Below are 72,089 nucleotides of genomic sequence, written 5' to 3'. Positions count from 1 at the left end.
CCCCAGTCCTCAGCAGTCCAATCCCTGTACCTTTTGCAGAATATCAGTCTGTCCCTGGTGTTTTTCCTGGAGAGAAGTAGCAGGCCATCCTCCAAAAGTCTTCGCCTCACTGTGCATGCAGATGCACTCACACCTACCTGCTCCCATTCCTGAGCAAGCTCTGCACTGGTGGTGCCCTGATCCCGCAGCTGAATCAACTTTAGGAGACGGTCCTGGCACTTGCTGGACTTTCTTGGGCGCCCTGAAGCCTTCTTCACAACAATTGAACCTCTCTTCTTGAAGTTCTTGATGATCCGATAAATGGTTGATTTAGGTGCAATCTTACTAGCAGCAATATCCTTGCCTGTGAAGCCCTTTTTGTGCAAAGCAATGATGACGGCACGTGTTTCCTTGCATGCAACCATGGTTAACAGAGGAAGAACAATGATTTCAAGCACCACCCTCCTTTTAAAGCTTCCAGTCTGTTATTCTAACTCAATCAGCATGACAGAGTGATCTCCAGCCTTGTCCTCGTCAACACTCTCACCTGTGTTAACGAGAGAATCACTGACATGATGTCAGCTGGTCCTTTTGTGGCAGTGCTGAAATTCAGTGGAAATGTTTTTTGCGGATTAAGTTCATTTTCATGGCAAAGAGGGACTTTGCAATTAATTGCAATTCATCTGATCACTCTTCATAACATTCTGGAGTATCTGCAAATTGCCATCATAAAAACTGAGGCAGCAGACTTTGTGAAAATTAATATTTGTGTCATTCTCAAAACATTTGGCCACGACTGTACAGGTATGGTCATGTTAGACTTGCAGAAAGTTTTTGACACTGTGGACCATGATATTCTCCTGATGAAATTAAAAGGCATGGGTCTAAATGATGCAGCAGCGAATTGGTTTAGGTCTTATCTGACCAACAGAACACAAGTATGTAATGTTGGTGATGTTCTGTCAGAGGCCAAAGAAATATCCTGTGGAGTACCGCAGGGATCAATTTTAGGGCCTCTCTTATTTCTTATATACGTTAATGATATGCCCGATACAGTAAAGTGCAAACTCCTGCTTTATGCTGATGACTCAGCCATACTGCTATCAGGGAAGGATACAGTTTACATAGAGGAGACCCTGAGTAAGGAATTGCATTTTGTTAGAGATTGGAAAACTGACAACAAATTGTCGCTACATTTGGGAAAAACTGAATCGATTTTGTTTGGAACAAAACGTAGATTGCTTGGGCTGACAAGATAAAAGGTAAACTGTGCAGGCAAGGAGATTGAATCTAAAACAAGTGTAACTTACCTTGGTGTGTCCCTAGATCAAACCCTTTCTGGAGACCTGATTGCTGCTAAAATGCTTTCTAAAATGGCAAACAAATTGAAATTGTTATATCTTATCACTAGATATTTTAACATCAAAGTTAAGAAGCTGCTTGTCTCAACCTTGATTCAGTGTCATTTTGATTATGCTCTGCTTGGTATAGTGGGCTATCAGAAAAGCTGAAAAAGAGAATGCAGGTGATGCAACATAATGTTATCAGGTATATGCTGAATGTTCCCCCTAGGACCCACATAGGGGTACAGGAGTTCCGGGAGGTGGGCTTGTTGCCTTTGGAGTCCAGAGTGGACCAACTTAAACTTAATCATATGTTTGACATCTTAAATGATTGTGCCCCAGGTTATATGAAAAACCACATTGATATGGTCTATAACCAACACAGTACCAGAGCTACAATACCAGAGCTAGTTCATGTCTTGTAAAATCCCAAGAGTAAACAGTACTGCGGGGAGCATGTTTTTCTATACAGGCATTTGTCTACGGAATAGCCTCCCCTTGGAGATCAAGCAAAGAAAAAGTAGAAATAGCAGGCAAAGGTTTTCATTTGTACAAGGTTGTCTAAGTGAGAGAAACCACTCCACTGCCCCTTGTGCCCCCTACTGCTGGTCATGTGTATTTACATTTTAGTCATTTAGCAGACACTCTTATCCAGAGCGACTTACAGGTAGTGAGTGCATACATTATTATTTTTTTATATTTTTTCATACTGGCCCCCCGTGGGAATCGAACCCACAAACCTGGCGTTGCAAACGCCATGCTCTACCAACTGAGCTACAACCCTGCCGGCCATTCCCTCCCATACCCTGGGCCAATTGTGCGCCGCCCCATGGGTCTCCCAGTCGCGGCCGGCTACGACAGAGCCTGGATTCGAACCAGGATCTCTAGTGGCACAGCTAGCACTGCGATGCAGTGCCTTAGACCACTGCGTCACTCGGGAGACCTTATTTATTTGAATGATAAGCATGCTGTGCAATGAATAGATTGTTTTAAAGTGAAATTAATATGGTTCGTTTTTAAGGTTAGGGAAAAGTGCAGTGTCAATATAAATGAATGTATTTATGGTTATTGTTTTTACCATGGAGGACCACTTTGGAAACAAGCGTTTTAATCAATACTTTCAAGTGATATCCTCTGGGTCCACATTGTACATTCTGTTGTATATGTCTGTTACCCAAAATAAATTCAATTCAATTCAGAGTATATCCAATTCAGAGTAGATCTAATTCAGAGTAGATCCAATCCCGAGTAGATCCAATCCAAAGTAGATCCAATCCAGAGTAGATCCAATCCAGAGTAGATCCAATCCCGAGTAGATCCAATCCCGAGTAGATACACCACAGTAGATCCAGAGTTAGATATGATTCTCATACTATCAGTCAGGTCACCTGTGATACAAGTCAGTATTAGACGTCCATCCTTGTCTGAGGACGTCGGGAGATGACGTGGAAACCGGCCACTAGGGGCAACAGTGAGCCTGTTACTTTGAAGTAGGTTTCGGTTTTGCTAGGCCATTGTGGACAGGGATGGATTTAAGCATCTGCCTCCATTTCCGAAGGTTGCAAGTTTGAATCCAGCGATAGAAAGTTGTTTTTGATATTTTTGTTTTAAGCCTATACCAAACATTAACCATTCAGAGTTAATGCCTAACCTTAAGAATTTGGAGTTAATGCCTGAACTTAATCCTAACCTTACAAATTCAGAGTTAATGCCTAAACTTAACCTTAAACACTTCGACATTTGATATTTGGAACAAGATAGAAATTTGACGTTTCAGAAACATGGATGAACGTCTAATTCTGACGTGACACTGTGAGAGCTGGTAGCATATTATAGCCCATATTCCAGTCCATCACGTGGATTATCACAGGAGAGTTCACCATCGTTTGCCCAGGCCCAACTTTTTTAAACCTTCTATCTCTTCTACAATCCTGTCCAGATTGTAGAATTACAAGTGGCAGCGACCTCCTCTCTTTGCACAGAGGACAATTGGATCTTACAAACGTGTTTAACGCTGCATGTCTTTGCTCCAACATTATGAATCGTTTTGACTTTGGCTGAAATGACTGTTGAAAACATATGCCTTAGCTTCTAGAACGTTCTCACATGGAATGTGCGTACTGTATAGAGTCGAAGTAGGTCATCAAAGGAGTGCCTACACACACAATAGGCATGGGCATGTGACAGGGTCTCTATAGTCTACACACACACTCACACACACATTCTTATGAGTAATACATGCACTAACCTTATTTGAGCTGTGACTAAAATAAAAATAGATCCAACTGAACAGCAAGCAGAAAACGATAAGCCTAGAAGCCTAAAGGTCTATAAATACAGGGAGGCTAATGGAGTACAGTTTGATTCCTGACTCCAACTGAGGAAGATCAGTCAGAGCGTGGGATCTTGGCCCTATGAGTCAGGCTAAAACGCAGTGCACGGTCCTGCAACACTTTCATTATATGACCTGAAGACATGCTCATTGAGTACAAGCTTTCATTACAGTATATGAACTGAAGATATGCTTACAGAGTACAGGCTTTCATTATATGACCTGAAGATATGCTCACAGAGTACAAGCTTTCATTATATGACCTGAAGATATGCTCACAGAGTACAGGCTTTCATTTTCACTGTGTGCGTGTCATACATCGTTAGTCCTCAGAGATTCCACGCACTGGGAGAAGTTCACTCTGAGGAGCGAGTGAACGGAAATGGCCTGTTGTTGAAGCTATAATTGACTTTACCTGAGTTGCCAGGGTTTCTTTGTTTGTGTGTTCCTCCTCCTCCATCATCCTCCTCTCATTCTACATCTCTCTCCCTTAACCGTCTGTTGCAAAAATATTTCATTTGTTTGATTGGGATCCCCCAAGGCACAGTGCTCAGCTCCATTTCTTCCTAAAAATTATTGTCCTACTTGTTTCTGCCCACACAACAACATAATTAATAGGAGAGTAGCATTTACATAAAGGGGATGCGTCTGTGACAAAACAGCTCAATGTTGTCCTAAAAAATGCCAAGACAACCAAAATAGATCCAACACCAGCTGCAGAGAGAGAGCTAAACACAGATAGGTAGCTAAGGCTGCAGTGTTCTTTTGGCTCCATGCCTGCAGCTTCATGTTTTATATAAGAGCCAATCAGCCATGGTTCTGTGCATATGGAGAACGTAGAGTGAATCTGACTCAGAAACCTGGGTTGTGTTCCCTCAGCATGGGAGGGACTAGCTGAACTTGTCCAATAAGAAACTCTTGTTTTTGTTTTCCGTTGCAAAACCTTTTTGCTTCGTTTTGCACTAATGAATACGACCCTGCTGCACTCTGCTCTTTCATATTATACATCATTACAACACTGCAATGTAAACTGCTCAACTCACAGTGTTATTCAAGCATAGCGCATGATCCTCTGTTATGTCAAAAGGTAAAATGTCTGGGAGGCAGTTGTGGTATTACTAAAGTAGGAAACGTTTGATTTGGTTCTGGGTATGTTTTCAACAGTAGAGAATATTTCCTCATGGATAGAAACATACCTTTTTCAGACTATCTTTTCTATCTTGTTGGATATTACTAGTTTACCTTTATTTGGCTTTAGTTTTCTTTTAGCTTTTAATTTGATGATTAGTGATAATCCCCACAGATGATATTCACAACAGCCAGGCTCAAAATAGTCACTGGCCCAGGTAATAATGGTCTTCAGCTGATTGGTTCAACTGACAGGTTGTCACATGGGTTCTAGCACTAACTGTATAGTTATGGAAACGGTTGCCCTCCTTTGCATAGAGAAGGATCTTATAGATTTGATTAATGTTGATCAACATTTTGCCTTTTGCTGAAACGACCCTTTCTTTTGTAGAACAAACACAATGTAGAGAGAAGTGGTTCATTATCGTTGCTGCTATTACCTAATCAGTAGCCCAATTTCATAATTTAGGAATTTATTCACTCTAATCGTCACAATCATGCCTCTTCCTCTCCCTTGCTCTCTAATGGACAGTTCTGTCTGTTGCTCCACCTATGATATCAGTCAGCCAGTCAGCCAGTCAGTCAGCCAGTCAGCCAGTCAGCCAGTCAGCCAGTCAGCCAGTCAGTCAGTCAGTCAGTCAGTCAGTCAGCCAGTCAGCCAGTCATTCAGTTAGCCAGTCATTCAGTCAGCCAGCCAGTCAGTCAGTCAGTCAGTCAGTTAAACATTAGGGCCTCGCTCATAACAAAATATACCCACAATTGAAAACATACCTGAATATACAAAGCTACCTGAAATATTACAGAAAACCCATATGTGATCAGTAACTCCATCCACACTCAGTCAGGCTGGTTGCCTTTCTTCACTATTGTTGTTTACATTACAATGACAAGATGAAGTGATACTGTGTATGAGTTGATGCAATCACTGTGTCACAATGGATATAGGATATAAGATGATGGATTAATACAATGGATATAAGATATAAGAGGATGAATACCATGGATATAGGATATAAGAGGATGGATAAATACAATGGATATTTGATTAAGTAGGACAACACAGGCCATTGTCCCTGATAGGTTTCTAAGTGGACGTGATGAGTACCTGATAGGTTCATAAATGGACGTGATGTGTCCCTAGTAGGTTTATAAGGGGACGTGATGTGTCCCTGATAGGTTTACAAGTGGACGTGATGAGATTTTTGATGTAGATCTCTTTTAAGCAGTCCAATTTCTGAACGTAATACAAACTTCTGTGAAAACCGACAATAATGTACTATCTAATCCTGGGGTTCTTAAACTTTTTCAGCTCGAGACCCAAATGAGAAATTGACCATCCTCCCGTGACCGAAATCGTCCTCCAACGACCCCAATAAGAAGAAATAGTGTGCTATTATAGATGTATTCTCAAAACATGCGACCCACCTCTCACATGCCCAGGGCCCACTTTGGGTCCCGACCCATAGTTTAAGAAACCCTGATTCTAATCTAATCTCCCCAGTCTATACATACAGTATGAGTGCTTGTATCTGGCAGCAATGTACTGTAAGTCATCTGGCTCATGACATAATCAAAAGCTTTCACACACACTTCACTTTAATTCATTGGTTCTTTCACCCCCCTCCTCTCCCCTGTAACTATTCCTTAAGTTGTTGCTGTAAATGAGAATGTGCTCTCAGTTAACTTACCCGGTAAAGTAAGGGTTAAATTAAACCGATACAGTAGTTTCCTTTCCCACAATCCTCTATTCTCTTTACTTATATCACAGCCTCTTGTATTTCCACTTTAGCTAAATCATTACACACTCTTTTCCTGCTTCCCTCAACACACAAATAAGCAGTGCAAGCCCAAGCATCGATCCACACACTGGTGGGTCATTTATCATGCAATGACTTCCACAGTACAACTTTAAGAAACAGTCCTGCAGTGAGTGAGCGCATTTGTATGAAAAAAAAACAGCACTCACACATATGTACATCTAGCAGCACTGGAATGTGTCCTCAGTGATATTTTCCAAAGCCTGGCTGAATAGAGGATGATGCTGCTGATGATGGTGACATGGAACCCACTTCAAAGCCAAAAACTCCAAACAGAGTTCAGATCGTCTAATAAAAAACTCCCCCCTGTCATTATGCATGACCGTGTTTAAATGTAATAAACCACCCAGGGCTCTTCCTCTTTGACTTATGACTGGTTTAACTAATTTAAAACTCTTTCTATCTCAGTCATCCTATCTTACCTGATCCAGGGCATTTAAAAGGGGGGCAAGTCTGGACATGATCTGTTTGGCAGCCATCCTCCCTCAGTAGAACAAATAGAGAGAGATAGTTTGTCTTGTGTGTGAGAGAGAAAAAGAGAGAGCGAGAAAGAGAGAGAACAAGAGAAAGAGAGAGAGAGAACAAGAGAAAGAGAGAGAGAGAGAAAGAGAAAAAGAAAGAGAGAACAAGAGAGAGAGAGAGAGAGAGAGAGAGAGAGAGAGAGCGAGAGAGAGAGAGAGAGAGAGAGAGAGAGAGAAAGGGAGAGAGATCACCAGCATTACCAGCATCAGCAGCAGTAACAGGAATCTCTTGAAGCACTGAGTATCACTGAGCATCACTGAGCATCACTGAGCAGTCTTATGTAAGAGGCCATTTGGAGGTGATTTTAAGTATAGCCTCGGTGAGAAAGAAACGTTGTGAAGCAAAGATCTAACCAGAGAAACCCTTCTCTCTGAACAACTGACAGGCTCTGTGGTAGATCTGTGCTCCTGAGTGGCGCAGTGGTCTAAGGCACTGCATCGCAGTGCTAACTGTGCCACTAGAGATCCTGGTTCGAATCCAGGCTCTGTCGCAGCCGGCCGCGACGGGGAGACTCATGGGCGGCGCACAATTGGCCCAGCGTCGTCCAGGGTAGGGGAGGGAATGGCCGGCAGGGATGTAGCTCAGTTGATAGAGCATGGCGTTTGCAACGCCAGGGTTGTGGGTTCGATTCCCACGGGGGGGCCAGTATTAAAAAAAAAGATGTATTCACTAACTGTAAGTCGCTCTGGATAAGAGCGTCTGCTAAATGACAAAAATTTAATGTGAATATGATTAGGTTGAACGTTAAAATTCTTAGTTATAGGGATGGAATGACCCTTTCAGATTGGCTGCTTTGCTTGTTAGTTGGAGGAAGAATATAGGCCTAGCACATGATGCAACATGAAGGGGTCAGGGAGGTGATAGAGACCCCATAATCATTTTTTCCCAATGTTTGGGATTATAAAGATAACTTCATAAACTATTCAGATGCAGTGGCGGCTCCTGAAAAAATTCTCAGGAGGGGCAATTTTTCTGATGATTTAGGTGACCTACACACATTTTAAAAAAGATATGTCCAGCAACAACATGAAGACAGGGGCAGCATATAAGTCAATACCAGAAGCATTTATTGACTGATCTGGGGAGATGGATTCCAGTTTCTGTGACAGATTATAAATAATCTCTGATGCCTTTGTTATATTAGCTTTTGGTTGAATGTACTGTCGTAGTAAATATATAATGTTATAGCTTGGTCTGACTAAAATCTTGTGCATGACCCATTTTGTGTTGGGCGTTTGTTTTCAATCAATGCTGTTCCTATCCTATAACAATGGACAAAAAGAGTCCTATCTTGTCAGCCTTGTCAGCAGGTGGCCAAGGACAACACCCACGCCATAGGTCTCTCAGTTCTTCCAACTCACGAGTTCTTGCTCTGAGGACACACACACACACACACACACACACACACACATCATCACTGATAACACACACACACACACACATCATCACTGTTAAACACACACACACACACACACAAAAATCCCCTCTCTTTAGGCTGAACATTTGAAGACAGAGAACCCGACTCAGAGCCAATGCAACAGTGGAGGGGACCTCGCCCAACTCATCAGGACCAATCAGAAGATCAGAACTACTAGATTCAACCTACATCATTTATTGTATAAAATGTCTGCACACAATGTTTTCGGGGCTCTCTTCTCCCTAAGAGTTTGACGAACGAGTCCATGCACGCGATTCCAGATATCTTTACCTCTGAATAAACTGCCTTTATTATACCATATCCACCCTGTCCAAAGTCTCTACTTGGTCTCAGTTCTCCAGTAAACTTGTGATTATCAACAGTACACAACGGCAGGGACGGCCTGTTCAATAGGGCGATATGGGCGACGCACTGCCAAACGGGAAAAGGAAGGGATTTTTTTTCTAATCAATTATATCACGGCAACAGTAGTTATCAGTGTTGTAATCTATACGTCTGATCTGCCACAGTGCCACACTGCCACTAAATGTCCAATCAGGCTAAAGTCGTGCTTCAAATGGCTCCACCCCCTTTTTGGGGGCGATTTCAGTCAGATTGAAAATCGCCCAGAACTTCTGTCATAGACTCCCATGTAAAATCTATTTTTTTCAAATTTCAGAGCCTTCAATACAATCTCAATGGGTGTCTCTGGGCTTGCACTTACGCGCTTTCGTCACATGAACGTAACTAAGAAAAGAGAGGGTAGCAGCCTCAATCAATTCACTACTACTATCAACATGGCTAGGCTTCAGTGCAACTCGATTGTGTCTTTGAAATAAGTTCCTTTTTGTCGGCGAACAAATGAAGATAAATTGGCAACGAAACAATTAGGACCTCCCAGACCAAATTTAATAATTCAACAGGTTTCTACTAAAGGGGGAAGTCCTACACCCGAGGATTTTCCAAAAATTGGTATGAACGAAAAACCTGGCTAGCAGGCTGCGATGTAGCTAATGCAGTTTTCTGCTACCCCTGCTTACTCATTCACCCTGAAGGCGGCACTTCAGACAGCACCGCTTGGACAGCGACTGGTGTAACCGATATGCACCATCTTTCAGAAAAGATTAAGAAACATGAGCTGTCAAAGACCCACATGGATAGCTGTTTGAGAATTTCTGCTTTGGGGAGAGTGAATATTGCCACTCAACTGGATGAGGGATACAGGCTAGCTGTCCGCCGCCACAACGATGAGGTTAGCAAGAACCGCCATATCCTCAGCCCGGCTAATCCAGTGTGTGAAGTTTTGCGGCGTGTTTGAGTTAGCTTTGCGAGGCAAAGATGAAACTGAGGGCTCCACCAACCCTGGTATTTTTCTTGGACTTGTCAACTTTGTGGCACAATTAGATGAGGTGTTTGATGACCATCTTAAAAATGCTAAAGTTTTCAAGGGCACATCAAAGACCATTCAAAACGAGCTACTGGAGTGTATGCTAGCGGTCACGAGGGAACATATTGTGGAGGAGGTGAAGTCTGCGAACTTCGTAGCTATCCAAGCTGACGAGACCACGGACGTTTCTACACAGACACAGTTGGTGCTTGTGCTGAGGTACATAGATAGCAAGCACAAAGTGCAGGAGCGCTTTTTGAGTTCCTTCCCATCTCGGAATCAACCTGTCTCAATCGCCAGTGTACTTTTGGAGAGACTGAACGGTCTTTTTGCCGATGACGAGAAAGTCAAACTCATTGCGCAAGCTTACGATGGAGCCAGTGTGATGAGGGGGAGAAGGCTGGTGTGCAGAAAAAGGTGCGTGAGCATTTCAAGAATGCCCATTACGTGCATTGCTATGCGCATCAGCTGAATTTGATCATACAACTTTTTTTTCCCCGGTCACCCAAACGCACCAGCATTCTTGACCAGACTGTTGCACGAAGACTGCCCAGACCTTCATCCACACGGTGGAACTTCAACAGCAGAGTCGTGAACACTGTCTACGAGAATCGAGACGACCTCATAGAATGTTTTGAAGCCATCCGGACGGGTTCATTGGGTTCATTTGACCAGGGCACAGTGAGAGAGGCATCTGGCTACGTGAGGATGCTGCATGATGAAGATTTTATTTTTTTTCCTGCGGCTTTTTCACAAAAATCATGCCCCACGTCGACATTCTGTACCAGAAGCTACAGAAGAAGGACATCGATGCTGTCTTTATCAAAAGTGCCCTCGACAGCTTCACAAGCAGTGTGCAGGCCATAAGGTAAGATTAAACAATATCATTCGATCTTTCTCAAAGCAGAGCTTTATTTAAAAATGTATGCATGAAAGGAGACTGCATTTGTGTTTGAAATTACATTATTCTCATTATATATGGCCAGTGGTGTAATCTATTTTATTTTATATACTATGTGTACTGTGCAGTGGTGCTCATAAGTGTATGAACACATTCTAAAGTTGACTAAAAAGAGGAATAAAAAAATAAAAAAATAATCTTTTGGAAATTTATCTTAATGACTTAATTAAAAAAGTTGGAAAATCCAACCTTTATGGACACCAATTTTCTTTTCTTTTTTATTCCTCTTTTTAGTCAACTTTAGCATGGGATCATAAGCTTATGAGCACCACTGTATACTGTGCTGAACATCCAGGCTATGTGAGACACAAAGGCTAACTTAAACACTAAAGACTTTATGCATCCCTGCCCATTTTAAGTGGAACTGAAGTATTTGTACTATACATCATGGATACATTGCATATACCTGTGCATCACATAGACAACAATACTGTACAAAGCCAACAAACACATTGGTCTGTTTGCCTTCAGGGACTCCTCTCAACAGCAGCTGCAAGAAGCAACAGGAGCCAAAAGACCCAGAACAGCTTTGAGAGAAGAGGAGAAGCAGAGGCTGTCTGAAGAGGTCTGCAACACCATCCTGGATCACACCAAAGAAAGGTTCTCTTTCTCTGGCCACCTTGTGAGTGCTACCTTACTGCAAGCAGACATGTTTGAAAGGTACTGCCATTCATTTCCTGATGAGGCTCTGAATGCCACTGTGAATGCATACCCCATGCTGAGCAAGGCAAAGCTCAAGACAGAACTATCTCTGATCTATGAGAATCCTGAATTCAAGGGGAGGCTGTGGTGCACTGGCACTGTACCAGGTTCTCATGAGCTACAACCTCCAGGAGACGTTCTCTGAGACTGTGACTCTGTTGAACATCCTCATAACTACTCCCATGACAACAGCTGAAGCTGAGAGATGTTTCTCAACTTTGACACGAGTTAAGACATTCCTGCGAAATTCAATGGGCCAGGAACGTCTGAATGCACTGGCCATGCTTTCCATGGAGAGGGAACTAGTCCTCAGCATGCCTGATTTCAATGAGAAAGTCATTGAACGCTTTGCTGTATTGAAACAGAGAAGAGAACAGTTTCAGTACAAGTAATGTAGCCTCTCTCTCTCTTTGTCCCTCCCTCCCTGTCTCTTTAACACACACACGCCCAAATCAGTTCACAGTTGATGTTGTTTAAAATAGTTATTTTTCATTTTTAAAAAAGTAAAACAAAAAAAAATATCTGTTCATGTTCATTTTTACAAATCTATACAATTGGCCAGAATATGGTTGTTTATATTTACAAATCTATACAATTGGCCAGAATATGGTTGTTCATTTTTACAAAGCCATACAGATAGCTGTGTTTACCTTTTCTAGAAATTACTTTCAAATTCTGTTTTCAAGCAAAATGTCTATCACTGTTCATTTTCACAAATCTATACAAGAGGGCAGAATATGGAAGTCTATAAAAATGTCTTATTACCAATAACTTGCATCAATGTTTTCAGTAGCCTCTATCAAAAGCTCCTGCTTGCTTGTTGTGAATTATGCTCAGGTGCACATATTTCCAATTCAACCATGAGGCAAAAAATGTGGTAAAAGCTCTTGTTGATCCTGCAATCTGAACAAATACCAAGATGCTGTATTTTCAGCTGATATTTCATTTGTTTATGGAAATGCATATTGTTTATGCAGTGTTGAGGAATGTGAAAGAACACCCTTGATTATTTTTACTGTGATAACTTATTTTGATTTTGTAAGCCAACACTTTTGAGATCAGTCAATAAATGCTTCTGGTATTGACTTATATGCTGCCCCTTGTCTTCATGTTGTTGCTGGACATATCTTTTTAAAAATGTGTGTAGGTCACCTAAATCATCAGAAAAATTGCCCCCCCTGAGAATTTTTTCAGGAGCCGCCACTGCACAACGGTAACAAACAATTGGGGGAACTCACGGGGCAGATAGTAAGGTCGCAATGACACAGAAAGCAGTTCAATGTCGGGGTACAGAGTCGCTCTCTTACCAGGATCGCGGTCCGCTCTGACCAGGGTGAAGCCGGCCGGCTCCACTTCTCTGTCCGGGACTCTGTCATCCAGCCAAGTCTCCCAGCTGTATTGGATTCCGCTGCCAGCAGCGTTTTCATTATTTAGTCCGTTCGTAGCGGGTATGTACACGATCAACAAGATCAGTCCAAAACCCACCTGTCACGGATTCTGCCGAAGGCTGCTCCCCCTCCTGGTACGAGCAGGCATCGGCGGTCCCCGTCCCCGGAGTACTAGCTGCCACCGATCTATGTTTCTGTGTGTGATTGCCTTTGTCTGTCTGTCACACCTGTGTCCTATTGTGTATTCATCACCTGTCCTATAAGTTCCGTCTTTTTTTTCTTGGTAGGATTGTGTGTTGTTGTTCGCCTGTCGTTGTGCTGCGTGTTTTGCTTCTTGTTTGTTATTTTAGTGTTTTACGCTTGTTGCGTAAATGCTCGCCTCTTATTTTTTGGAGGTCGTTTGTTTACCGTTTCCTTTTGGAATTGTTGAGTAAACTCTGTTGGACTGAGCCTCGGTATCCTTCGCCTGACTTCCACCACACATACAGACCTCACCTCATGACAGAACAACACACCATCTCCATGGAGTCAGCAGGAACAGCGGCGATACCCGATTCCCTGGAGGACCGGATTAATTACCAGGACGCCATGATCCGGCAACTCGGGTCGCCATAGACGAGGTGTCCAACAGACTGCGCCGGTTGATGAATCGGGAGGTGCCCACGCCTTCTCACACCATCCCAGCACCAACGGCCCAGTCCTCCTCTCTCAGCACCGGAACCCAGTGGCATTCGGCTCTCCTCCCGAGGGCATATGGCGGTTCTGCAGCCGGGTGTCGGGCTTTCTCCTACAGGTAGAACTTTACCTTGCCACCATACACCCGGCGCCCTCGGGATACGGCGTCTCCGCCCTCATCTCCTGTCTCTCTCCGGGAAAGCGTTGGAGTGGGCCAACGCCGAATGGAGGGGAATAGAGCGCCGCCACCATCACCTACGCGGAGTTTTCCCGCCGCTTCAGGACTGTCTTCGATCATCCACCTGAGGGGAAAGCGGCGGGAGAGCGTCTATTCCACCTCCGACAGGGAAGAGGAGCGCACAGGGAGTTCGCACTGGAGTTCCGGACACTAGCAGCGGATGCGGGATGGAATGAGAGGGCCCTCATTGACCACTATCGGTGTAGCCTACGAGAGGACGTTCGTCGTAGAGATGGCCTGCAGGGACACCAACCTGTCGTTCGACCAGCTGGTGGACATCTCCATCAGTCTAGACACCCTGCTGGCTACCGCGGACGTCCAGTGGGGTCGTCCATTCCATCCTCCAGCACCTCCGAGCCTATTCCTATGGAGCTCGGGGGTGCTGGCGCTAGAGAGAGGAGGAGGGAGAACCCGAGGAGGCCAACCCCTGCACCAACTGTGGCCGTGGAGGACACCCCGGCCAGTGCTGGGGAGGGTCTTCTAAGGGGACAACAGGTCACGCGCACTGGGGAGTCAGTCCGGTGAGTGGCGCCCCCACTTACCCAGAGCTCTCTGTTGTCATGGTATTCCTGTGCTTTTCCACAGGTGGCACCTCATTCCCAGCATAAGGCGCTAGTAGATTCAGGCGCAGCTGGGACTTTATTGATCTAAATTTTGTGCTAGGTTAGGAGTTCCCCCTTCGGCTTAAAGTTCCATTCCCTGTCCATGCATTAGACGCCGGCCCGTTGGGGTCGGGCTCTTATCAGGGATGTCACACACACCCTGACGATACTACGCAGGGGGGTCATGAGGAATCATTCAGTTCTATCTGAGTTGACTCTCCTGCTACCCAGTGGTGTTGGCTTCCCTTTAATACCCCATCCTCCATAGCGTGTCAACAGAGGGCTCTTATGGAGTGGTCTGCCCAGTGTGTGGGGAGATGTCTGGGTGTTTCCATGGGCCTCTTCGAACCAGGGGTGCCCGCACTCGCATTCCCCCATGTGGGATTTACCTTATTTAGTAAATCGGGGGCAGCAAGGCTACCTCCTCATAGACAGGGGGGACTGTGCATAAATATCCAGACTGAGCAGCTCTTCCCGGGTCATGTGTATCCCCTGTCTCAAGAGGAACACGCTATGGAGACATACATACTGGGTCAGGGATACATACGGCCCTCTACTTCCCCAGTCTCCTCGGTTTCTTCTTTGTGAAGGAAGGACGAGGATTCCCATGTATTTTATAGTAGTCTCAATCAGATTACTTAAATACATCTACCATCCCCTATTGGTCATGCGAATCATTACGCGGGACGCGAGTTCTTCACAAAGTTAGATCTCGGCCTACATCTTGGCTTAAGGGGGGATGAATGGAAGCGATTTAGTCCACCTCGGTCATTACTGAGTATCTCTCATGCCATCGTTAATAATGCTCCTTCAGTCTTCCCAATCCTTTGTTGGCCGAGATTTTCCGGGACATGCATGGGCAGGGTGTCGTATTTACATCGGCACATCCTGGTGTGCTCTTTACCAGCCGAGCATGTAGCCCAGGTGCGCCGAGTATTGAGGCGACTGTTGGAGCATGACTTGTATGTCAAGGCAGAGAAATGCCTTTCTTCCAGGAGTCCGTCTCCTTTTTGGGTTATCGTTTGTCGCGTCTGGCGTGGAGATAGGTATCGGGTATCGGCTGTGCGTAATTGTCAAACTCCACCTCTAAAGGGTGCAGCGGTTCTTGGGTTTTGCTAATTACTACCGGAGGTTTTCTTTACGTTTCAGTTCCCATTCTCTGCTAAAGGGTCTGTGCGCTTGCAGTGGTCAGCTCAGGCGACAGGGCATTTGTCAAGCTGAAGAACCTGTTCGCCTCGGCCCCGGTGTGGCCATCCATCCCTCTTTGCCTTTCCAAGTAGAGGTGGACCGCGTCCGAGACCGGTATTGGGCCAGTCCTGTCACTGCGTGTCCGGCACCCACCTAAGCTCCGCCCCTCTCCATTCTACTCTAAGAAGCTCAGCTCGGCCGGAGGCGCAGTGTGGCGTTGGGACGGGGGCTTTAGCTGTAGTCCAGGCCCTAAAGGTGTGGAGGCATTGGCTTGGGGGCTCAACACCCTTTCCTCATTCTGACTGATCACCGTAACCTGGACTACATCCCGGGCAGCTAGGAGATTGAACCCTCGTCAGGCTAGGTGGAACATGTTCCTGACCGGTTTGTTTTTAAATCTCACTCATCCCTGGTCCCAGATACAGACGCCCTGTCCCGGCAGTATGACACAGAGGGGGGGTCCTTAGCCTATTTCCATCTGGTCTTGTTTTGGTTTCATCCAAATCCGCGCTGCGTGCCGAGCCCTACTCCCCGAGTGTCCTGTGGGGCGGACCGTCGGTTCCGCTCGAGTTCTGATCGTTATTTCTTGACTCATACATCACCTCCTCTGACATCTGTTTTGACGGTGCACTGCCTTAGCGTAAAATACTGGTGGCCAACGTTAGCCAGGGATGTGAGGGTTTATGTCTCCTCCTGCTCTATGTGCCCAGTGCTAAGCACCTAACATTTGCCCAGGGGTAAGTTACATCCTCTGCCCGTTCCACCCCTTCCCCCTCTCGTAATTTTTCCGATCTACCCCCTTCCCGGGTAATACCACCGTTTTTGTGGATCGGTTTTCTAACCTGTCGTCTCCTCCCACTGGGTCTCCCTACTGCCCTAGACCCGCCGAGGCCCTCTTTACCCACGTGTTCCGGCACTATGGTGTCCCCGAGGATGTTGTGTCCGACCCGAGGTCCCCAGTTCACCTCCCGAGTCTGGGGGCTTTCAACCTGCGTCTCGTTACCTTACCTCGGGTACCACCCGAGAGCAATGGGCAGGTTGAACGTGTGAACGATGTGGGTAGGTTTTTGAGGTCCTTTGCCGGGACCGGCCGGGGGTGTCGAGTATATCCCCTGGGCAGATATAGCCCAAACTCTCTCCCCACTCCTCCACCGGATTAACACCTTTCCAGTGTATTTTAGGGTATCGGTCCTGCACCGTGGCACGGGAGAGGCCAGGCCGAGGCCCCTGCGGTGGGCGGAGTGATTCGGCGCTTCCGGGGGGGCGTGGGGCGCTGCCCATGTCCATCTGCAGCTCCATCCTCACAAAGGCGCCCGTCCCACCCAGTGAGGGCGTGTCCACGGAGTCGAGTCTGGCTCTCGACTCACCTCCCCTCCTCCTGCCCTGCCGGGGGGCTGGGTCGGCGGTTTGTGGTACCCTTTAAAGTCCTGAGAAGGTTGAGCGGGTGTGTTACAGGTTACAACTGCCTATAATACAAAAATATTAACCCCCTCGTTCCTGTTCTCTTCTCGCGGTGTAGCTATCCCTCAATAATGAGATGACCCCTCCGCCCCCTTTGACATCAGCCGTAGGTCCGGACCATCTTGGACTCGGGCGCCGGATGAGTGGTCTCCAGTATCTCGTCGAGTGGGAGAGTGCGTCCGGAGAGTCTGGTGCCCAGGAGGGACATCCTCGATCCATCCCTCCTACTGATTTCCTCGTGGCATCCCACGCGCCCGAGTCTCTCTCGTCCCCGAGGCCGGGGGTCGGCGCCGCTCCCGCTCAGGGGAGTACTGTCCACGGATTCTGCCAGGCTCTCCCCTCCTGGTCGAGACATCGGCGGTCCTCCCCATCTATCCACCCGATCTATGTTTCTGTGTGTGATTGCCTTTGTCTGTCTGTCACACCTGTGTCCTATTGTGTATTCATCACCTGTCCTATAAGTTCTCTTTTTTTCTTGTGGATTTTGTTTTGTTCTCCTTCGTTGTCTCGTGTTTTGCTTCTTTTTTATTTTTGTTTTACTGTTGGTAAATCTCCTCTTATTTTTGGGGGTCGTTTGTTTTCCGTTTCCTTTTGGAATTGTTGATAAACTCTGTTGGACTCAGCCTCGTTCCCTCTACTTCCACCACACATACACCTCACCTCATTACACCACCACTGGAAATCCAGGGTTGGCAGAATGTTTGTAAACTAAGTCTACAAATTAAAAACATAAAATAACGCCACACTGCAGGTCGCAACAGAGACGCTGCTAGCCGCTATTGTCTTAGTTACGTTCATGGTTACGTCACGTATGACGAAAGCGCGTAAGTGCAAGCCCACAGACACCCATAGAGAATGTATTGAAAGCTTTGAAATTTGAAAAAAATAGATTTTACATGACAGGCTATGAGAGACTTCTGGGCGATTTTCAACCTGACTGAAATCGCCCCAAAAACGGGCGGGGCCATTTGAAGCACGACTTCAGCCTGATTTGACATTTAGTGGCTGGCAGATCAGACGTGAACACTGATAACTACTGTTGCCGTGATATAATTGATTAGAAAAAAAATCCCTTCCTTTTCCCGTTTGGCAGTGCGTCGCCCATATCGCCCTATTGAACAGGCCGTCCCTGTTCAGATGTGTGTATTCCATGTGTTTTGTATCAGAGAGTAAAAAGTTAGCTAATTTGGGAATTTTCAAGTAGAGTGGAGTAGAGTAGAGCACTAGTGATACAGTAGAGCACTAGTGACACAGTAGAGTAGAGCACTAATTATACAGTAGAGAAGAGCACTAGTGATACAGTAGAGTAGAGTACTAATTATACAGTAGAGAAGAGCACTAGTGATACAGTAAAGTAGAGCACTAACTATACAGTAGAGAAGAGCACTAGTGATACAGTAGAGTAGAGCACTAATTATACAGTAGAGTAGAGCACTAGTGATACAGTAGAGCACTAGTGACACAGTAGAGTAGAGAACTAATTATACAGTAGAGAAGAGCACTAGTGATGCAGTAGGGTAGAGCAATAGTGATACAGTAGAGTAGAGCACTAATTATACGGTAGAGTAGAGCACTAGTGATACAGTATAGCACTAGTGACACAGTAGAGTAGAGCACTAGTGATACAGTATAGTAGACCACTAATGATACAGTAGAGTAGAGCACTAATGATACAGTAGAGTAGAGCACTAGTGATACAGTAGAGTAGAGCACTAATGATACAGTAGAGTAGAGCACTAGTGATACAGTAGAGTAGAGCACTAGTGATACAGTAGAGTAGAGCACTAATGATACAGTAGAGTAGAGCACTAATGATACAGTAGAGTAGAGCACTAGTGATACAGTAGAGTAGAGCACTAATGATACAGTAGAGTAGAGCACTAGTGATACAGTAGAGTAGACCACTAATGATACAGTAGAGTAGAGCACTAGTGATACAGTAGAGTAGAGCACTAGTGATACAGTAGAGTAGACCACTAATGATACAGTAGAGTAGAGCACTAGTGATACAGTAGAGTAAAGCACTAGGGATACAGTAGAGTAGAGCACTAATGATACAGTAGAGTAGAGCACTAGTGATACAGTAGAGCACTAGTGACACAGTAGAGTAGAGAACTAATTATACAGTAGAGAAGAGCACTAGTGATGCAGTAGAGTAGAGCACTAGTGATACAGTAGAGTAGACCACTAATGATACAGTAGAGTAGAGCACTAGTGATACAGTAGAGTAAAGCACTAGTGATACAGTAGAGTAGAGCACTAATGATACAGTAGAGTAGAGCACTAGTGATACAGTATAGTAGAGCACTAATGATACAGTAGAGTAGAGCACTAGTTATACAGTAGAGTAGAGCACTAGTGATACAGTAGAGTAGAGCACTAATGATACAGTAGAGTAGAGCACTAGTGATACAGTAGAGTAGAGCACTAATGATACAGTAGAGTAGAGCACTAGTGATACAATACAGTAGACCACTAATGATACAGTAGAGTAGAGCACTAATCATACAGTAGAGTAGAGCACTAGTGATACAGTAGAGTAGAGCACTAATGATACAGTAGAGTAGAGCACTAGTGATACAGTAGAGTAGAGCACTAATGATACAGTAGAGGGGGACTCCCGCGCCACACCTGCCGACCCCTCGGGGGAGAGAGAGAGATAGGGGGACAGAGAGAGAGAGAGAGAGAGAGAGAGAGAGACAGAGAGACAGAGAGAGACAGAGAGAGAACTATGATAACGGTGGGTGAGAGAGGTGAGCTTCATGGTCTAGATCCCTCGTGCTTTGGAACAATGGGAAGGGTAATGAACTGGAATTAGTTCAAAGGGGAATTAGAGAGGAATCTGCTGCTTCTAGCTGGATAGACATACTGCTTGAAATAAGGCAGGAGGGAGGGGGGAGAGATGAAGAGTCTTTGAAGCATACAGTCATGATACTGCATGGTAAATACTATCAAAGAGCCCCGAGAACTGTTACCAAACTGTGGGTGTGTCCCAAATGGTACCACATTCCCTATGTAGTGAACTACTTTTGACAAGGACCTGATCAAAGTAGTACACTACATAAGGAATAGGTGCCATTTAAGACTAAGCCTGTAACGGTGTCTGCAGGCTTCAGAGGGAGGAGGCTAGGAGACCTGGAGGGTGATCTGGGACCACAGCCAATGAGGACAAAGGGAGCTGTATTGGATCACAGGACTGTGTGAATTTGGGGGTCTTGTGAATGTGCACCCTGGGCTGGGCTGATGTTGGTGCATGCCTGTACCAAGGGTACCAACGTAGGGTGAGAAGGGGTCAGTAGGCCAGTGGGTTTGGGTACAAATACTCCAAAGATTAGACTGCATAGGGTGGTGGAAAGACCCTTTGAAAACCTGTGTCGTGTTCATTAGACGCTAAACGGAAGAAACCTGACTGAAACAAGGAGGGACTACCTGGACTTGTCCAATAAGAAACACTCATTTTGTTTTCCGTTGCTAAACATTTTGCTAGGGTGTGCACTACTGAATAACAACCCTTGTATGGAATAATGTATGACAAGCACTCACCACTAACACCAGGTCTCTGATCCAGTCCTACTGCAATCCACACAGCAGAGATGGAACAGAGAGACAATGTATTATGGAAGGAGTGAGCATGGAGAAAGCTAACTCCAAGGGAACTGCAATAGTATAAAAGTAATCCTTCTACTTCTAAAGTGGTTGTCCCACTGGCTATCATAAGTTGAATGCACCAATTTGTAAGTCGCTCTGGATAAGAGTGTCTGCTAAATGATGTAAAGGTAAATGTAATGCTCCTATCCTTCGCTCTTGAGTTTCGACCGGGTGAATGGAAAAAGTATGGTGATTGGTCAATAACGACAGTGTAAAGTGTGGTGATTGGTCAATAACGACAGTGTAAAGTGTGGTGATTGGTGAATAACGACGGTGGTGGTGTGGTGATTAGTCAATTAACAACAGTGCAAAGTGGATTGTTGTAATGCAGCCTAAAGGCATAGACCTTGGTTTAAATAAAAAGCCACACATACAGACATGACAATATATAACCAGTAAATACAAATACCAGGGGAATAGAACCAATGTGAAGGCTAGGATGTGTAACTAACTATCTATCCCTGTTACACCATAGAGTTACACCGAGTGGACAAAACATTAAGGACACCTGCTCTTTCCATGAAACAGACTGACCAGGTGAATCCAGGTGAAAGCTATGATCCCTTATTGATGTCACTTGTTAAATCCACTTCAATCAGTGTAGATGAAGGGGAGGAGACAGGTTAAAGAAGGATTTTTAAGCTTTGAGACAATTGAGACATGGATTGTGGTGGGACAACTCAATATCACGAAGGTGTTCCTAATGTTAGGTATACTCAGTGGTGGAAAAAGTACCCAATTGTCATACTTGAGTAAAAGTAAAGATACCTTAATAGAAAATGACTCAAGTAAAGGTGAAAGTCACCCGGTAAGATACTACTTGAGCTAAAGTCTAAAAGTATTTGGTTTTAAATATACTTAAGTATCAAAAGTAAATGTAACTGCAAAAAATATAGTTAAGTATCAAAAGTACAAGTATAAATCATTTCCAATTCCTTATATTAAGCAAACCAAATGACACAATGTTATTGTTTTCTAATCTACAGATAGCCAGGGGCACACTCCAACACTCAGACATCATTTACAAACGAAGCATTTGTGTTTAGTGAGTCCGCCAGATCAGAGGCAGTAGGGTTGATCAGGGATGTTCTCTTGATAAGTGTGTGAATTGGACCATTTTCTTGTCCTGCTAAGTAGTCAAAATGTAACGAGTACTTTTGAGTGTCAGGGAAATGTATGGAGTAAAAAGTACATACTTTTATTTAGGAATGTAGTGAAGTAAAAGTAAAAGTAGTAAAAAAATATAAATAGTATAGTAAAGTACAGATACCTCAAAAAAACAACTTAAGTAGTACTTTAAAGTATTTTTACATAAGTACTTTACACCCCTGGGTATACTCAGTGTATATCTCTGTAACACCATAGTTATATCTCTTTAATACTATAGAGTCTGTGCAGACAATGGAGCATCCCTCTGTACCACCATAACATTTTACATAACAGGTAGTATGAGGTCATTATAATTACCCTGCAACTCAGATCATGTTTGGCATTTAATCGACTGTAACCATTTTAACATTTTCTTATCTGACTGCAGTTCAACCCTGGGCAGAATAGTGTGTGTGTGTTTGCGTGTAAAGTGTGTGTGATCGACTGTGTCCAGACTCCATACAGCCAGCTCTGTCCTGAGCAGTTAATCAATGTCAGAAGAAAAAACTAAAAAACATGTGAAACTGGACACTGCATATCCTGCTGTTCTCCCAGACAAGACTGTTTTTCTAAACTGAAAATGGCAAATATGTAGCAAGATATTGTAATAACAATGTAGCAAGATGCTGTAATAACTATGTAACAACTTTGTAGCAAAACATTTTATCTGGTTGTTGTGTGAATGTACTCGAGTTTATATGTTTCAAGATGTCAGTATCTGTTTCTACTGTAACTTTTTCGTTCCACCCCGTGTCTGGCCGTCTGACGTGAATGAAAAGCAGTCATTCATAAAAACAAGACAAGGTCGCTCACCATTGGTCACTGGGGTCCAAAGAGCTCTCTGAACGTCGATTGGTCAGTCACTTGAATGGCATAGTGTAACAACCAATGGGCGTGTATTATGGAGTCCTCTATTTTCGCTTAAGGGAAAACCAGACGATTCCATTCAGAAATCCACAATCAAGCTTTGTGTGAGAAGAGCATAGACGTCAATTCTGAAAGGACGTTTGCAACAGCGTGAGTGAAACATAACTTATTTTCAACATTGCAAAGGAATTACATCTTCGCAAAGGTGAGTTTCACATCAAATTATCAACCGCAACAAAAAGATGCGTATAAGGTTTTTGCGTTAGTTTATTTCAAGCGCCTGTAATGATGCATTAACTTTGACCGACTTGCATCCATAGAATGCGAGTTCTCTGGCAAGCATTTTCTAGCTATCTGGTGGGGGGGGGGCAGCAATGTGAACGCCATTTTATATGTATCTTAATTTGGCAACCATTTTCTTATTCGTAGGAAAATGTTTTTACATGACTTACTTTGAGGTGGGATTGTTTATGTTGCAGTATTTTGGCGTGCTACTGCGCATGCAGAATCTTCATAGACGATTCTAACATTTTATGAATGGAAGGTTCGACTCCTTCCCCCACCCCCATCTTTTCGCTCAGGGATCAAATTTCACTTCATTGAGAAAAACAAGCTGGGGCCATGAGGGGAATAAGAAACGGTAGAGGGAGGAGGGTCTGCGGGGGGGTGGGGAGTTTAGCTACTTCTTGAACTGGGTTAGATTTTCTTTGCTGAGATTAACCCTCTCCTACCCTGCTGCCCTGAAAACTTAACTTTATCCAATACTTGTCAAATAATGTTGAAACGTCACCTATAATGTTTTTGATTCAGATTATTGCATGTATACTTTTTATACGTTCTGTTATTGACTCGAAATTAAATATTCCTAAATAATAGTTTATCCAATCTTTACATATATCAAGGACTACTAAACTCAAGCCCCTGATTTGAATCCTATTTTACTAGCACTCAGTTGAACACTTATTCAAAACCGCTCCCGCCTAGTCCTTCTACTTAATGTAAAGACTGTAATGTCAACAGTCTCATCCCCAGATAGCTTACTGTGCCTTGCTGCCATGCCTATGTAAGGACTTTGTCCCCAGCCTATTGAGTACATGCTCACTGACATGGTGTACAGTCCGCCAACACTCCGATGCAGGGAGGGTTACGCAAACAAACAACACAAAACAAACACCCAAGACAGAGGAAAGGAACAACTGTTTTATCCTGAAGGCAGGCTGAGGTTGTATCCCAAATGGCTTCCTTTGCCCTTTAGTGCACTACTTTTGACCAGGGCCCAAAGGGCATAGTGCACTATACAGGGAATAGGTTAGGTTGCCATTTGGGGAAACATCCTATGTCTGTGTTGACGTTAAATGACAGGTGATTTGGGTATAGGCTACTGACCAGGGGACGCACTTGCGTGCCACTTTTCTCGGCTCTCCACAGAAAGAACAGACCGACGGACGAGGATCTCCTGCTGCTACAGTCAGCCCCTCCAACACCAACTTCAGTCCAGAGGGTGTGAAGACATTCAGGCAACATGGACGGATTTTACGACCAGCAAGTCCCTTTCATGTCCCCCCCTAGTGTGAGTATTTAGACTATTCTCTGGACGTTTTCTCTGATATTTTTTTCCACGTAGGATTTTGATCAAAGCACTAATCTGAAACTTTTCATAGAGTGGATTAAGATAGCACCTGATTTACTTTTTAGGATACATAGATGCTTAGGGATTTTTGATACCAATCATGTTTAGGCTAATCATTGTTCATTTCCACATCAATGCAATCGCTAATGTTGTAGGTATTTTTAAACATTGTCCTAGCAGAATTCTCACATGGAAGAACCAGCGAACGCGCCATTCAACGACCGGAAGAGAAAGTTTGTGGACACCGAGCTTGCCCAGGACACAGAAGATCTCTTTCAAGACCTCTTGCAACTTCAAGAGGCATGGATTGCAGAAGGTGAGTTCTGCTCTTGTCTTTCAGTAGGTTTTCAATCTTGCATCATGCTCATTGTTTTTAGTAACATCAGTGGTTTACCCGAGGCTATTAAATCAGGAAAAACAGGAAAATATAGGTTGTTATTTAAAACTTTATATGACTTCCTCTTTTTAACAAGTGCATCATAAATATTTACCGTTTTTTTTTCTGTACTGCATCAAGTGCATCATAAATATTTAAGTTTTTTTTACTGTACTGTATCAAGTGCATTATGTTTGTTCTATTTACGCCTATTAAAGTGACTCAGCCATGTGGCATGCCATCCATAAGTTAGTCATTTAACTCTCTCTGTTCCCTCTTTCAGCTCAGGTGCCTGATGATGAACAGTTTGTCCCAGATTTCCAGTCGGATAACCGTAAGTACCAACCGATTTTAAATATTTACATGTGTATTTGTGTTACAAAGGGGAATCGACAAGCGTCTGCTCTTGCATAGTTGCGCATTTCCTAATGATCCCTTAATTCCCAGACATGGTCTTTGACACAACATACAAGCATCACAAGCACAACAAAGAGATTTACTGTTTTTCCAATACCAGTCTTATCCAGTTGGCATATTAATTCAGTGCGTCACTAGTCAGTGAGTGAATTTTTATGGGTACGTGGTTAGGGCTCATGGGTTGCCTACGTAGGCTGAGGGGAAATTTAACAACAGATTTGTGTCATCGAAAGCAGAAATCCAATTGACGTCGTTGAGCCCTGATTAAACCAACCTCCGCTCATCCTGCCGTTGGTCTTGCTTCTGACCTGTAGCCAATCAGTGGTCTTGCTTCTGACCTGTAGCCAATCAGTGGTCTTGCTTCTGACCTGTAGCCAATCAGTGGTCTTGCTTCTGACCTGTAGCCAATCAGTGGTCTTACTTCTGTCCTTGTAGCCAATCAGTGGTCTTGCTTCTGACCTTGTAACCAATCAGTGGTCTTACTTCTGTCCTTGTAGCCAATCAGTGGTCTTGCTTCTGTCCTTGTAGCCAATCATTGCCCTCGATCACACCTTGATTATTGGATTGTAGGGTTTGTGTTCAAACAAAGGAGCAGGAAAAAAGGGCTACCTTAGAATAAGACACCACTCACCTAGTGAAAATCAAGAATGTTGTGCTTTTATACCAGAGATCCCTCAGCTATCCTCTTTTATAGTCAACCCGAATGAGGACATTCCTATTCTCTGTTCTCTGCCCTGATTCACCACATTAACATCAGAGGAATAAAGAGAAACGGTTTGAAACAGGAGATTTTCTGTTGTAAAGCGTTTCGCTACGGTGGGCCTTACTTAACATGACCCAGGTGCGCCACAGCAGCCTGGGATGGCCTTCCATGGAGTCCCAACCGACCAACCACAGCTCTTGGCTGCTAGGATGGGCTGCGTTCCAATCCAGGCCCACAGAACCCTCATGCTGTTTGCTTTGTACTCATCTCCTCTCTCTTTCGCTGCCTAGAATAATATATGCGTGAGGTTTGAATGGAAGCCTTTGATTTGGCTCCAGACGAGCTACAGGCTGGTTTAGTTGCAACATGTGAATGATCCTATAGAGGAAGAAGAGGGTTTTAGAGGCCCGGTCTTGCCTTGTTTCACTGCAACGTTGTATTTCATTCGTCGGGGACGCAGCTAGTGACATTTTTAATGCGGTGTGTATCCTCAGAGTGTACACACTGAGTGAATTGTGCTATGGCACAGCCGGACGATTGTTGTGTTTGCTAAAGAGTCTGAGTGTGTCGAAGTCGTGTGTGTGTGCGGCGACGGGATTGGCATGACGCTCCCTAGTTTGGCATGCTACCATTTGGTCTCACAGACCCTTCATTCAGCAGTCCTTCTCCAGTGTGTGTGTGTGTGGACTCTGCAGCTGGGCAAAGGGCAGTGTCCATAGCGATCACATGGCATTCTGCCATCAACTCCTTACTCCTTAATTTAGCAATGAACTTGGCTGAGTAGTGAGAACACACTCTTATTAACTACCAGCAATGACCTGTGGTAGAGTTGTTAGTGATTTAAAGAAATGTTGCAAGAGTTTAATTATTGTTCTACTGAGAATTAAATCATATTATAATAATATACCATTTAGCAGATGCTTTTATCCAAAGCGACTTACAGTCACGTGTGCATACATTTTTACGTCTGGGTGGTCCCGGGATCGAACCCACTACCCTGGCGTTACTGCGCCATGCTCTACCAGCTGAGCTGCAGGCTGTGGTTGAGTTGCACTGTGGTTCTGTAACGCAGACAATCCAGTTGTCTGTTTGAGGTTTTCAAACTGAAATATAAAGTGTTTCAGTCATAGATGCTCGATGCGCAACACCTTAGCAGATAATGGAGGTCACTATGGGCACTGAGAGGCATAACTCCATAAAGTGTTGACTTTCTGCTGGCCTGTGGCTGCGCTGGGTGATTTGCTAGACTGCGGAAGCTGAATGATGGCCGTTCTGTGGCACAACAGGAAATGGGGAGTTGATGTAGGCATAGACCCAGCCTCTGATGCCAACACAGCACCCAGTTAAAGTCCTACTGTATGCACACACACACACACACACACACACAATGGCTGCCTAAGTTACTAACTGTTGGTGGAAGTTGGAGCATATTGGCATGTTCTGGTCTGTGCAACACTTTTCTGCGCAATTTAATACAAATGCATCTTTGTTTACTGGTCTGATTGTTGCCTTGGAAACAATGAAAAAACAACTAGTGAAAGTACACCGTTTGTCATTCACTGCTGGGTTTATAGTTTTCCCTCCCAAACAGAAGGACAGTTTTAGAACCTCAACAATTCACTATTGACTAAACAACAAACAGAAGAGAAAAAAATAAAACAATTGGAGGTTGTAATTAAAGACACCCAGCACACAAAACAAGAATACTGAATACATCCATTCACTGTAGTGAATCTTTAAATGGTGTGTGTGTGTGTGTGTGTGTATGTATGTATGTATGTATGTATATATATATATATATATATATATATATTTATATTATTGTGCAGTTTTGTGATGTACTCTTCCTTTCTTCAAAGTAATGTTCCATGGTCCTCCAGCCAGTAAAGTGAAGCGAGAGTCAGCCCCTCCAGAGATCTGTCCCCCTGCAGTCAGGAACAACAGAGACCCACGCCCTACACAGACAAGGACCTTTACAGCAACAGGTACGCTACATTACACACTGACACGACAAGGTTTTACACCCCGCCCCAAATTGTACTCTCTGTAGAAAGAGGTATTTTCAGTTACAACCAATAAAAGATCATAAAAGACTGTAAAGGGATATTACATTTCTCTACTATGAAAAATGTATGCACTCACTAACTGTAAGTCACTCTGGATAAGAGCGTCTGCTAAATGACTCAAATGTACTTCTACTAAGACATTGCTTAATTAGGTATACCTAAATCAAGTTGATAAGGCCTGAGGGGTGTGGTTGGCCAATATACCACGGCTAAGGGCTGTTCTTATGCACGACGAAGCGGTGTCTGGACACACCTAGCCGGTATATTGGCCATATATCACAAACTCCCGAGTGCCTTATTGCTATTATGAACTAATTACTAATGTAATTAGAGCAGTACAAATAAATGTTTTGTCATAGCCGTGGTATACCACGGCTGTCAACCAATCAGCATTCAGGGCTCCAACCACACAGTTTATAATGTCAGATAACACACCGTCAATATGTCATGGTAAGTCCACAGAGAGAATACAGCAATCCTCTACAGGCCCAAGTTAACCCCTTCCCTCCCTCCCTCCCACTCCTCACAGGAAGCCACTCGGCATCAATACTTTAACCCCGCCCGCCTCGCCCTCAGCCCCGCCCTGCAGAGGCAGATCCACGCCCCCTGTCCATGCGACACACCCCGGCCACAGTCGTCCGACTCACCGGGCACGCACTGTCCCGATCCCCTCCCACCACCGGACACTCCCGCCACACCCGAGCCAAAGCCAGCCTTTCGCCCGTGCCCCGTCTACCTGTCAATCACTCCGATGCCTCCTATAGCTCAGAACACAGGTGAGTTGGCACCATGTGTTGGCTCAGGTTGGCCCGGCATGTGTTGGCACCATGCACTGTCTGACCCCATAGCTTGTATATCTTGGTTTAAAACCATGATTGGAACGACTGTAGGCTGGGACTCAGCATGCATTTTCAGTGCCACAGTTGATGTCATGTTGGATAGATTTGAACATGAAATCCCATTGTTGTATGATTTTTTCCTTATTTTGTCTCTCTGTCTGTCTCTGTTTGTCTCTGTCTCTCTCTGTTTGTCTGTCTCTCTCTGTCTCTGATTCCCCCTCTCCAGGTTCCAGCGGCAGCTCTCTGAGCCATGTCAGCCTTTCCCTCCGTCTGACGGTGCCTCCTGTACCCCCTACCCCCCTCAGCCCCATCACCCCCACCGCGCCCCCCTGTCCCGGTACGGCCGCCCCCTCTACCAGCGGCACCTGTCAGAGCCCTTGGTCCTCCTCCCTGCTCAGGGCTTCAAGCAGGAGCTGGTCGACCTCCCTTACACCGAGCACGGGGTCCCCACCATGGGCCATCCCCGCACCCCGTTCCAGGGCCTCTCTATCAAGCAGGAGCCCCGGGATTTCTGCTTTGAACAAGGTGAGCCCTGGGGAATCGTTGATGGCAACGGACTTTGAGGCTCAGTTTCCCACTCATAGATTCGGCCTAGTCCTGGAGTAAAAAAACATGTTCAATGGAGAATCTCAATAGGAAGTGCTTCTCCTTCCATGCCTAGGCTTAATCTGAGTCCGGACAGGAAGGCCCTAAGGGTTTGGAAGCAGCCCAAGCTGTCCAAGTTAGCCGCTCCTTTGAGAGTCAACTGTGTGTGGCTACAAATACAGCGATGGGGATAAAACAGTAAGCATGTTTCAGGCTGATGTGGACACTGAGTATTAGTAGTAGTCGTTGGGTGTGTAGCAGTGTAGCATTCTAAGACACTTATCTTGAAAGCTAAGATGACCTCATTTCACTCTCCATGTCTAGCCCACTTTCTGTCAGTGATGTAACAGTCAAACCCTCTTGATAAAGTCCCAGCTAAAAAAAAACGGGACTGTAAAGAGACTGTTGGCTGTGTGAGAATGTATGTCCCGTCTTCTACTGGGTATTATGTCATTAGGCTAATGGCTACTTTAAAAAGATAGCATTGAGAAACTAAGTTAGTAGTAAGAATCTATTCAAAGGAACACCCATTAGTTTTTATATCTTTCTTTTTGTCTATCTTTCTGGTTTGAAGGGTACATGTCAAGGAAAAAGATGTGTAATATTTTCCCTCGTGTCTTACAGAAATGCAGAACTGCCAGTCTTCTTTCGGGAAGTCCGGTAACTTCTACCAAAACAATGATGGGTTTGGTCTACTGCCGTGAGCCTCATCTGTACAACGACGACACGTGCGTGGTTCCAGAGAGACTAGAAGGTAAGACATTCCTCTATTAATAGTATGAAATACAATGACTTGCCTGGCACAAAATAACCCCTGGAATTGTCCCAAAAGTGCAAACCCCATCCATCCATGCAGAATCAAACACTGAAAGTATTTAAAAGAAACTATTTGAACCTCTGACTGGTTTGACACAAGGCTTTAGGTGTGAATGGCAGCAGGTTGTGAATCCTGGTATCTGACATCTTCTAGTTATGTCATGGCAGTGTGGATGACAGGAGTAGATCCAAGGGGCCTTGAACAGAGTTAGCAAGCCTGTGTGACATGAACAGAACCTCTTATCTTATCCTCATGCTCAGACTGCCCATCACTGGAATCTTTCACCTGACGGTGTCCACACCACTCCTTCGTTTACACACTCACTCACTCTTTCCCCCCTCTCCTGCTGTCCATCCAGGCAAGATCAAGCAGGAGGCCGGAGTGTTCCTGACGGACCGCCCTACCAGCGCCGAGGTTCCCTGCAGCTCCTGGCAGTTCCTGGTCACTCTGCTGGACGACCCGGCCAACGGTCCACTTCATCTCCTGGACCGGCCGCGGCATGGAGTTCAAACTCGTCGAGCCCGAAGAGGTCAGTTGGCAGTTGGTCAGCAAGCAGAGCCGTGGTTCTAGTGACTGAGTTGAGACTTTAGGGCTCCTTTTTGAGTTTTTCATCATTTTGTCTATGAGTTCAAAGTAACTGGAGTGTTACAATAGTTCATGAAAATAGTTGTTACGCTGTGCTTCCAGGAATAATCACACCGTATTACTAAGGCACTAGAAGTGACACACGGAAACTAACCACAAAAGAAGTTGGTGTATGTATCTACAGGTTGATCAGAATAGTTTCCTTTCTCCTCCCCTGTGGCAGGTGGCTCGGCGCTGGGGCCTCCAGAAGAACCGGCCTGCCATGAACTACGACAAGCTGAGCCGCTCTCTACGCTATTACTATGAGAAGGGCATCATGCAGAAGGTAAAGGTAAAATTTAATTTTAATTAAAGTCAATTACAGTTCTCTGTTTTGGGTCAAATTCAGTGGAGGCTTTATGAATTGAGGGAAAACATCAGTACAATTGAGGGCTACATTGCACCAATAAACAGTACATTGGTTGCACATAAGGACAGGGCAGATGCATTGCGAGTTTCAGAAGGTTGGGAATAAAGTCCCAAAGTTATTTTCAAACTACTAGCGGTCGTACGCTGAACGACTGTCTAACTCCCTCTGCTCTCTTTGTGTGGGATCAGGTGGCTGGAGAGAGGTACGTGTACAAGTTTACGTGTGACCCCGAGGCGCTCTTCTCCATGGCCTTCCCTGACAGCCAGAGGCCCAGCCTGAAGCAGGACCCGGACATCCTGCCCCGTCTGGGGAGGAGGACACCACCGTGCCCCTGGCCCACTACGAGGATGGCTGTGGCCCCTACCTGGCTGACGGAGGGGAGCGGTGCGTCTCGTTACTGGGCTTCCCCGATAACTACTCATTCTGAGTGTTCTGACCAATGACTGAATAAAGACAGTTGTCATCTGGTACCCTGCCACACCCCTACCTTACCCAAACTCTTGTCCACTAACTACACACCACTACCCTACCCCTCGTCCCCTAACTACACACCCCTACCCCTAGTCCCCTAACTACACACCCCGACCCCAAACCCTAGTCCCCTAACTACACACCCCTACCCCTAGTCCCCTAACTACATACCCAGAGCCCAAGCTGCTGAGCGGATTTGGAGCTCTCTAACCCCCCTCCCCTACTCCTATCCCAAACTCAGCCCCTCTTGCCAGTCTTGAGATTACCCTCCCCAAGTCCCAAGGAAAAAACAGTGGGAACCTGAGACGGCCATCTTGCTTCTTCTTTACCCTCTGTTATCAAACTGACTTGTGGCGGTCCACATCCTCATCAACATAAACTGAACTGAGCCATGCAGTTTCCACAATCTGCTAGGTAGGAGTGTGACAAAGACAATGTGACGAGGCTATAAAACATTGCCCTTTGATATAGCAATCGTCTTATGGCTCGATCCCAAATAAACAAACAGTAGTACACTGACACGCGCACAGGGGCTTCACCTTGGAGAGAAACTACGACTCCAATTAACCTTAGTACCACTGGTGATTATGTAATGTAACCTTGTATGCAATGAATGGGCCAAACACACAGGCACCCGACTGTTCTTATTCATCCATAATACATTGTGCGACTCTTAAGAAGCTGGGACAAGAGTACCCCTGAGCAAGTTGCGTTGGCTGGCATGCCCACTCATAAAAACACCAACACACTGAAATCCAATCTGAAATGGGAGAGGTGGACTCAGGACTGTACTCGCTAGCTCAGCTTTCTATTCATATTTCTGACTCTGGGAATTGTTTTTCTCTCACCAAAAACGTAAAACCTTCACGATGCTCTTTGACCCCTGATGCTGACATGTCCTACCAGATGTATCTTTCCATGACGTTTTGTTTAGATCTTTTCTTTTACTAATTTTGTTGTAACATGTAAAAGGACACGCATACAAAACAGTATTTTTCCTGAAGCGTTGACTTCATATAAAAAGTGTGTATTGAAAATACATGTTTATGTACTATGATGATGACAAAACTGCAACTGTCATACAGTCCCTTCTCCAAAAACTATAACTCTGCCAATATGAAGCTAAACGGGGCGACTCTTCTCTTCGCATTATGTTTCTCACAGAAAGCTGTACCATCCTATCGCTGTACCATTCAAAAGTGTTCTGCTTTTTTGTAAAGTTTATCCGGGGGAGTATATGAAACAAACATCTAAAAATGTAAATGTATATATGAATATATTTTTGCAAAGTAATTTGTTTTGATGTTGTAGAAGCTGGAAAGTTTTGCCTGGTAACTGGTTTGCATCCTTTAATTCTTGTCAGAAGTTACGGTGTCCATATTGGGACACAGCCTCAGTCACCGCAGGAGTTGTCTGTCAAGTCCTGCAAAGACTGAGGCTGTCCGAATATGGACACCGTTTTCAGTCGGGTTGGAACCAAGAAAGACCATCTTGTTGACTGAGTGGTGGGCGGTGTCGGCGTCACACCTGTGTACCAGTATATTTTGATATGATCGTCTGTCTATATGTGGATTGGGGGGTGTCTTGTCCACTGACGTTGAGGTTTGCTGGCACTTGTATAAGTGACAACCCCCCCCTTCCCCCCAGTACAATGTGTGCCTTCCACTGCTTTTGGTTGATTTTCTTATACTGGACACAATAAACTATACTTTCTGCTTCAAACTGTTGTATTGAGTCTCTTCCTATTCTGACCAACCAATCTAACTTTCAGTGATGCGTTACTGTGGTTCAAGTTGAGTTGGTCTTTTTGATTGAATTCTACTTCTTATGAATGTATAACTAATATACAAAATCTCACACATTCCTGATGTCAGGATACAGTGTTACAATAGTCCTATAAAGAACAGGCAATAAGATGTGGCATTTAAATTGACGCCTGTGCTTAAGCCTTGTTGTCACACTGCAGGCTTTAATGCTCAAATCAGTTTGGTTTTTCAAATCCGTTTTGGAATCCTGACTGTCCAAACAGCAAGTTACAAGTGACCAGATTGGATTTGTGTGTGTTCAGACAGCAATCATTTGCTGTCATGGTTACGCTAGTTGTCATACTGTAGGAAAAACGTCGTAGTAACAATGGGTGTGTGCACAGTGGTGCAGGCTGATTGGTGGTGGTGCTCGTAGGTTCCTATCACCCAGAAGTTATGTAGCAAGCTAAGGTGACAACAATGGCTGCCATGGATGTTTCCCAGTTGCTTTGAATGTTCAAAATCACAGTGTAAGAACACTTTTAAAGCCTCAAAGGATAAGATGAACCAACTTTCAAAACGAGTCCTTTGATTATTTGAATCAGCTGTGTAGTGCTAAGAACCTCTCCCTCAGCAAGGGCAAGACAATGGAGCTGATTGTGGACTACAGGAAACGGAGGGCCGAGCACGCCCCCATTCACATCGACGAGGCTGTAGTGGAGCGGGTCGAGAGCTTCAAGTTCCTCTGTGTCCACATCACTAAGGACCTATCATGGTCCAAACTCACCAACACAGTCGTGAAGAGGGCACGACAACGCCTCTCCCCCCTCAGGTTGAAAAGATTTGGCATGAGCCCTCAGATCCTCAAAAAGTTCTACAACTGCACCATTGAGAGCATCTTGACTGGCTGCATCACCAGTTGGTATGGTAACTGCTCGGCATCTGACTGCAAGGCGCTTCACAGAGGGTAGTGAGTATGGCCCAGTACATCACTGGAGTTGAAGTCTCTGCCATTCAGGACCTCTATCCCAGGCGGTGTCAGAAGAAGAAGACTCCAGCCGCCCAAGTCATAGACTGTTCTCTCTGCTACCACACGGCAAACGGTACCGGAGTGCTACGTCTGGGACCAAAAAGCTCCCAAACAGCTTCTACCCCCAAGCCATAAGCCCTAAATACACTAAACAAAAATATAAACGCAACATGCAACAATTTAAAGATGTTACTGCGTTACAGTTCATATAAGAAATCAGTCAATTGAAATAAATTAATTAGTCCCTAATCTATGGATTTCACATGACTGGGAATAAAGATATGTATCTGTTGGTCACAGATACCTTAAAAAAAAGGTAGGGGCGTGGATCAGAAAACCAGTCACTATCTGGTGTGACCACCATTTGCCTCATGCAGCACGACACATCTCCTTCGCATAGAAGAACTGGGACATTTTCAGCTTCCAGGAATTGTTTACAGATCCTTGCGACATGCATTATCATGCTGAAACATGAGGTGATGGCAGCAGATGAATGTCACTGCAATGGGCCTCAGGATCTCATCACAGTATCTGTGCATTTAAATTGCCATAGATAAAATGCAATTGTCCTGCCTATACCATAAACCCACCACCACCATAGGGCACTCTGTTCACAACGTTGACATCAGCAAACCGCTCATCCGCACGATGCCATACACGTTGTCTGCCATCTGCCCAGTACTGCGGAAACTGGGATTTATCCGTGAAGAGCACATTTCTCCAACGTACCAGCGTCTATCGAAACTGAGCATTTGCCCACTGAAGTTGGTTTCTGACGCCTTGAACTACAGTCAGGTCAAGACCCTGGTGAGGACTGACGAGCACGCAGATGAGCTTCCCTGAGATGGTTTCTGACAGTTTGTGCAGAAATTATTCGCTTGTGCAAACCCACAGTTTCATCAGCTGTCCAGGGAAATTGTACATTTGCTGTTGATGCAGATCCCACGGTAGTTATTGGGGTCAAATTTGTCTCCACTTTTGTGGATTGGGGTGGTTTCAACACCACAGGCCTTTTTGGGTTGGAGGGTTTGTATTTGGTCCTGTAGTTCATACAATGTAATTGGAGAATCCAGTGGCTTCTGGTAGTCAATAATAGCTGATTCTAAGATTTGTAATTGATCATGTATATGTTTTTGCTGTTTGTTCTTTGGTATAGGGCCAAAACGATTGGAGAAGGGGTTTATCCATACATCTCAATTTTGGATAGATAGCTCTTCATGTTGTTGTTTGTTTAGTCTGTTCCAATTTTCCCAGAGGTGGTTAGATTAAATGGATTCTTCAGTGACATTGAGCTGGTTTTTGACTTGCTGTTCCTTCTTATTCCTTAGTGTATTTTAGCTCTCCTTTCAGACCAACCCCCTCCACACACCTCTCTGTCCTACCTAACACCAGTCAGAGCCAGAACCATATATGTGGTCAGAGCTATGCCAGGTCAGGGCTTCAGTTGACTCCGCTGAGATAGTGGCCCTATTTTGAGGCGGATTAGCTATCGAGGGAAAGGCTTGTGCTGAGGACTGTGGATAGGTTTGCAAAGGAATGGTATATTACTGGAAACGTTTACCAGTAAACTACCAGAATTTTGGTAGCTTTCAATTTTTTTTATTTTAATTTTATAAAATGACATCTAGTGGCGTTTTGGGGGTACTTCAGATTATCACAGATATCTGTAATTATCTCTGGCCCTCAGTGTGGCCTTATCACATGTAAAATAATCAATTAAGATGATACCAACAACAAAAAATGATGACAAAGCTGTAAAACATTGTCCTAAATATAAACCATAGTGGATACCATTTGTGTTTAATATGAGGGTTTCAGCCTGAAATATCCTTTAAAAATATGTACACTTTTATTTATTTAGGTATGTTAATATATCTTTGTAGTAAATATCTTTGCGCCAAACCGGTGGCAGTTGTGAAAAAAGTCAGTAGTTGGTTGAATTGCAGTTGTTAAAAATACTATTGATTAGATACTTTTCTCATTAATTAGGCTATTTTCTCTTGAACCATATGGTCTATCCACTTAAATCTCATGGACAATATGGACACAGATACAAATAAATAAAAAATATGATACATAAATTTAGATAACCTGTTAATTACCTAAATTACAGAAGATTCAATTAACTTTGGTAAATTACCGGTAGCTTTACAACCCTAACTGTGGAGGAATGAGGGTAGAGTTGTGTGGTAGGGAGAGTTGTGTTGTTCGGTAGGGAGAGGGTAGAGTTGTGTGGTAGGGAGAGTTGTGTTGTTCGGTAGGGAGAGGGTAGAGTTGTGTGGTAGGGAGAGTTGTGTTGTTCGGTAGGGAGAGGGTAGAGTTGTGTGGTAGGGAGAGTTGTGTTGTTCAGTAGGCAGAGGGTAGAGTTGTGTGGTAGGAGAGAAAACGTTTTGAAACGGTGAGGTACTACCATAGCCCCAACCTGAACTTGTCCAATAGGAACACAGATTAGTATTTACTATTTACAAGACATGTTGTTACCATGTGCCCTACTGGGAACAACCCAGGAAGTAGACCTAAAGGTCTTGAGCAGTGGTGTGGATAAACCATCCTGACAGTGCTATCTCATTGCTGTGTCTCTGTCCTCACTCTCCAGTTACATAATCAACCTGCTTCAGGCAGCTAAGGAGTTCTGCACATACTCTGAAAGGGACTGTTATAGAAAACTGTACAGGGTTTCACATGCACACAGTCACACACACACATAGGTGGGCAATGAATGGATGCATCCAAAGACAAACGCCCATAGTTCAACATGATGTTCCTCTCTCTAGGGATCCTTTCTGCGTGACTCCCCTCTTCATCTGTCAAACCCACAAGCACAGCAGATCTCTGGATATCATTGACAGCTCAGTGCAAAATAAATCAGATCAAAATCAGATTAATGTTGTCCTGTACTATATTTACTGTATGAGCTTGAGTTGGATCAGCTCTGGATCAGACCTTTTCCTCTGTGAAGATAACGCATGGATTTACAGAAGCGGTAGCCTATGACAGCGCTAGCCTGGTGAAACCACCCTGATCACGCCGTTCACCTTTCTATTTCACTTCATATATCAATAATCTTTTTAATTAGGAGATAATACGTGAGGTTAATCAGAATGGCGAGTGCAGCGATCAGTCGGTTTCCACCAGGCTTTGCCAGGGCAGCCCTTACTGAAATGAGACTTGATATACTGTACTATTAGTAGACAGTGCCACTGTGTGGTTTATTCGTGTACTGCACGACATTTTCGTTGTCAACAACGGGGGCCTTTTAAGTGTGGGATTCCTCATTGTAGGTACCACAGAACTAGAATTAGATTCTATTTGGTAGGTACAATATGTTGCTACGTAAAATATTTATAACAAATAATAAAAGCCTACATAGATAATACATAATAAAAAAGTTACCTGAGACAGTTGTTGTAGAACGACTCTTTTATTTTGTAAAAGAAAAACGTTTAAGTTACTTCTAGCTTCGCCTTTGACACAATCATCTCGCATTTCACATTATTTTATTTTCATTAGTTTTAATAAATTAAAATGGTACATTATGCATGCAATACCGCATTAGCCGTTGAGTTTTTTCGTCTTCCACAAAAAGTATCAACACAAAATGTCCTTAAGAGTTCTGATGAAGCTGCTTGGAAAAGGACAGTTGGAGAATTAGTCACAGCATGAAGCGATGTACACGGTTGCGGTTGCATAGTACATGGAATTTCCTCATTTAAAACAGCATGCCTTTTTTGTATTGCACATTACTGAAACTTTTGTATACTGAAACGTTTGTGTTGTTCCAACTTGTCCCGTCGAGGATCGTAGTTTTTAATGAGAATGCAAGTATACAGCAAATAGCATCTCTCAAAGACATTATGTACATTTATGTATTTTTATAAAAATAATCACCAGCAAAGATGTATCTATTACTTTTTCATATATTGTGATAAATGTTAGAGTTTTTCTTCTTTTTTATTTTTTGTACATTTTACCAAAGAAAAAAACATTTAACTGTTTTAATGGTCTGGTCGAGTTTAAACCCATGTTATTGAATCAAATCATGAGAATTGTAATGAAACTTAATTTAGAGGCAAAAATTAAGCCTCTTAATTTTTTTACAAAGAAGACAAAAGAAGAGTACAGGACTCGTGCTTTTTTCTGATCAGTAACAGAGACCTTTAGAAATGATATCTACACCATTCAAATAACAATTTCTTTGATTGTTTGAAATGTTTTCTTTCCAGGGCATTCACAGGGAAAAGAGATGGGGTAAATTTTAATTTCACTTCCAGTCAATTCAGAAAATCAATTGGAATTCAGTTAATTCATTTTGAATAGAAAAGGAGAGACGCCCCTCAATGTCACAACAGGGGTAGACATGCTACACCCAGTACCAGTAACCCAAGTTACCACACCCTCACAAACTGCTCTGGGACTCTGGTGGGAGAGAGGTGAATGGTCTAGAAAAACCCCTCTGATTGTCTCAAGCAACAGAGCTGAATCTTGGTTGTGGTTCTTGGTTCTGGTTTTTAATGGTGAGTAACTCCCCATTCAATCAGCCAACACTCACTTTGGCCTGAATCACAATATGACAGAGAAGCATGCTCATAAACGACAGCAGATGTACTTGTATTCTTTTTTCTTCTTCTTCGTTGGCAGTCTTTTGTTTTCAGTCAGTGAACAAACTAGCATAAGAGACATAGATATGAGCAAGGAAATCAACTGGCTCTCTGAAATCAAAGTCAGCGCCTAACCAGACAGTTGAGCTAAATCATAATTAAGACCCTATCCTTTCAGAGGTTCTTTCTTGTTTTATCATGTTAAGGCATCAGCTGATGCGGGTGCTACAAATGTTCAGTACAGTACATCAACTCTAGTGGAGGAATTACACTAAAAGACAGCTAACAAGTTAACTCTGCACATCTCTCTAACTCAGAATACGCTGCCCCAAGAACTCACTCTCCCAGGATGCACAGAGAGGGACCACCATCTCCATCTTGGTCAAAGCTCCAGTTTAGATGACCTATCCACCGCAGGGCAAACCCTGGTCCTGGAGGGTGGTTGTGTCTCTGTGACCGACCGGGTTCAAACCCGGGCCTCCTGCACGCCAGAATAGTGCATTAGCCCACTAAACTAAAGCCTAGGTATTGGATCGGGGAGCCAATGCAACTCTAGTCAACAAACCACCTTGGATACAACTGAATGCTTCTTATCTCATTAAGAACAAAATAAAATCACAAAAATTGTTGCTAGAAATAAACTGACCGAATGAATTTCTTCCATTTCCATTTTCATGTATTCAATTACCCCAAAAATGTTCAGATGATGCACTCTCAAGTAATTAGACTGCACCTATTTTGCACCAATGTGTGCTCTCCCTCCTTAAACACCCTCCTCTATTTTACACAGGGATATTACTACCAAAGGGAGCATGCCTTTTTCAAGTCAGGGAAAACATGCCAGCTACACAGAGAATCAATTAACATGATGCAAAGGACCCTGGGAAGACACAATCCAACGTTAGTGGAGCAGCATGGACGGTCAACCAATCACGAGGCTGGCCAGAGAGAAACACAGGAAGCAGCATGGACGGTCAACCAATCACAAGGTTGGCCAGAGAAGAAACACAGGAAGCAGCATGGACGGTCAACCAATCCCGAGGCTGGCCAGAGATGAGACGAGCTCTGATTGGTTGACACCCCTGCTTCTTGTTATAATACCTCTATGAGGCTCTGACGCAACCGAATCAGAGTAGTGAAAAATACTGAGATATGCAAAGTATCGACTGTTGCCGAGTTTATCCGTGGTTCCACTGGATGTGGCCAGCTTGAGAGCACCCGTCCACTCCAAATCATATCACACTAACTAAGCTACAAGAAGAAAGGCCAAGCTAGACAAGTGTTCAAATGGCACATACAGTACCTGACATGTGAAAGCACTGGTTAACAAAACAACCAAATACTCCACATGCTCCTCTCAGGAATCAGTTGAGGTCTGGAAAAAGACCACTGCCAGTCATGGTGGGGCACGGCTTAGTATACAACTCCCCATGACAACAGACACGTACTGTAAGTGGATATACTGACGATACTCTCTCAGTCAGCATGCAAACAACTGAATGGTCTGGGGACTCTTGGTAAGACTACCAGCTTTCAGCAGTGACTCCACCACGTGCTATGGCGACTCATTGGGGGGGCTCTCAAGCACTTCAAGTTTAGCACTACACATGTACCCACAATCTAACCATGCTAGCTAAAATATCTTAGCTTGTTGTTAGCTTAGCAAAGTCCAAATATAAATCTCACACTGCTATCCCCTTCAACCCATCTCTCTGTGTGGGGTATAAGGGAACTGGAAAGGTCCCCTTATGAGGAAAAACAACTCAGTCACATGAGTTGTATTAACTCAGTTATGTAGCATTAGCATCATGTCCTTCTTCCTCATCCTGACCACATGTTGCTTGACAGGGGTCCCTGCCAGTGCCCAGGCAAGACTGAGAGACATAATGGGAATGAGAGGTGACTGGAGATTTTGTTCGGGAGTGCGGGACTACTTCTCATCAAACGCCTGAAGTAAAACAAATAATTGAAAACAACAAAATTTGACACAATATTTTGAGTGGGAACCATTTTGGCTCTGTTGCCACCGGAGGGTTGACTTGAGGGCTATAAAGGTTGTGAAGCTGGGGACATCATTCGGGCTCAAAGCCTGTGCCGGGAGTCATGGCTGTAGCTGCCCGGGAGGAGCGATTGCGGTGGGGCTTGTAGGAGTCTTGGTAGGGGTCCTGGTAGTCCTGGTGGTACGGGTCTTGGTCTCGGCTGTGCTGCGAGCCCGACGACATGCGGTTGCGTCCCTTGTCGCCCGCTTCGTTGTGGTAGTTCTCGTCGGCGGTCATCAGGTTGCGACGCTCGTTGGGCGTGGAGTGGTCTCCCGTGTGGTTGCTGTGTTGTCTCATTCTTTGAGTCTGCTGGTTCACCTCATACACACACAAACAACCCCTTTTTGTTACATTTCTGTATGTTACACTGGGCACTAATCATTTCTGTATGTTACACTGGGCACTAATCAACTAATCTAACTTAGAACAATGAACTGTCTCCCCTTAAAGGAACATCACACTCCAAAGTCAACTTTGAAAGTTTGTCCCTTTAAGGGGAGACAGTCCCTTTAACCCCATAGCGCTGTAGCTATCTGTTTATGACCAACCTGCAGTCCAGAGATGGTGGTGGGGTAAGGAGTGAGGGCAGTGGGGCCCAGGTTGCGTCCCAGCAGGGGGTTGAGCGGTGTGGCCATGGAGGTGTGGTGGCTTTCCAGTAGGCCTCCAGGTACTCAGCTAGGTGTTCACACGCATCCCCTCCAACTGGTTCTCATCCAGGATGATGTCAAACATCTCCTGTCAGAGGGGGTAAAGAGAGAGAGAGAGCGAGAGAGAGAGAGGGAGAGGGAGAAGGGAGAGGGAGGGGGGGGGAGAGGAGTGAGAGAGGGGGAGGAGGGAGAGAGGGAGTGAGAGAGGGAAATGGAGGGAGGGAGAGACAGCGGGAGGGGGAGAGGGGAGTGAGAGAGGAGGGGGAGAGAAGGAGTGAGAGACAGAGGGAGTGAGAGAGGGAGAGGGAGGGAGGAGAGAGAGGGAGAGGGAGTGAGAGGGGGAGAGAGGGAGAGAGGGAGTGAGAGAGGGGGAGTGAGAGGGAGGGAGTGAGAGAGAGGGGGGAGAGAGGGAGTGAGAGAAGGGGGGAGAGTAGGAGAAAGAGGGAGAGAGGGAGTGAGAGAGGGAGATGGAGGGAGGGAGAGGGAGAGGGAGTGAGAGGGGGGAGAGAGAGAGGGAGAGAGAGGGAGTGAGGGGGAGAGAGAGAGTGAGAGAGGGAGAGAGAAGGAGAGAGGGAGTGAAGGGGGAGAGGGAGTGAGAGAGAGAGGGAGAGAAGGAGTGAGAGAGGGAGTGAGAGAGCGGGAGAGAGGGAGTGAGAGGGGGAGAGAGGGAGTGAGAGATAGAGAGAGAGGGAGTGAGAGAGGGAGAGAGGGGAGAGAGGGAGTGAGAGAGTGTGAGAGGGAATGAGAGAGAGAGAGGGAGAGGGAGTGAGAGAGGGAGTGAGAGAAGGTTTCAGTTCATTTGGTTGAAAGGTAACGGAGGTGGTTTGGTGAAACAGTAACGTAGCATGAGAGCTGAGCTGACATGTTAGCTCCCTAAACTAAAGGCTGTCTTGTGCTTCACAGAAAACCTGGGTTCAAACCCCGGTCAGTCACACAAACAGATTAAGTCATTTTGTCACTTGATTGTTAATAGACCTTTTCAATGGCCCTGTCTTGGATCAACCTCAAGCAAACATAGGGAGACATTGTTGGAGGTGAATGTAGCAAGAAGACACCATGAAAAGGAGCAATGGGTGCAGTATATTAAAGAGATAGTATGCTGGATGGTGATGATTAAAGAAACAGTATGCTGGGTGCTGTAGATTAAATAATAAAGAGACAGTATGCTGGGTGGTGTTGATTAAAGACAATATGCTGGGAGGTGTAGAATAAAGACACAGTATGCTGGGTAGTGTAGATTAAAGAGACAGTATGCTGGGTGGTGTGGATTAAAGACACAGTATGATGGGTGGTGTAGATTAAAGAGACAGTATGCTGTATGCTGGGTGCAGTAGATTAAAGAGACAGTATGCTGGGTGGTGTAGATTAAAGAGACAGTATGCTGGGTGGTGTATGTAGGTGGTGTAGATTAAAGAGACAGTATGCTGGGTGGTGTAGATTAAAGAGACAGTATGCTGTATGCTGGGTGGTGTAGATTAAAGAGACAGTATGCTGGGTGCTGTAGATTAAAGAGACAGTATGCTGTATGCTGGGTGGTGTAGATTAAAGAGACAGTATGCTGTATGCTGGGTGCTGTAGATTAAAGAGACAGTATGCTGGGTGGTGTAGGTTAAAGAGACAGTATGCTGGGTGGTGTAGGTTAAAGAGACAGTATGCTGGGTGGTGTAGGTTAAAGAGACAGTATGCTAGGTGGTGTAGATTAAAGAGACAGTATGCTGGGTGCTGTAGATTAAAGAGACAGTATGCTGGGTGGTGTATGTTAAAGAGACAGTATGCTAGGTGGTGTAGATTAAAGAGACAGTATGCTGTATGCTGGGTGGTGTAGATTAAAGAGACAGTATGCTGTATGCTGGGTGGTGTAGATTAAAGAGACAGTATGCTGTATGCTGGGTGCTGTAGATTAAAGAGACAGTATGCTATATGCTGGGTGGTGTATGTTAAAGAGACAGTATGCTGGGTGGTGTAGATTAAAGAGACAGTATGATATGTGGTGTAGATTAAAGAGACAGTATGCTGGGTGGTGTAGATTAAAGAGACAGTATGCTGTATGCTGGGTGGTGTAGATTAAAGAGACAGTATGCTATATGCTGGGTGGTGTAGATTAAAGAGACAGTATGCAGGGTGGTGTAGATTAAAGAGACAGTATGATAGGTGGTGTAGATTAAAGAGACAGTATGCTGGGTGGTGTAGATTAAAGAGACAGTATGCTGGGTGGTGTAGGTTAAAGAGACAGTATGCTAGGTGGTGTAGGTTAAAGAGACTGTATGCTAGGTGGTGTAGATTAAAGAGACAGTATGCTGGGTGGTGTAGATTAAAGAGACAGTATGCTGGGTGGTGTAGGTTAAAGAGACAGTATGCTAGGTGGTGTAGGTTAAAGAGACTGTATGCTAGGTGGTGTAGATTAAAGAGAGACAGTATGCTGGGTGGTATAGATTAAAGAGACAGTATGCTGTATGCTGGGTGGTGTAGATTAAAGAGACAGTATGCTATATGCTGGGTGCTGTATATTAAAGAAACAGTATGCTGGGTGGTGTAGATTAAAGAGACAGTATGCTGTATGCTGGTTGGTGTAGATTAAAGAGACAGTATGCTGTATGCTGGGTGGTGTAGATTAAAGAGACAGTATGCTGGGTGGTGTAGATTAAAGAGACAGTATCCTGGGTGGTGAGATTAAAGAGACAGTATGCTGGGTGGTGTAGGTTAAAGAGACAGTATGCTGGGTGGTGTAGGTTAAAGAGACAGTATGCTAGGTGGTGTAGATTAAAGAGACAGTATGCTGGGTGCTGTAGATTAAAGAGACAGTATGCTGGGTGGTGTATGTTAAAGAGACAGTATGCTAGGTGGTGTAGATTAAAGAGACAGTATGCTGTATGCTGGGTGGTGTAGATTAAAGAGACAGTATGCTGTATGCTGGGTGGTGTAGATTAAAGAGACAGTATGCTGTATGCTGGGTGCTGTAGATTAAAGAGACAGTATGCTATATGCTGGGTGGTGTATGTTAAAAGAGACAGTATGCTGGGTGGTGTAGATTAAAGAGAGACAGTATGATATGTGGTGTAGATTAAAGAGACAGTATGCTGGGTGGTGTAGATTAAAGAGACAGTATGCTGTATGCTGGGTGGTGTAGATTAAAGAGACAGTATGCTATATGCTGGGTGGTGTAGATTAAAGAGACAGTATGCAGGGTGGTGTAGATTAAAGAGACAGTATGATAGGTGGTGTAGATTAAAGAGACAGTATGCTGGGTGGTGTAGATTAAAGAGACAGTATGCTGGGTGGTGTAGGTTAAAGAGACAGTATGCTAGGTGGTGTAGATTAAAGAGACTGTATGCTAGGTGGTGTAGATTAAAGAGACAGTATGCTGGGTGGTGTAGATTAAAGAGACAGTATGCTGGGTGGTGTAGATTAAAGAGACAGTATGCTAGGTGGTGTAGGTTAAAGAGACTGTATGCTAGGTGGTGTAGATTAAAGAGACAGTATGCTGGGTGGTATAGATTAAAGAGACAGTATGCTGTATGCTGGGTGGTGTAGATTAAAGAGACAGTATGCTATATGCTGGGTGCTGTATATTAAAGAAACAGTATGCTGGGTGGTGTAGATTAAAGAGACAGTATGCTGTATGCTGGTTGGTGTAGATTAAAGAGACAGTATGCTGTATGCTGGGTGGTGTAGATTAAAGAGACAGTATGCTGGGTGGTGTAGATTAAAGAGACAGTATCCTGGGTGGTGAGATTAAAGAGACAGTATGCTGGGTGGTGTAGGTTAAAGAGACAGTATGCTGGGTGGTGTAGGTTAAAGAGACTGTATGCTAGGTGGTGTAGATTAAAGAGACAGTATGCTGGGTGGTATAGATTAAAGAGACAGTATGCTGTATGCTGGGTGGTGTAGATTAAAGAGACAGTATGCTATATGCTGGGTGCTGTATATTAAAGAAACAGTATGCTGGGTGGTGTAGATTAAAGAGACAGTATGCTGTATGCTGGTTGGTGTAGATTAAAGAGACAGTATGCTGTATGCTGGGTGGTGTAGATTAAAGAGACAGTATGTTGGGTGGTGTAGATTAAAGAGACATTATGCTGGGTGGTGTAGATTAAAGAGACAGTATGCTGGGTGGTGTAGATTAAAGAGACAGTATGATAGGTGGTGTAGGTTAAAGAGACAGTATGCTGGGTGGTGTAGGTTAAAGAAACAGTATGCTAGGTGGTGTAGATTAAAGAGACAGTATGCTGGGTGGTGTAGATTAAAGAGACAGTATGCTGTATGCTGGGTGGTGTAGATTAAAGAGACAGTATGCTATATGCTGGGTGCTGTATATTAAAGAAACAGTATGCTGGGTGGTGTAGATCAAAGAGACAGTATGCTGTATGCTGGTTGGTGTAGATTAAAGAGACAGTATGCTGTATGCTGGGTGGTGTAGATTAAAGAGACAGTATGCTGGGTGGTGTAGGTTAAAGAGACAGTATGATAGGTGGTGTAGATTAAAGAGACAGTATGCTGGGTGGTGTAGATTAAAGAGACAGTATGCTAGGGTGGTGTAGATTAAAGAGACAGTATGCTGGGTGGTGTAGATTAAAGAGACAGTATGCTGGGTGGTGTAGATTAAAGAAACAGTGTGCTGTTAGAGTCACTCACCGGAGGACACTGGGCTAGTTTGTCAGCTGCCACCAGCTGTACGTTCAGATGCTTGCTCTGGGACTTCCCTCTGGACTTGATCAGCCTCTGCAGAACCTAGACGGTGGGAAGACATTTAAATATGTGTTAGATAGTGTTAGACGTCTGTTGAAATGGTCATGCTCTTTTCGAATGTAATTGTAATGAATACTCGGACAGAGTGGTAAGATCCAATCGCAGAATAGCGATGCTTTATTAGAGTACAGACAAGGGAATAAGCTTAATCGTGGTCGGGCGGGCTGTGGTCAAAACCGGCCCAGGCATAGACAGGCAGAGGTACCAAAGGAGCGGGCTTAGTCGTAGTCGAGGTCACAGGCACAGGATCAGAGAACGGTAATCACTGGGGTAGACAAGTAGAGGATTAAGCAATTCGGGAGTCAAACAACAAGGCACAGGTCGGATACACGGGTAATCAAAAACAACAAACTCTCTCTCTCTCTCGGAACAAAACGCTTTAGCAAGTCACAATGGAACAATACCTCGCGCCGACTGAGCTTCCGAGCACACCTTAAATCCTACACTAATTACTGACAGGTGTGCTCAGAACTCAGGTGAACCAGATCGAGTCTGATGACTCCCCCTCTCAGTAGATCGGGAAGTGTCAGACTCTGTCTAGATCCTGCCAACCCCCGATCCCTTACAGTATCCCCCCTCCCCAGGGCCGGCTCCTGACGGCCTTCACCTCTACCGGGTGGTCTTCCTCTGGGTCGGGGTCCTGGATGATCTGGGTGCTCAGCGTGGAAAGTGGCCTTGAGAGCGGGATCCAGTATGTCCTTAGCCGGAACCCAGGACCGTTCCTCAGGTCCATATCCCTCCCAGTCCACGAGATATTCGATGCCCCCCTCGTCTCCGTCTTGACTCCAGTATCTCGTGGACTGTATAGGTGGTGTCCTGTTCATCCTCCAAAGGTGGTGTAGTAGGTTGTTGAGCGATTGGTGGATACATCGGGCTATAATGGACAGGTTTCAACAGGAGACGTGGAACGTAGGGTTTATCCTGTAGTGTCGAGGAGTAACAGACGGCAGGTGACAGGGTTAATACGTCTCTGAACTTTGAAAGGACCAATGTACCTGGGTTGGAGCTTCTTGCAGCTCCGTCGGAACCGCAGGTCTCGGGTAGACAGCCACACTCGTTGTCCGGTTTGATAAGTGGGAGTAGGTCTCCGGCGTCGGTCGGCATAGGTCTTTTGCTGCTGTGAGGCTTGACTGAGATGTTGATGGGCCGTCTCCCAGACCTGCGCACTCCGGGACGGAACCACTCGTCCACCGCCGGTACCATCCCGGGTGCGGTATCCCACGGGAACAGGGGGTGGTTGATACCCTAGAACACACTGAAAGGGCGTTAGACGTAGGGAGGTGTGAATGAGTGAGTTCTGAGCATACTCTGCCCAAGGAAGGAATCGGCTCCACTCTTGCGGCTGCCGCGAACATTGTTGCCGTAGATACTTCCCAATTTCCTGGTTGAGCCGTTCGGTCTGCCCATTGGCCTGGGGATGATATCCGGAGGTGAGGCTCACCGAGATACCCAAGCGTTCGCAGAAGGCCTTCCAAACCCGGGATACGAACTGGGGTCCCCGGTCGGAAACAATATCCTCTGGAACACCAAACTGCCGGAACACCTGGTTAAACATAGTCTCCGCCATTTGAGTGGCGTTAGGTAAACGGGTCATGGGTACTAACCGACACATCTTTGAGAATCGATCGATGACCACGAGAATTACAGTATGGCCCTCTGATTCTGGTAGGTCGGTAACAAAGTCCATCGCGATGTGCGACCAGGGTCGTTGAGGAGTTGGCAATGGCATCAGCTTGCCCTCCGGTAGTGCTCGAGGCGCCTTGGACTGAGCACAAACTGGGCAGGATATTACGTAGTCTCGGACGTCATCTGTGAGGGAATCCCACCAGTATTTTCGACTGATGAGTCGAGTAGTTCGAGTGATTCCGGGATGACCAGATCCTAGCGACGTGTGGCACCATTCCATCAGTTGAGGTCGAAGCGGAGCTGGTACAAACACCTTCGACACCGGGGGTTTCTGGAGGGGCTGGTTCCGCTTGTAGGCTCTCCTGAATCGTGTCATCGATAGCCCACCTCACAGGACCAGCACGGCAACTCATGGGGGAGGATAGGTTCTGGTTCAACCCGGTCTGTCCGCGCGCTCGAACCGTCGGGAAAGCGCGTCCGCCTTACAATTATTGGACCCGGGGAATATAAGAGACAGTGAATTGGAAACGGTTGAAGAACAAAGACCACCTTGCCTGTCGGGAGTTCAGTCGTTTAGCACTGTGAAGATACTCCAGATTGCGGTGGTCCGTGAGCACTTGGAACGGATGAGCTGCTCCCTCCAGCCAATGTCTCCACTCCTCCAGTGCTAACTTCACCGCCAGCAATTCCACGATTTCCCACGTCGTAGTTCTGCTCGGCCGGATTCAGCTTTTAGAAAAAAAGCACAGGGTCGTGATTTGGGCGCTCACCTTGGCGCTGGGATAGCACGGCTCCAACTCCAACCTCCGAGGCGTCCACCTCCACGATGAACGGCAAGGTAAGATCCGGCTGACACAAAATGGGGACGGTGGTAAATCGTTGTTTCAATGTCTCAAAAGCCCGCACTGCCCCCTCCGTCCATTTCAGACCACGCCCCTTGTGGCTGTTCATCGCCGACAGGGGAGCTGCAGTGGTGCTGAAATTACGCACGAACCGTCTATAGTAATTGGCAAACCCCAAGAATCTCTGAAGCTCTTTCACCGTCTGGGGTTGAGGCCAGTCTCGTACAGCTTGTACCTTGGATTCATCCAGTCTTACCCCGTCGGGAGTGAGTATGGCCCCAAGGAAGGAAATCGTTGTGACATGGAATTCACTCTTCTCGGCCTTCACGAACAGAGAGTGTTGGCGGAGTCGGTCCAGAACCTGTCGTACATGGGACACATGTTCACTCAGAGAGTTAGAGTAGATTAGGATGTCATCAATGTACACTATGACGAAAACGATCAATCAAGTCCCTAAAATTTCATTCATGAACGCCTGGAACACAGAGGGCGCGTTAGTAAGTCCATAGGGCATAACACAATATTCATAATGTCCTCGATGGGTGATGAAGGCGGTCTTCCATTCATCCCCCTCTCTAATGCGCACCAGATTGTACGCACTCCTGAGGTCCAGTTTACTGTAGATGGAGGCCTGCCCCACCTGCTCGAGGGCCGCTGGAATCAAAGGAAGGGGGTAACGATTTTTATGGTGATATCGTTCAAACCTCGATAGTCTATACAAGGACGAAGTCCGCCATCCTTTTCTTAACAAAGAAGAAACTGGATGCGGCGGGAGACGTAGATGGGCGAATGGCCCCTTGCTGAAGTGCCTCATCAATATACTTGCTCATTGATTCCCGTTCGGCTGAGACAAAGGGTAGATTCGTCCGCGAGGAGGGGTAGCCCCGGATAGCAGATCAATTGCACAATCCCAGGCCCGATGCGGTGGTAACACGGTAGCCCTCTCCTTGGAGAACACCTGCGCGTAATCCTGGTACTCTGTAGGAACAACAGTAGACACCGCACCCTTCGCATCCTCCACAGTAGACGTTTTGCAAGGTAAAATGAGGCACTCAGCCCTACATACCTCACTCCAAGCCGTGATATCGCCAGATTTCCAGGAGATGACCGGATCATGGGTAACTGAGCCAGGGATGGCCGAGGGACTAGCGGCTCCCGTGGGCGGAGATGACGAACAGAATTATGTTCTCATGGTGCAGGGAGCCCACTTGTAACTTGATTTCCCGGTACGGTGCGTAATGAACCCAGTGCCCATGGGCTCACCGTCTAGCGCGTTGACTCGCAGGGGAGGTTGAATTGGGATAAGTTGAACTCCCAACTCCTCAGCAAGACCCATATCCAGAAAGCTGGCAGCCGCTCCGGAATCAATAAGTCCTTCCAACCTGCGCACTTTCTCTCCGACAGATAAGGTAACAGGCACATACATTTGTTTAGATGTAATGTTCAACACTGGAGTCTCACTCACCGGTTTGGCAGTTCCGAGGCGATATCCTGGGGTACGGTTAGGTCGTACCGGACATTGACGAACGAAATGACCCGCCTGACCACAATACAGGCATAGTCCGTCTTGCCGACGTTGTTGTCTCACTGAACCTTGTAGAGGTGACCGTCCCAGTTGCATAGGTTCCCTCCTCAGATTCTCTCCTCCGCTCTGTCGATTGCATAGGACCAGTGATCGAGGGCTCCCGGACTGTGGATGCCTTGTGTTGCACTATAAGATTATCAATAGAGATGGCTATTTTGATAAACTCATGTAGCGCAGTGATATCTCTCGACAAGCCAACTCAGTCTGTACGTCTTGGCGCAGCCCTCTTCGGAAAACTGTGAGCAAAGCAGTTTCGCTCCATCCGCTACCGGCTGCTATAGTACGGAACTCTAAAGCGTAGTCGGCTACTGTGCGACGGCCCTGCTGAAGTTCGCATAGTTGGTCTCCCACACTACGCCCAGATACTGGGTGGTCGAACACCTCTTGAAACAGTCTCTTGAACTGAACTTCCGCATTCAACTCGGGGACCTCAGCTGCCCAAAGCGCAGTAGCCCAATCCAGTGCTCTTCCCGTTAGCAGAGAAATCATGAAATCCACCCTGCTACGGTCATCGGAAAACATAGTACTATTATACGACATATACAGGGACATCTGGAGTAGAAACCCCTGACATTTGCCAGGTTCCCCGTCGTACCTTGTCGGTATAGAAATCGGAGGTGCATGACGAGGACTGACCGTACTCGGGGTGGTGCCTTCCGCTGCACCAGCGTTGAGTAGCTGTAGGAGTTCATCCATGCGTTTCTCCTGTATCTCCCATCGCCTCTGTAATTCCGGCTGGATCCATGGTAATGGCGAGGTATTCTGTAATGAATACTCGGACAGAGTGGTAAGATCCAATCGCAGAATAGCGATGCTTTATTAGAGTACAGACAAGGGAATAGCTTAATCGTGGTCGGGCGGGCTGTGGTCAAAACCGGGCCAGGCATAGACAGGCAGAGGTACCAAAGGAGCGGGCTTAGTCGTAGTCGAGGTCACAGGCACAGGATCAGAGAACGGTAATCACTGGGGTAGACAAGTAGAGGATTAAGCAATTCGGGGAGTCAAACAACAAGGCACAGGTCGGATACACGGGTAATCAAAAACAACAAACTCTCTCTCTCTCTCTCTCTCTCTCTCGGAACAAAACGCTTAGCAAGTCACAATGGAACAATACCTCGCGCCGACTGAGCTTCTGAGCACACCTTAAATCCTACACTAATTACTGACAGGTGTGCTCAGAACTCAGGTGAACCAGATCGAGTCTGATGACTCCCCCTCTCAGTAGATCGGGAAGTGTCAGACTCTGTCTAGATCCTGCCAACCCCCGATCCCTTACAGTAATGTTTTATTTACACACATTCTTTAAGGGAATACTGCGTTTCACATCTTTAACCAGGTATACAGGTCAAATAGTATCATTTAAAATAAATGTATAATACCTTCGATAGATTAAAGTGTGTTCCTATGAAAACAAAACACATGTATAACTCTAGAAAACCCCTCCACTGACAAACCAATCAGTGTCTAAGCATGCTGACATTCATTTTCAAAAGAACGTGGTCCCAGTGGCTCAGTAGGTTATAGCGTACCGTATAACTGACAATGTTGACAGTTCTGTGAGTTGCTTTAGATGATGAAGTGTCTGCTTCATGGCCATATAATATTATTGTTACCTCTGAGGCCCTATAGTAGACATGGATGTGTTTCAAATCACATGACCCTAATACAAGCCCCTCCAGTCCCTACCTTCGGCGAGGAGACCTTGACATGGACGATGATGGGAGCCAACGAGGTCTTGAGCAGCTGGGCTGGGTGATTAATGGTGTCTGCATCCAGGATCACCAGCTGTAGGGACCTGGCCAGCTCAAAGATCCTCTCTATCTCACTCTGCACCTCCGCTGGGGACAAGGATGTAAACAATAGACTTTAGAATATAACTTTACTGTCCATTCAGGATGGACATTTTACTTCGGCATCACCGTACAACAATCATACACACTGAAAACAGTCAGCCCAGTACACTGTAAACAACCGGTACACACAGACTCCCATCCCTTCACTGCATTCCCAATACATTGATTCATTCTAAGTGGTGTCTACTATGGACATTGGAACGTAGCCAATGACTACGTTGAGCATTTGATTGAGCCTGTCTGGAGAGCCAGGTGGGTGGAGTTTGCACTTTTGGGACTATTCCATTGATTCCATTGCGGCAGATAGCTCAATCAAGCTAAATCATTCTTCTTTAGCCCAGTCTCATAGAGATGCTAGCTACGGATAAAAGTAGGCAAAAGTCGATACACAATGCAAACTCAAAAGACTGCTACAGTAAAAGAGATCAATACATTGTGGAGGTACATACCTAAGCTGGACCTGGTGTTTGATCTCTCGATAATGGCCCGCTTGCTGGGGTTATTCAGAACAGACCTCTTGGCTAATGATATATCTGCTGTAACTCGTGTGATAGATATCCTGAAATGGTCAAACAAAGACACCAATTTAGGCATTAAGTGGATAAATACTGCATACCTTATTTTGCTGACAGATACTCCTTCACTAAAGAGCTATTCCATGTGAATTTCTAGGCCTATCTATCTCGTAGGGCTTCATAAGTCAATGTCATTTGAGTGTAACGAGTTGAACAATAAACAGACAAAACATCAAAAGGAAAGGAACCTCTTTCATCTACATTTTAGTCATTTAGCAGGACGCTCTTATCAACTACCAACTGAGCTACAGGAGGCCTCATCCTTAATCTCACCTGCCGTCAAACCTGTGCTTGAGGAAGTCAAAGAGTGCTTTCTGCATCATGTCCGTCACCTGTGGAGAAAGAGAAGCCGAAAGAGGAGAAATAGTGAAGATGGAGAGAGAGAGAGAGAATTATGAGGGTATATATAGGAGAGAGAGTAGTGTTCAAAAAGAGAACATTTAACCCTAACAGCAAGCAAACCTCCTGGGAAATAACATTTTAGTCATTTAGCAGACGCTCTTATCCAGAGTGACTTACAGTTAGTGAGTGCATACATTTTTTTTCATACTGGTCCCCCGTGGGAAAACGAACCCACAACCCTGGCGTTGCAAACGCCATGCTCTACCAACTGAGCTACACGGTATCAACTGGGTGATCATCATGGCCACAGCACATCATGGCCAGAGCTAAGATGTCCCATGACGACAGCCTACGTGCAACAAACCATTTAGCATTCTATCAATTCTATTCTACTAGTTCAGATATCCAGTCATTTGACTGGAGGATACTGAAAATAATATCAAACATGCCATTATATTTCATAGAGTTCTACCCTGATACAAAACAACTACAACTTGATGAGTGCAATAGTAAAGCCAGATTTGGGGTCAATTCCATGATATCAGTCAATTCACTAGATAGATTCATATTCTGTTACTGAAATGCAATGTAAAATCCTCATTGTCAACAATAGACTAATTTCAGACTAAAATGGATCTCCTGAAATTACTGAATTTGGATGGTATCATGGAACTGGTCAGAGGCCTGCCAGTAAGGATGGTGGCATATACAAAGATAATTTAGTGGCTGGTTTAATCTAGAAACACAGCGATGCTGCTTCCAGGGGTTCTCCTCTCTACTCTCTCTTCTCTCTACTCTTCTCTTCTCTCTTCTCTTCCCTCCTCTCTCTTCTCTCATCTCTCTACTCTCTCCTCTTCTCTTTTCTCTTCTCTTCCCTCCTCTCTCTTCTCTACTCTCTCTTCTCTCATCTCTCTACACTCTCTTCTCTTCTCTACTCTCTCTCCTCTCTCTCTCCTCTCTTTCTAATTTCCAACGTTGCTCTACTTCTGATGCTGACGCGTTTGCACCCAGAAGGTTGTTACCGCGGCAACAGAGCACACTGGGGGATGAGGCGACTGATTGCGTTCCCTCCGTGCGAGGAGAGAGAGCGAGCGAGAGAGAGAGAGAGAGGAAGAGGGGAAGAGGGGAGGAGAGGAAAGCAGCTCCCTGTACTATGGTGTTCTGAGAATGACTAGAAAAACATCAACAAAGCACCTCACTCAGCATCCTAAATATAGACTCTAGTAGAGCTCCAATAGGCCTATTCTGTGTCAATACAACCTTATAAAAAAATGGCCTACATATAAACATGAATGAATATAAACCTGAACTCAATAGAAACGCCATCCAGCCATGAGGAGATCTTCCCTCAATGAGATGTGATCATGACAGCCGCAACAACAATCATTTAACATGATGCACTGTTACTGTCATTCCACCAATGGGAGTTCTAGGATGGGCCAGAGCCAGAGGATGATCATGTGACTCAAAGATGGCCGCCGCCGCTGCTGCTGCTTACCTCATAGCCCTTGAGGGAGGGCCCCACCAGCACCACAGGCCTCATGGACGGCACCACGTCGTAAGGCGGAACGTGTTCAGTCTGTAACAGAGTAACAAAGGAATCAGAGGAGCAGCGGGACGCATTGGGAGAATCTCAATTGCATTTCCTAGAACCCTCGGCTCTCCTCAAAACCTATTGGAGGAGAAGTCAGAGGGGAGGGACCTTTTACCTTCTCATCCAATGGGTTTTGAGAAGGAGGCGAGGAGAGAGGACGCAAGGAGTCAAGGAAATGCAATTGAGATTTTCCCACAGTAACAAAATGGGATAGATGCACGGGATGTATGGATCATTGTGACAGCACAATCTGACTCAAATCTATTTCACTAATGTAGATGGGACGTTAGATGGGATGTTAGACAGGATGTTAGATGGGATGTAGGATGGGATGTAGGATGGGCACTGTACTATTGTAATGTAGACAGCTCTAGTTGATGGAGACAGTTTAGTGTTACCATCACCCACTTACCGCTTTTTGTTTCTGCTTTCCTGTGAAGTAAAACAAAACAGAATTGTCAATGTCTTGTATTGTATTGTGTCATAAGTCACCATAACTTGTCAGGTCAGAGACCTCATGATCCTGTACTTCATTTTGGGAATTGGGATGATCATAATGTAATTTACAGTAAATACATTTTCAAACCCGAGGATATAACTGACACACAAAGTAAACATATACCCTCTAGATTCATCATCCAACATATAAACATGATCCTAATATCCTATGAGGCATATTCACAAAGTCACATGACTGAAGTTCAGGGGGGTCAAAGTCTTGTCGTTGGGTTCACCCTGTGGTAAGCCAAGTCTCAGAGCGCCTGCAGTCCTCAACTGGAGGAAGAGGAGGATGGGAGAATACACTATATATATATATATATATACACTCTATGGATCCACAACCCAGCAGGCAAAAGTTGGTATGGGATGTTATAATGGCGTCATATTCTGGTTGTAAACTGGTTTTCTGGTTGTTGAGACATCTGATTACAACCAATGTTATATTGATGTCATATTCTGGTTGTAAACTGGTTTTCTGATTATAGAAATGTCAAGATAACTCAGGGACAGAGATCATAATTTGGTTGTTATCTGTTCAGATTACAACCAGTTAAAGACGTCTTTCTCTGATTGCTAAAAAGACGTCCAGAAAAACGTCCTTTTACAACCAGAATACAACTTGACCGTGACATCACAAAAAGACGTCACAATGACGTTATTGCAACCAGTTTTGCCCGCTGGGAATCATTTATCTTAGGTTCTATGGAGAGACATGGGAAGGCTTAAACACTAAGCAATCCTTGCTCTACGTCTCACGTTGCCTTGCCAAAGTTTTCTAGTTCTTCTCTAACCTAGCGGAGGGCCGGTAGGGGCGGACAACGTCCCCATCATCTCTAAGAGGCTCTCACCTGCAGAGGAGATGAGGGGTCTGACCGAGGCGGACACCTCATCCTCTACACTTGAGGAAGAATTCCCTCCAGACTTACTGGAAAAGACAAGAGGGACAAAAGGAACACAACAGAATCACAGTGTTAATGTGGCCAACGGCGACTGGGTTAGAAATGCACAATCCAGGGCCTTATAGGGTGAATGAAGGACTCGAGGTGAGCCTCTCAACTCATCCCGAGTCTTCTCATTACACTGAATTAGTGTTCAAACTGAACAGGCCTAGTGCAGTGAACGGCTCTGAAGGATAGTACGCACACGAGACAAAACCACCGGTGACGGGAGCTTCAAGAGCGATTAAACAGACAGAGCAGCTAGGTCGCTAGAAAAACCAAAGCACTACTGATTATTAAGGCCAGAGACCTTAGAAATATTTAGATTTTTCTATTCTGGATATGGATGGAGAGAAATGTAATTATTCTAAATGATCTGTAACACTTCCTATGATTACCTTCTTTATTACACATCATAAGCACATTCATAACCAAGTGAGTTATACTAATTTGACTAATTTGTCATAACCGAATCAATTTGACTAAACTTTGAATAGCACTGCTGGCCCCTTCCTAACCCCCTTCCCAGGGTCACAAGCCTATAAGTCTCTGACTGAGTGAGAGAGGCCTGGTGATAGGTTACCTTACCCCTTGGACTCGCCCTCGCTTCTGTTCCTGCTGGATGCGGATGTTCTCTAGCTTCAGGGGACTGGGGATGAAGCCGATCTCACAGCCCTCCTTGACCAGCCGGGCCGATCCACCAGTCGTTGTTGAACTTCTGGATGGGTTGGAGGTGTGGTTGAAAAATCAGTTTCAGTGCGTTTAGACAGGCAGCCCAATTCTGATATTTGTTTCATTCACTAATTGGTATTTTGACCAATCAGATCAGCTCTGAAAAAGATCTGATGTGAAAAGATCTGATGTGATTGGTCAAAAGACCAATTAGTGGAAAAATAGATCAGAATTGGGCTGCCTGTCTAAACGCAGCCAAAATGACATGAATACAATGAAATAAGCAGTTGTATCTAGTTTTAACACACAGTGAGTGTGTTTCAGAACACAGGTACTAAATTCAGTGTACATCCCTTTCTGTTAATGTAATAGTGGTTGATAACTGCCCTGGGTCAAATACATATCAAACACAGGAGGCTGGTGGCACCTTAATTGGGGAGGACGGGCTCGTGGTAATGGCTGGAGCGGAATAGGGGATGATGCCATTCCATTGGCTCTGTTCCAGCCTCCACTGATATCAAATACTTTCAAATAGCTACACTTAATCTAGTTTGTCTGGTACAATGGTATAGTCCGACATGTGCACACTCCAAGCTAAATCATTTGGCATTGAAAAATATCTCACAAATCTATTTTACAAATGTATTTGATCAAAGTCCGGTTGATAGCGTGCCACAGTTCAACCTTGCCTCAGTGACAAAAACATTACCTCCCTTTATGTGAAGGAAGTCCTTAGCATCGAACGAGATGGCGGTCGCTGGCACCGGCACGTCCTCGTCTAACGCTCCACAGTAGCTGACATTGGTCTTCACAGCAAAGGCCACGGCTTTAGCCTTTGGAGAGAGAGAGAGGGACAAGAGGGTCAGTCAGAGAGCCGCACAGCATGAACGTAAGTTCACATGAATGAACTATGACTTACAAGGCTTAATAAAGCCTTCATAAACCCTTTATAATGCCTACGTGGATGCTTCACAAATCATTTATAAGCAAATGTCATACAATATAAGTGTGCTATAACGGATCCTTACATCTGGTGCTTTATCAATTGTGGCATAACCCTTCTGCCACCCTTTACATAGTACAGTATAACGTCTTCTTGTTGTCCAGGTAGTACCCTCACATTTAAATTATTGTACCAGGAAGAGCATGCATCGAATCATATTCTAAAACCTTTTTTAAAACCGTTTTATCCCTACTGAACACAACCTCTCTGGGTCTCACCTTGGCTCTCTCCAGCTGCAAGGCAGCCTGCTGCTCCTTCTGCTCTCTGGTCTGGGCCGGGGCCTGGGTCCCCGGGACCGCTTGGCTCGGGCTCTGGCCCTGGACCTGGCCCGGCACCTCCCGCTCCTCCTCCAGAGAGACATCCGAGTCCGATGGTCTGCTTGTGTAGGAATCAGCTGAGCCCTACAACAGGACATGGACAGACAGGAAGACAGCAGCTGTCACTATGATCACACTGCCAGCGTCACCGTCACCAAGCTGTCACCAGGCCTTCAACAGGCCGTCACCAGGCTGTCACCAGGCCGTCACCAGGTGGAGGAGGTTGTAGCATGACGTACTACAGTACCCATAATGCTCTGTAACTACATCCGGTTTATCTTACTAAACAGAGGTGAGGTGATTTGGAATTGATTGATTAATTGATTGATTGATTGATTGATTTAATTTATTAGACAATTTTTTAAATACATACATAAGGGCACTCCAGCCGGTGACGCCTACACATGCAATTTAAGAAAATCATCAAGGATAACACAATAAAGCTTAAAAGCTTATTTCCATTGTGGTCCATTTGGAGGGGGAGGGGGGTGTACACAATAGGCACCAAAAGGTAGACCATATACTATCCCAGGCATTTTCTACTCTTCTCACCCACCTACTATAGTCTTACGACTCACTTTTGAGACTTTTTTCAGTGAGAACTTGAAACTGCCTCTGGAGATGATACATTTCAAATTATTTGGAAGACTATTCCAAAGAATAGCAGCTGAGTACAAAAAAGTTTATTTCCTTTTACCACTATTAAATCTAAAAGGAACAACGACAGTTTCACTCCTTCTAGTGGAATAGTTATGGTTATCCCCGGACCAAGTTCAAGTAGTTACATAGGTACCTGGGGACCATACTGTGGACAAGCTTACGTACAACACACACTTTAATCTGAGAGACTCTCTCCTCCACTTTTACCCATCTGAGGCTTTCAAAGTGGGAATGGTCAAGATGAGAACGAGCGGGAAGTTTAAGAATAATCCTGACTAATTTGTTCTGAGATGTCTGCAGTTTATTTTTAATTATCTTGGGGGCACTATTGTACCAGGAAGAGCATGCATCGAATCATAGTCTTGTGATGAGGTAGCACTGCCTGAGACTTGATAGCCCAGATGTTTGATTACCACTGGTTACACATTACCACCGGTTACACATTACTACTGGTTACACATCACTACTGGTTACACATTACCACTGGTTATGCTCATATGTGAGCACAGTGGCCCGTAGGCAGCTGGACTGAACAGGAAGGTTGGCTGAGACATGTCTGGAGCATGTGTTAAAGTATTGACCCATGCCTTGGCCTCAGAAGAAGAGAGAGTGAATCTACTAATGATAATCGAATTGGGGAACAACATTAACTCAAGTCAGAGAAAGAACAGTGTGTGTGTGTTTGGTGTGTGTGTGTGTGTGTGTCGTGTGTGCGTGCTACCTGAGTGTGTGTGTGTGTGTGTGTGTGTGTGTGTGTGTGTGTGTGTGTGTGTGTGTGTGTGCGTGCGTGTGCATGTGTCAATATCGCATTAGGAACCTGGAAAGTCTCTGCAGTCTGCTAAAATCCACACACGCTAGTCATAGCACAGCACTTTCTACAACAGACAAGCTATCTCTTGGGCTTACTTCAGCAGGGCTCTATTGAATTGTGTGGACCAATCACAAAATGGCGGGTCTGGGAAACCAAAACGAGGAGGTTTGCTTATTTAGAGAAAGAAGTGATTACTCTGAAAAATATATATATTGCATCTTGAGTCAATGCTATTAAGAAACAGCTGCTGATATAAATCCATGGATCACATTAAGGTTCTATGATAAAAGTACTATGAGCCTAATTATTAACCACAATCATAACATTTAAAAAAATGTTTTTACTGGGTGTCACCTTTATGAAAAACACATGACACAAATCAACCTACACTGCTCTTGTTAAAAGTATTTATGTTAATAGTCACAGCTCCCTGTTTTCACACTAGCACCACTCTGTCTTATAACGATGTGGTCTTTCTCAAGCATCATAAGCATTCAACTGACATACTGTATATTATAAGAACACCCTGTTAGAACAATCCTCACTGTCAACACACTCTCTCTCACACACACACACCTGCACGCACACACACACACACACACACACACACACACACACACACACACACACACACACACACACACACACACACACACACACACACACACACACACACACACACACACACACACACACACACACACACACCCAGCTCTTCTGCTTAAGTGCTTTGGTAAACATTTATTCTCACGCCCCCTCAACAAATACCATATTCCTTTATATATATTCATTATATATCTTAATAAATAATTATAGCCGGTTGCTGATCAGCCTATATATATCAAATGGATAACAGGGTATGTGGGTGGTTAGAGGAGGTGCATTTTGGGGTAAAGTATCTCTTCACGGCCATATTGTACGACTGTCGGGCGTCTAACAGAGCACTGACATGTGACTCATGTCTATCTAACTCCAGTGTATGACATCACGGCTGCACGCTCCTCTCTGTCCTCAGCAGCAGAAATCCAACACATTGCTGTTGCTGGGAGTAAAAATAGAATCGTTGCCCCTTTAAACAAAAGGCACTAAATGCAGCAGGGCTATACCCTACGTTTGGAAAGGCTGTGATATGAGGATACATTACGCAATCACAACCTCACGCTGGGAGCGAAACGGCCCTCTGGAGCATAGGAATGAGCATTTACACACTGCTCTCCTCTCGCTATATAACGCTATCTCCATCTTTGTGCTCCTACGTGTGCTGTGCATTAAATGGATGCCTACAGTGTACATTGTATAGCTATCATCAGCCATTGAAATGTGCTGATGATAGGATGCAGCTATTCAGATGCATTGGGCTAATGCTGACAGACACATATTGCTAGTCATACTTATACACATCATCGCTAATTACACTCTCACGACTGTGCACACACACACACACACACACACACACACACACTACACACACACACACACACACACCACGTCTGACGCCGTCTTCTCCCTACAGTGCCACAGTCACCCCACCCCCCAGCGGAGACCGCGATCCTTCTATCTACAGCATGAGACCGTCAGCTTACCTACAGTAGGCCCTGTGTTTGTGTGTGCACCACAGCTGAGCCACCTCTATCGACAAACACACACACACACACCGATCTGAAGCTAACCCCCCCCACCACTCACCGCCTCCGAGTCTTCAAATCCATGCAGGTACAAATTGTCATACATGGAGGTCTGCTATTTCCAAAAGCACCTCTAGAAGAATAGAAGGAAGAGGAGGAAAAAACAGAGAGAGCGGAGGAGGAGACTGTGGTGGAGGAGGGGGAGCAGGAGGAGGAGGAGGAAGAGGAGGAAGAGGGATCCACCACAGAACACGGGATGATAGGGGGATGACGATCCCCTCTCTCTTCACTGTAAAAATAAATCCCTCCTTTTTCCGCTGGAAGAGGAAAAGAAGTGGGAGCAGTAGCAGAGCAGGCCTGCGCTTGGTTTCCCCTAGGCCTGCTTGGTTTCCCCTAGGCCTGCTTGGTTTCCCCTAGGCCTGCTTGGTCGATGTTTGTGAATTAGCCCCGAGCCTGGATGCTACTGGCTCACATTATAAGGCAGAGAGGCTCTCCCTAGAGGCAGCCCAATCCTGGCATTTCATCAGCCCTTCCAAACACAACGAACGGAGCAGCATAGAGAATCCTTCCTAAATATCAGCACCCGATGACAAAGCCAATGTGCAGCAAGCCGATTGGCTGTGCAGCCCTCCACTCAGCTTGGACGCACACACACTCTCTCCTTGACTGGGCGAGTATAGGAAGAGGGAGATGACAGTAGCATCATTCTCTCTCTCTCTCTCTCTCTCTCTCTCTCTCTCTCTATTTATGCGTCTCCCTTTCTCTCTCTATCCATCTCTCTCTTCCAGTGTATAGGCTAAGCACCACAGATATAACTAGAATATGAAACAAAAGGGGCTGTATAGAGTATAGTGGATAACCAGAATATGAAACAAAAGGGGCTGTATAGAGTATAGTGGATAACCACAATATGAAACAAAAGGATCTGTATAGAGTATAGTGGATAACCAGAATATGAAACAAAAGGATCTGTATAGAGTATAGTGGATAACCAGAATATGAAACAAAGGGATCTGTATAGAGTATAGTGGATAACCAGAATATGAAACAAAATGATATGTTTAGAGTATAGTGGATAACCAGAATGTGAAACAAAAGGGGCTGCATAGAGTATAGTGGATAACCAGAATATGAAACAAAAGGATCTGTATAGAGTATAGTGGATAAATAGAATATGAAACAAAAGGATATGTATAGAGTATAGTGGATAACCAGAATATGAAACAAAATGATCTGTATAGAGTATAGTGGATAACCAGAATATGAAACAAAAGGATCTGTATAGAGTATAGTGGATAACTAGAATATGAAACAAAAGGATATGTATCGAGTATAGTGGATAACCAGAATATGAAACTAAATGATCTGTATAGAGTATAGTGGATAACCAGAATATGAAACAAAATGATCTGTATAGAGTATAGTGGATGACCAGAATATGAAACAAAAGGTTATGTATAGAGTATAGTGGATAACCAGAATATGAAACAAAATGATCTGTATAGAGTATAGTGGATAACCAGAATATGAAACAAAAGGGGCTGTATAGAGTATAGTGGATAACCAGAATATGAAACAAAAGGTTATGTATAGAGTATAGTGGATAACCAGAATATGAATCAAAAGGATCTGTATAGAGTATAGTGGATAACCAGAATATGAAACAAAAGGGGCTGTATAGAGTATAGTGGATAACCAGAATATGAAACAAAAGGATCTGTAGAGTATAGTGGATAACCAGAATATGAAACAAAAGGATCTGTATAGAGTATAGTGGATAACCAGAATATGAAACAAAAGGATCTGTATAGAGTATAGTGGATAACCAGCATATGAAACAAAAGGGGCTGTATAGAATATAGTGGATAACCAGAATATGAAACAAAAGGGGCTGTATAGAGTATAGTGGATAACCAGAACATGAAACAAAAGGATCCGTATAGAGTATAGTGGATAGCCAGAATATGAAACAAAAGGATCTGTATAGAGTATAGTGGATAACCAGAATATGAAACAAAAGGATCTGTATAGAGTATAGTGGATAACCAGAATATGAAACAAAAGGGGCTGTATAGAGTATAGTGGATAACCAGAATATAAATGATTCAGTCCAAAATGGTTTGATGTACCACAATGTATTGCATGTTATAATTGTAAGCTTCCATTCTGATAGTCACATTATCATGTTGATGCTTATTCAAGTGTATCCGTTTCTAAAATAAACAAGGGGCAAAAGACCAATAAGAAAACAGCAGATTCACAAAATCAACTGAATCTTCTTATGGAAAGACACAATAACAGAAATAGTTCAAATAAAAACATGTGCTTGTAGAGAGATATTTTGTACAGTATTTATATTAGAAAAATATATGTAAGTTCATTAAAATAACAAAATGATGAGTGTTGGCCAACCCTCCTCCTAGAGAGACATGCAGTAAGCTTTTGCTCCAGCCCTGCTGAAACATAATTCTTAGCTGAATCAGCTGTGTTGGAGTGGGGTTGGAGAAACAACCTGCATACCCTGTTGCTCTCTATCTCTCCAAAAGGGTATGTCCTGGGGCTGCACAATGAAGGTGATTTGTTTTTCCCAGCAACATATGGATGACTACCAGTGACTGTCTGGCTGTCCCCTTATCCTGGTTAGATGTTCACTGCCTGCTGTTCTCACTCATTCATGACCGCAATTCAATCAAACTGGCTATGTAAAAAACACCAAGAAATGTGTCCTTCCTAACACGCTCTCTCCTCATACCAGAAAGTTGCGTTTCATCCCAGAAAGTTGTCCATTCCCCTCTGCCCTTGGTCACTCCCCATCACAGACCTGAGAAGACATGGCTAGGTGTAAGCTAGCAATAGCTCCAGCTAGTTTCCGACATATTGCTTTCACCTGTCCAGTCCTATCAGATCTGCGAAGAGGGAGTGAACGAGGGCATAGGGAAGGGAACATCTTTCTGGAATGTAACCCATCCCGGCCTACCCTTTACGCTGATCCTCAGTCAGTTTTGCATTTCCCCCACTAATGGTTAAGGTTAGGATTGGGGGAGGGGAAGATGATCCTAGATCAGTACCTAGGGGAAACCCCGGAGTCCTACCTGTCTGAGGATGAAGCTAGTGGAGGTGGTGCTGCCATCAGACCTTTTCAATCGGCTCCTCCTGGAGTAGGTCCCTCGGTTCACCTGTGTGGGATCAGACAAGCAGCACAACCAACCAAGTCACCCCAGTCCTTCTCAAGGGAAATCAAGCTCAAGAACAACAGAAACATTAACAGATTAAAAATAACAATACATAATGCTACTGTACACAGCAGTTACTGATTTAATTGCTTTCCGTGTTACATCTTACCTATATTCCATAGTTCATTCTGGAAATATTAAGTAATTAAATTATATTCTATTCAATTATATTGTGTTCTATTCTATATCTTGGTGTGTATACTCCGAGTCGGTATTCATGTCATAAGAAGGAATTCCCCTCAACCATGACCACAAATTGGGAAAACAAACATTATTTCCCATTGACCCCCATTGTAAAAGAGTCAACTTAGTCGTAGATTTTTTTTGTTATACAGAAATAACAAAACATGCTGAAAAGCTGCTGTGTTGTTCAATGTACATGTAACCAGGTCAGAAATCCCTACCTACGGTTCGTAATGCTCCCATGTGGGAAAAAGAGCCTGCGAGAACACCTCTGGGGCTTCAGGCTATTCGGTGTGGAAGAGTGGGAAATTGTGGAGACCCAGTGTCCAAGTAGGCTACACGTAGCTATGTGTGTGGAAAATATTTAATCACAGGTAAGACGTTTAACTTTTAGTAGTTCGTTTTTAACTCCACTCACTACTTGTAGCTTTATAATCCGTTTGTTTGTGTTGTTGGTCTTGGATAGCTTAATGTTCTGGTTGGTAGCTAGCTAGCACTCAGTCACGTGGCTAACGTTAGCGGCGTCATGAAAAGGGGCATGAGGGAAACCCTACAATATGAAGTTTTTCTAACATTTTTTACATTTTAGTCATTTAGCAGACACTCTTATCCAGAGACGACTTACAGTTAGTGAGTGCATACATTTTCATACTGGCCCCCCGTGGGAAACAAACCCACAACCCTGGCGTTGCAAGCGCCATGCTCTACCAACTGAGCTGCAGGGGGACTAAGTAGTGAGAACGGCTTGGGAGCAGGCAATGTTGAAAATTAATCTTTAGACATGTTGTACTTTTCTTAAATGTAGTTTTGTAATTGTCTAAAACAAGCAGACAACAAGAAAATTGTGTTTGAATAAGTATAGTTTTTGCTGTGAGCCAATGGGGTAACCAAGGTAACCATGGGTTGTTTTCCACACAGGCGGGCGGGGCCGCAAAGTTCTATTTAATACCAACTGGGAGTATCAATTAGTCTATCTATTCTATATATTGATGCCAGGAGACTCCTGTGGCGTTTGTCCTCTGTAATCCTGGCAGGCTTTGGAAGACTGTGTGTGTGTGTGTGTGTGTGTGGGTGTGTGTGTGTCTGTGTGCGTGCGTGAATGTGTGCCGTGTGCGTGCCGTGCGTGTGTGTGCGTAGGGTGGGGGGTCTCAGTGTGAGAACTGTCAGAGCAGCCCGGTGACATCGCCCCCATAGGGCAGACATGACACTGGCAACATGACACCTACAGGCCAATCACAACCCCCCACTCCGTCTCTAGCACAGCCAGTGTCCTCCCACCATAGGAGAGATGTACCTTGCTCTGTAGTAGTACTTGTAATGTTATGTTGGCTAGTAACATTTCCACGATAACATTGACATTCAAGGAAACATAATGATCTATAAGGGTTGCAAAATTCTGGTACTTTCCCAAAATTCCCAGGTTTTCCAGAAATCCTGGTTGGAATTATCCTGGAATCAAGAGGGAATATGCAGGAAATCCGAAAATATCCAACCTGGATTTACGGAAAACCTGAGGATTTTGGGAAGATTTACGAAATGTTTCAACCCTATCTATAATGAAGACTTTCACTGTTTCCGACTTTCATTAGCAAGTCTCTAAAAGGGCCAAATATAGACCTATCCTGAACCTCTAAGGGGCCGGTTAATTATCTAGCAGTGATTTGCTCCACTTATGGCTAAGTCTCCAGAGTTAGTAACAATGTCACTATTAAAATATCAGAACCTACTTTTCTCCTGAATCTACACCAAATAGGGCCATCTTAACTGGGTCACGTTAGTCACTGGGTGTCCCTTCGTCTTGTATTGTATCTTGCTGTGGTGTGGCCATATTGTTATTAGGTGAAAACACTTGGTAAGAAATCACATAGGCTAAATACATTCCAGAGGCTAGGGGAGGAAATAACACGTTACACGTTTCATAAAACCAGCAAAAAAAATAGGGCATGCTGTCTATACAACATCTTACAAAAGGTGATTTATAGCACATGTATTACTTAGTCTAGTAATTACTATGTGAAGCTGGGATATTTTGGATTGTTTTCTTTGATTTAAAACAACATTCAGTAGCCTAGACACTAAATATTGAGATTGTATGATAAAACATTCTACAACCGCATGAGACATGGTGTGTAGTAAAACAAGGAATTATAAAAGTGCCAAAGTTGTTTTGTTTGAAAACAAAACAGTTTGAGGAGAATAGTTAACTGTCTATCTTCTCCCGTTGGGGTGACCTACCTGAAAACTGGTCGCTTGGATGCCCTCACCGATCTTATTCCGAATGTAGATGTGTCGAGACTGCATTTCGGCCAGAACATCGGTCCAAATGGGTGGTTGCTGCCTCTCTGGCCCAGCCCAGTGGAAGTGTGGTGGAGTGTTGTGTACTTGCTCCAGCTTCAAGCCACTGCAATATCCTCTGGTACTATTCGAACAACACGGTTCTCCTGCTCTTTACCTTGTGACAGGTGCTCACGACGCGCGCGCACTGTCTGCAACTGCTGCTTCGCGCCACTGAAACTCGCTCGAGCCACTCTATAGCGGATGTGAGAGAGGAGCTGACTTTTCTTTTCATTTTCACTGGATAAAATATGGCTAGCAGCGTCTTTTGGGATTTAATCCCTTTGCGCGCTTCAATGGGTTTATTCTTGTGAAAATAATTATTTCAATTTTGTCATTAGGCTAATTATTATCGGCTAGCCGAAGGCATCTTCCTAAACTATTGACAAACCCGAGTCTGTTTCAGCCCAAAGCGGCCCTGCCACTTGCTATAAAGCTGAGAGATGGAGCTGTGGAGTTGTTACCTAACCATGCTCAAAGTCATAGACAGGTTGTATGGATACAAGGAGTGGCAGTCCACCCATGTGATCAACATTATAGTTTTAAACACAGGCTATAGGTAGCCTATCCTGGTCCGCTGGCTAACTGCGCATCTATAGACGGAAGTGTCTCTTTAACGAGATTAACTTGAGTAGACGTTGTTTACAAATGTCCGAGGATGACGAACAAACAATAGGCATAAAGCCTCATAATACCATTTTATATATATTTTTATTATGATAGGGTAGATGTAGGCCTACTTAGCTTACTTGTACTAAGATAATTTTGTCTGGTGTTTGCCCTGGCAAAGATTTCCTTTTTTAGTCTGTTAGCTTATTTCTTATTTGGTAGTTGCTGTGAATGTTTGGAGAGAAGGTTGTCTTTCTTCAGAGTTTTCCCCCGATATTGCCGATTTAGGCCAAACCTTAGTATTTTACCAAACACAAATGTAGGCCTATACCTGTCCTGCACTGTTTTGCCAGATGAGGGCAGTATTACAAAGGGTATTAACTGACATGCTAAAGGTATTCATTGACTACTGTGACAACGGGAACCATATTCAGTAGAGGCAGTAGAGTATCTAATATATGGTTTTGGTTTATTGCAAGGCTAAAAATGACTGTTCGCTATAAACACTAACAAAGGCCACCCTGCCACTATTTTGGGGAAAAGGCAGAGGGATGGGGCTAGAGAAATGTAACCACTCTCAAATTCATAGACAGAGCTATGAATGCCAGGACTGACCATCCATAGTCCCAAAGTAAAAAAATATACAGGGCTATACAGTGTTTGTTTACAATGAAAATGTTTACAAACAAAGGAGTAAAACATGCTTATATTTTGGGTTCTGGGGGGGTTAGACAGTTGAACAAAGCTCATGAGACGTTTATAAGTTATATTCCTCAAGAATCGTGGGCTATATATCAATAATTTAAAAGTCCAAAAATGGATGTAGCAATCACAGATTGCCCCTTTAACGGAGTGTGTCAGGGTGAATAGAGATGACAGGTCCAGTCCATGTCTTATTTAGTGTGATGGTGACTGAGTGTGTATTTATATTCAAACAGTCGGGTATTTGTCAGAGGGGCACTGTAGCTGAACTTGGTCTGCCTTTCACTGACTGAAGAGATGGGTTAGTTGAGGTATTTTTTCACTATAGGACTGCTGGTGCAATGTCTGCACTCCATAGAGGGACTCTCTTATTCTAAATGGGCCAACAAAGACTGTCTTTATTATAAAATTCCTGCTTGTTTCAGAGGGGCCATTTTTGTCTTGTAAGTATTATTCAAATGAATTCTGAGAAGAAGCTGTATTTGATACTGCTCTTGCTGTCTGGGACAGTTGAAAATAGTCAAAGAAAGAGGAATTGGAAGAGGGTTGAGTTTCTATCTACTAAAATCGATGTTGTTATGTGTAGGCTATAAAGCATGGCTTCCATACTGTAGAAAATACATGTTGTGTTTTACCAAGCAGCCGTTTTGTGCTCTAGAAAAAGCTAATCAAACCGAGTGAAGAAATCTATCCCTTTACTCTCAGAAAAGTCCCAATAACTGGAGAAAGTGAACGTGAACATGGCAACAGGGAACTGGCAGACCTTATTTCCTATCTCCACTTACTGTTGGACAAAATATATTAATTCAAGAAGAAACAAGTCCATTTAAGTTGGCCACACAGTTGATAGTCCTCCACTACTTTGGATTTCCATCCATTTCACTCTAACATGAGACACTTAAAGTGAATGACGGTCCCATTCCTTCCAGGTCGCTGGCTCTGAGCTCACCTGAGTGGTTGAGGGCTTCTGAGAACATCCTGTTTACTTCCATCCACTCCAAAGAGCTGAGGTAATATTCGTCTTATTTTCCCCTCAAGAACCCTTTTTTCTCTCACGGTCCATTACTTAAGCCCATGCAGTGTAAAAACGTATCTATAAAATGGCAGGCTAAAAACGGTTACACTCCACTGACATAGATTTCATATATACAGAGTGCTTTGCAACCATTCGTAAACCGTGCAGAAGTCCATTGTTAGAGGAGCTTGGGCAACCTGTTGGATCGAAGGCCAAACACGTGACTCAGCTCTGTCATTCTCTGTTGTCCCGGCATGCAACATTTTGTATGGGATGTCATAATGACGTAATTTTATGGTTGTAAACTGGATTTCTGGTTGAGGAGACATCAGATAGCCAGATAACTACCAAGTAAAGACAATGTTTTCATGACGACATCAAGACATCCGTTGAAAGACATCATATTCTGTCTTTTGTCAGAAGGAAACGAACAGTAAGATTTGAGTCCCTCCTTTAGGGTGTCAAACACATTCCACGGGGGCCGCGTGTCTGCAGGTTTTTCTTTCTTTCCCTCCACACCTTTAGGGTGTCAAACACATTCACGGGGGCCGAGTGTCTGCGTGTTTTCACTCTTTCCCTTGTACTACATTGGTCAATTAAGGTCACTGATTGGTTAGGAACTCCCCTCACCTGGTTGTCAAGGTCTTAATTGGGCACAAAATGAACAGGAATACCAAAAACCAGCAGACACTCGGCCCTCCATGGAATGAGTTTGACACCTCTGTGTCTACACCTTTAGGGTGCCATTTCTATTAGGCCGTGTGAGCCCTCAGTTCTCCTCACCACTGAACCTCACACCCTGACCAGATAAGTAAAGGGCCAAAACCAATTTGTCTTAGACTGGAGGTCTGCCTGTGGATGGTCTGATCTAATCATCTCAGTGAGAGAAGAAAGTTATGTTGGCCTCAGTCCCTGCATCAGTCACAGTGTGCTGCTGTGACAATGTGAGGAGGAACACAAAGGCAGTGCTTTGTCCAGTCTATTAGGAGCTCAGACTGTACCCCTCCACCTCTCAGGAGCACCCACTATGCAGGGACTTTGCCAGATAATGATGAGGTGCCAAGCTAGCTGTGGTGTGATTGGTCTGCCTGGTGTGTTACTATACGAGCTAGTCGTATCCACTGAAAGGTTTCTGGGAATGACAGAGTGATCCAGAGGTGAAAGGAGATGGGTTATTAGTAGAGTTGGTAAAGTATAAGAGACTTGAGTAGTGTGTGTGTGTGTGTGTGTGTTGTATCTGGAGCCATGACCCTTGTTGTAAGAAGATGTCTTAGACTCAGAGAGAATAGAGTCTAAGGTCTCATTTAAAGAGCCCTTTCATAGAAAGGTTCTTCATTTCTTAAGTAGAAACATGTAATTAACTACGGCCTATGTCTCTCTCCCTGACAATGAGGCTTCTGTCCCATCCAGACACATATCCTTTTGAACCTCTGAACCTCTGCTGTTTCTGTCTTTTTACTCAGCTTTTGATTGAGTTACTTTTAGGTTTTTCATCCAACCCAACACGACAGCTGCCCAAGATCACATCAAAAAACAAAACCTCTCTCTTTGCCCCAGATAATGATAAGAGTGAGACGGATCAGCTAGTCTGGCCTCAGCTACCTTAAAGTTACTTTAAATAACAGATGAAAATTCACATTCAATTAAATGAAATTCACATATCGGTAAAGCTGCTGGAAAGCAAACCCACATTAGAGGTCAGTCTCGACGTCCTCCATTTTAAGCCTTTTAAAGTCATTAACAGAATTTGATCTCAAAACATACGTTAGCGCCTAATAAAATGACACGGAATATGTGATTAGCTGAGAAATCCCCTAGACCAAACACAAACCTTCAAGTGATACATTTAACATGGTCGTTATTATTGTGGGAGTGGGGAAAAGCACCCTCTCTCTACTATTCACATAACTGTCTGGGAGCATTATGTCTTCACATGTTAAGAGAAAGTTTGATCACACAAATCCGCTAACAAGCGGATGCTGAGTCGCGGATTACTCAACTTTCAAGTGAAGGATTAATCCGTTTTTGCTCTCCTTTATAGATTATTTCAGTGGGGTTATTGGAGTCATTGTGCCACCATGTTAACCCCATGCAATAGCCAAAGTGTCGGCTGTTTTGTAAATTGTAACCTGTCTGTACAATTGAGAGGACAGAGAGAACAGATCAAAGCTCAGGTGAAAATCTGTGCCACAACATACATTAAACATTTGTCCCGTAGCCATGATATAGCCTAGGCAACACCTCTCTGATTCAGAGTTGGGTTAAATGCGGAAGATACATTTTGGTTGAATGCATTCAGTTGTGCAACTGCCTAGATATCCCCCTTTCCCTTTCCCTGCTAGTGTCGTGTACTCTCAGTCAGGTGAGTTCGTCAACCTTGACATAGATTAGAACAGAATACAATACAACTTTATTGTACACTGGTTAGAACGGCAATTTGTCTTTTGCCAAGCCCAACACCCCAGTATTTACACACACGTTGGAGAGGCACAGTGTCACGCCCTGACTCAGGGGACGCTTATATGTTGAGTCAGGGTGTGTGTATTCCTTGTTGTGTTAGTT

General features: G+C 44.6%; 2 pseudogenes; one reads left to right on the top strand and one right to left on the bottom strand.

Annotated features, from left to right (window-relative positions):
• The first annotated feature begins 22,955 nt into the window (after nucleotides 1-22,955).
• LOC123484005 lies at nucleotides 22,956-32,669 on the top strand (annotated as a pseudogene).
• An 8,488-nt stretch (nucleotides 32,670-41,157) lies between these two features.
• Nucleotides 41,158-67,386, bottom strand: LOC123484004 (annotated as a pseudogene).
• Nucleotides 67,387-72,089: the final 4,703 nt, after the last annotated feature.

This window comes from Coregonus clupeaformis, unplaced genomic scaffold (assembly GCF_020615455.1).
Source record: "Coregonus clupeaformis isolate EN_2021a unplaced genomic scaffold, ASM2061545v1 scaf0183, whole genome shotgun sequence".
Classification (NCBI taxonomy): Eukaryota; Metazoa; Chordata; class Actinopteri; order Salmoniformes; family Salmonidae; genus Coregonus; species Coregonus clupeaformis.
This window is presented reverse-complemented; position numbering and strand designations above follow the sequence as displayed.